Below are 72,089 nucleotides of genomic sequence, written 5' to 3' on the forward strand. Positions count from 1 at the left end.
AACCAGACCCCAAAAATGTGTGAAACCTTCTGGGGGCTGTGATGCTGGTGGTATCCTAAGTCTGCTGGGCCTATAGAGGCAGGGAGGAGTATCTCAAGGAATGAGAGGAAGGTGGGTTTTCCTAATGGGCTTTTGCTTCCAAAGAATGTGGTGAGGATCTGTTACATCTAAAGAGAAATAGGTTTCTCATCATGAGTTCCATGATAGGTTTCTCCGTCAGGAGAACAATTAATCATCAAGGCAGGATGCTTCCCATTTGGAAGAAGAGAGAGAGACTTTAAACATCCTCTGGGACTTCTCCTATAACTTTCCAAAAGTACTTTCTATAAAGGGATATGGCAATGCCACTGAAGGAATGAGAGAGCACTGACTTAGGGTCAGACCTCCAGTTCATCATATGTCCCACAGCAAAAATTTATTCATTCATTCATTTATTCATTCATTCATTCATTCATTCAGTTAGTCATTCTCTTCCTGTTTCTCTCACACCTTTGTCCTTCCCTCTTCACTGAAGTGAAATGTGCCTACAATGTCCCTAGTGTCCCCTACCCACGAACCAGTTTTCCAAATAACACAGTTTGTGCTTTCAGCCTACAATAGCAGGATTCTTTTGGATTTAGTTCTTTGACCTCAATTCTGTGTGTCATGGCAGTCACAGAAACGTTGGCAGACTGCTGCCTCCCAGAGCACCCAACTGACATGCAGTATATTTACTTCTTCTGCACTTGGGTGGTCATGGGTTTGTTTCATTTGTTGGGATCCCTATTCTACAGTTGTGCATTGTTTCTCCTAATCAACTCCAAAATCCAGATGATCCTGTTTAAGTGAGCCATAGACATCATTATATTCACTAAGGTCCTATTGCGCTATACAAAGACCCTGGAAGAATAGCTAAGTGAGTCTTCACATATTACTGAGAACTTGAGAGCTTGGAATAGCTGGGACGCCTCAGGAAAGCAGCCAAGAATTTCTTGCAGATTGCCCTCTCTAGACATGAGGAGACTCAAGCTGTATTGCAAGGGCAGAAGAGCACGGCCTCCTTGTGGACACCTAGGAAGATACCAAGGTCAAAGATTCCACTATACTCAGGGTGTGCCCAAGAGTAGTCATATTAGTCCCTGAGAATCCTTTGACATGGGTCCAGGTTTAGCCCTCATAGAGGATGACATAGGGACACTCAGGAAGAAGTACAGGGTTACACTGAAAATAAAGGGAGGAAGCCTGCCCCGAAATGCTGTCTCTTAGCACTTATAGGACAAGAGGGAGGAGGGATTACTTAGAGTCAGTGAGTGTTTAGGACTGAGCTGGGCACTTCAACTTCTGGGTTTGAGTATAAATACAGATACTCAGAGACATTCTCTGACTTTTATGTTAATAGTCCACCATAACGAGTTCAGTGACATTGCCCTACGAATTCCACAGGAGGAAAAGCAAGCATTTTTGAAGAGCAATGTACATTCTAAGGAGTGCAGGTTCAAATCAGTATCTGGGTAGAGGTCACACAACAAATGAGATTTCTGTGTCTCCTCTTTCAGCAGCCTGCTGCCTCCTTTGATCTCCTGAATCAATTATTCCTCCCATTGCATCTTCGCAATTCTTTTTTAAAGACTACACATTGTTTCCAGACAAATCTCTGTTTCATATTGTCCACTGCGTCCAGTAGACTGCTTCATACTCCAGCATGAAATGGATGTAATTTGAAATGCTATCTTAATCAGTTGTGACGAGTGATATGCCTAGGATATAAGCCTGGGAATATTGGCATTTCATAGAGAATATGTACTTTTCCCTCTCCAGAGTCTGACTTATGTCCACAATAGAAATCACTTTGTCTGTGGTAGGCTAGTTTTGTAGACTCAAGCATTCTTTTTTTTTCTCTAAAGGACTGCTTGCTTCTGAGTGTGGATGGGGTTTGTTCAGGCCTCTTTTTCCTTTTATGTGTCCTGGGCTTACATCCTCAGGTTTTCTCCTTGGACCAGAGGAAAATGCATTTGCAATTAGTACTCATCAGGTGACACATGAGCCGATGCCCAGGGACATCCATCCCTGAACTACAGAGGCTGTCCTTCTCTTGCTTTTCATATGACGGGGGCTTCATTCTATCAGCACTTCAGTGCATGCTAAACTCACAAGCTACAGACAGGAGGCCTGTCTCTAAACACAATTCCTAGGTGTGAAACGGTTTGCCATTTCAATCTTTGGAAGAATCAAGATGGAACTCTTTTGAACTGCAAGAGGTAAAACAACCCTGAGAGTCCTGCCTTCATTCTATCCTCTGCAGTTTGCAAACAGATTGCAAGCACCTTATTACCAAAATGGCAAGGGATCTGCTCCTGAACTTTGCTGCAGCTCGCATAAAGGACAGCCACAGAGTGACACTGGGAAGCCTCACTGTATATGGGGCTCTCATTCATGGGACAGCAGAAGAAAATGTTAAGCATGGAGACAGTTTTCCCCATGACATTTCTTCAGATAGGTGTGGTTCTAAACACAGCAGCCTGAACAGGCATGAACAGAATCAGTGCTTCTTAAATTATTGGGAAAAATTGAAGGAAAAGGAATTTTGAGGATAGAAAAATATATGGCCATGGACCAAGTCTTTGTGAAGGCCTTCAGCCAAGCCCACATTTATGGCATGATCCAGTAGTATTAAGTATGTCTTCATTATTTTCTCATACTGTCACTTCTGCACATATGATATGTGTGTAATAGAAGTCACAGCACATGGAGGGCTGAGGTGATTTGGCCTGCATAGTTCTCACTTGGAATAGTCTGTGACTTTTCCTCACTCATCTTTGGTTTCTCAATATCTTCTAGCAGAGGCCTCTCTGGGGCAACTGGTCAAAAATTGGTACATGAGGGGGTTTATCTGGCAAGGTAAGGGACATGGAACTTTGTGGGTTCCTGTTAGGATGTTGTCCTGCAGCTCACCCTGTGTGTTCCCTATACAGAGGATGTGCCCTGTTCTCTTATCCCAGACAGCTTCCTGCCCAGACTGCACTCAACATTACCATTGCATGACTCCCTCAGGACAAGGTCTGGGGACCAAAAGGGTTCAGGTTCACAAGTTACGGCTCTAGCCTTTGAGAAGAACAAAGTCAAACACTTGATGCTGCTGTCTGCATAAGCAGCTGGTTTGGGCTTTGTTTGGGGGTTGGGGGTAGTATTGAATGCCACTGCGGTCTCTTCAGATAATTTCTGTTCCCTTTCTTCACACAGTTAGCAAGGTTCTTCTGCCAGGATTAATATTCAGTTACTTTTCTTTAAGAAAACAGATGTTCTCATGGCACAACCCTTGAAAGTTGAATTCAGATGCTGGAGAACATCAATATCAAAACAATGTAGTAAGAAGCTTCTCTGTGCCTTCCTTGCCACTATATGCTTTTCAGGTCCCTGCAAGGCCATGGTAGGATAATTTACAGAGTCAAGCCTTCACAGCTATACAGGAAAGCAGCATGTACTGAATGCCCAGGTTCTTCTTTCTGAAGAGATTGGCCATTAATTGAGGTTGAGAATTTTCCTTGACCTCTGCTGAGATATACAGGAAAAATCCCACCATATGGAGGTGAAATTGAGACAAGATAGGTACATAAGAGTCATTTCGTTTTACAAGGGAAAAAAACCACATCTCCCTGGACTATAGGAACCAAACCCCAGTCCAAAGCACAAACATAACCACACGGTGTTTTCCTTTTTTTTCACTTATACTTCCCTCATGAATGATCCATGAGAACAGGACCTGGAGAGGTGGAGAGTGTCCCTCTCAATACCTCAGCACAGTGCCTGTCTTGACTGTTGCCTTCAGAGCCTTTTTCTTCCTAGTGACAATGATCAGCACCTATGTAGGAGATTGAATTAGGTTGGTCCCCCTAGGGTCACGTGCTTCAATACAATTCCTAGTTGGGACAACAGTTTAGGAAGAATTAGGCAGTATAGTCTGGGGAAGAGCAGTGTCACTGGGGCTGGGTTTACAGGTCTCAAAGCCCAGGCCACTCCAATTGATTCTGTCTCTGCCTCCCACTTGTGGTCCAAGTGAGCTCTCAGCTGTTCTGTTCACAATGGTTTTGATGATCCCAGTAGATACTCAACTTGTAAATGAGTTTAAAGCACACATTCACTTTTATACGTTTGCTGCCGGGGTCCTGGTGTCTTTTTGCAGCGAATGTAAGGAACATGCAGACCTTAGTAGCTATTGCTTTAGTGGATCCAATGCACTGAAATTTACTTGTTCAAAAGTCAAAGCCAGTGGATATTTTAGTGCCCTTTGCTGTCGAGTCATTAATATATATTTGTGAATGCTAAAGGCATGTTATTGAAGGGAAGGGCGATCCACTGTCCTGGACACTTGGAGTACTTATAAATCTCAACCATGACAAGCATGAGCGGTGATCCTGCTATCAGAGGCTTCAGAAATGCAGCTTATCCAAGCTGAAGCCAGTGCTGGCTGAAGCAAATAGAGAACAACTGCCCAAGTAACCCTTTCTTCTAAGTGACCCCACACGCTCTCCTGAGCATGGAGCACCTGTGAAGTCAATGTTGAATAAGATAGACTCAGGTAGACTAATTCTGTGGTCTTTGCTAATTCCACATCTGGGTTACACAGGTATTTGTTTACGTCTTCTCAGGCAATGCCACCTTGGTGCACATATAATGCTTTAAAGAAAAAAGATACAGGAATATTGATAAGAATATTTCATTTAGATCCTAGTTATCATGCTCTATTAGCTTCATATGTCAGTCTGCAATTTGCAAAATGTATTGATGTTTAATGTCTCAATAAACAATGTCAAGATAGTGGCGATACTTTATGTCCGGCACTCTCTGCCCAAATAGTTTTCTTTGACTCCTCCACTTGCAGCAGGCCCTCCTCTATTCTGAGGTCAAAGAAGTTTCCTACAGCAACATACTGAGTATCTAGGTGGAAAGGCTTTGATGTAACGAGGACCTGGTATAGATTAATTGTAATAGGATGGTGTAATGTACAAGGTCAATGTTGTGATGAACACTGCCATACAAGCATACCATTTCATTTCTTAATGCTTCCTGCCTGTTTTAGAGGACCTAGGTTCTTGGAAGATATGGGTGGGTGGGGGGTTGTGGCTTTTCTTCAGAGACTTTTGAAATAACAGAAAGGAAACAGGAAACAACAGGGAAGCTCTCTCTTATGCCCATTCTGATGAGACACCCAATTTTCTGAGAGGGTGATGAAGGTTTCCTTGTCCAAGTCTTCCTTAGGCAACAGTGGAATTTCCTGTTCTGATGTGCTCATGTGTTCACAGGGGCAGACCCATCTACAGAATACAGGGCACAGGCAGTATCAGCTCCTCCTCTTGGGACAGTGTAGAGCAATGGAAAGCATGGGAGCTCTTCTTGCCCCCTGTGTCCTGACAGTCAGGGCAGCAGGTCCATGCTCTCCTGAGGGCTGGTAAAGGAGGAGGACACTGTTACGCTCACAGGCCCCTCCGTTGGGTGGAATACAAGATATGAAGGGGTGTGCAGGAGTCGGGGTGGTGGAGCACCTGGATCCACAGGCTTGGATGAAGTCTTAGATCCATGCTCACATCTTGTGTCTGTTCTTCTAGAGTAGTTAGGGCCCCATCTTTTCCATTTACTTTTCTGGGGATTCCAGTTACTTGACATAAAACTCCATGATTCAAAGCCTGTCCAAAATGTTAGAATCTGGAGAAGTCACAGTTTACATATTAACTTCACATTCATTACCCATGAATGTCCCTCAATGTTTTCTATGGAGGAACTCAACTTTGGGGAAATTGTATCTGGGGATTTAGACTTCAATTTGCCAGGAGAAGTGAGTTGCAATGTCATAGGTCCCTGTGACAAGATTTGTCTCTTCCATGGTGTTTACTCTCAGTGCCTGTGAACATGTGGTCAGGTAATATAAGAGCATGCCCAAACTGTCCGCATCTGCCTTTTTTGCCATCAAATGGCTCATCTAGTGTGAGGTCTAGAGCATAATTCCCTTGGACCCATGCTGCCTTTTCAGGAAGATGCAAAGTCTGCATTGAGGTTCAGGTCATCTCTGTCTATTTCTCATCAACCTCTGACTTGCTGAGGATATTCTGGTGTTTATGTCTGCACAGACCAAGTTAAGGCTATGTCAGTAATTTATGGCTGTCACTATTTGCACAAATATTTTTGCCCCTTCTTCCTGCTTGGGGCCTCCTCCATTATTGGTTCAAGAAGTCCCCTGCTGGAGCACACTCAGTATTTACATGGACCCCCTTTGTCATTAGTAGGTCCTAGAAGAGGCTAATGATTATAGCATGGTATAGTGAAGAAGGTCGAGGAAGTGATGCACCATCCGGTACTTGCCTAGAAACTCATGGGTTCTGTGTCCTGCCTTGTCAGAGGACCCATATTCTTGAGACATATGTAGTAGGGTTTTGTCCTCAGAGACTCCTTCAGAGAGGAACAGGAAATCACCGATATCTTGCCCAGTCCTTGAAGCACCAAATTCTCTGAATGGTTCATGAGGGTTCCTTGTGCAAGGATTCCTTAGATGGCAGGGACATTGTCATTTCTGGTGTGCTGATGCAGACACAAGGTGCAGACACATCTTGAGAATGGAGGGCATAGGCTGTATCTCTGCTCTTCTTCTTGAGAATATGCAAAGCAAGGTCAGGCATGGAAGCACTTATTGCCCCCTTTTTGCCTGACAGTGTCAGGGCAGAAGTCCTATGCTATCCTAGGGCTGGATATGGAGGAGGCCAAAGTTGGGGTCACTCTCCAGTCTCTTTGGTGGAAGAAGAGAATAAAGGGGTGTATTCATGATAGGTGTGGCATAGGTCACGGATCTCAGGGCTGACGGAAGTCTTAGATCCACGCTCAAATGTCTTCTGTCCCTTTTCTTGTGAATTTTTATTTGTCCACATCATTTTGCTAAATTTTTCTTTTTTATGGAATGCAATGCCTTGAAAATATAGAATTCCATCCTCAGAACCTGGCTATAATGTGAGAATCTGGATAGGTCACAGTCGAGATAATTACTCACATTTCTTTTACCCAAAAATGTCAATATTTTGAATGGAGGGCTTCTTTTACAGAAACGCTGTGGGTCTGCAGAATTAAGTTTTCATTGGTTAACAGAAGTGAGTTGCAATGTCATAGGTCGCTGTGACAATCTATTTCTCCATTCCTTTCATGCTGCTTGCTCTGAAGTGGTGGGACCCTGTGGTGATAAAATAAAGTAACCTGCACAGACTCGCCACATGTGCCTCCTGGTTCACCTAATGTGAGCTCTGAGGCATGAAATCCTAGGTCTCATGCTGCAACTTCAGTAAGGGGCGGGGTCTGCCTTGATGGTCAGGTAAGATGCTATAAATTTCACATTATCATCTCCATCTTTTCAGATATTCTTGCATTTTATATCTGAATGGAGAAGGTCAAGGGCATGGTACTACTTTATGGCTGCCACAATTGCTGAAAATATTTTCTTTGCCTCTTTTTCCTGGTTGGACCCTTCTCCATTATTAGGTCAAGGAGTCCCCTGCTGGGGCACACTCAGTATCTTCATGGACCCCTTTGATCTTAGTAGGCCCTAGAAGAGGCTAATGCTGTTACGATGGTATAGGGAAGAATGTGAACAATGCGGTGCTCACTCCCATACTTTCTTACCCATTCATGGGGTTCTGTATCCTGCCTCTTTCACAGGACCCATACTCTTGAAAGTTATATAGCAGGGTTTGGTCTCAGAGATTCCTTGATGTAACAGATCCTTGACAGGAAATCCCTCCTTTTCTTGCCCAGTCCCTTGAATCACCCCATTCTGTAGGTGTTAATAAGGGTTCTTTGTGCAAGTATTCTTTAGATGGCAGGGGCACTTCCTCCTCTGGTGTGCAGACACATGGGGCAGACCTCTGTTGTGCATGAAGGGCACAGGCAGTATCTCTGCTCATCTTGGGACAATGTAAAGCAATGGCAGGCATGGGAGCACTTCTTCCCACACTGTGGCCTCAATGTGTCAGGGAAGCAGGCCCATGTTCTCCAAGGGCTGGTTATGGAAGAGGCCAAATTTGGGGTCACTCTTTGCTGGAAGAAGAGAATAAAAAGATGTGCTCATGATAGGTGTGGCATAGGGCATGGATCCCCAGTCATGATAGAAGTATTAGATCCATGATCAAGTACCTCCTGTAGCTGTTCTTGTATATTTGAATTTGTCCCCATCTTTGGTATAGTTTTATTTTTTCAAGGATACCAATTTCATGGAAATAGAAAACTCCATGCCTCAGTGCATGTGTACAATGTGAGATTCTGGATAGGTCACAGTCGAGATACTTACTTCACATTTCATTTAATTACACAAGAATCTTTCTTAATGCTTTGAATGGAGGGCCTCATCTTTTTCCAAACTGTGAGGATCTGGTGATTCAGATTTCAAGTTGCCAGTAGAAGTGAGGTTTAATGTTATAGACTCCTGTGACAATCGTCTTCTCCATCTCTTTCATGGTGACTCCAGCAAAGGGATGGGTCCCTGTGGTGATAAAATAAAGGAGCACGCTTAGACTTTACCCATCTGCCTCCTTGCCATTACATGTCTCACCTAATGTGAACTCTGAAGCATAAAATGCCTTGGTCCCGTGCTGCCTTTTCAGTAAGATGTGCAGTCTGCAACGAGGTTCAGGACATGCCTGTTTTATTTCGAATCAAGCTCTGAATCTCTGAGGACAATCTGGTGCTTTATATCTGGATGTCAAGGTTCTGGCAGTACGTAATGGCTTCAACTATTTGCAGAAATATTTCTTTGCCTCTTTTTCCTGCTTGGGTCCTTCTCCATTTTTAGGTCAGGATGTCCCCTGCTGGAGCACACTCAGTATCTACATGGACCCACTTTGGCATTACTAGGTCCTAGAAGAGGCTAATTGGTGTAGCATGGTATAGTGAAGAAGGTCAAGAAGTGATGCACCATCCCGTACTTGCCTAGAAACTCGTGGGGTTCGGGTCCTGCTTCTTTCATAGGACCCATATTTTTTAAAGTTATATAGTAGGCTTTCATCTTCAGAGACTCCTTAACACAACAGATTCTTGACAGGAAAACCCTGATACTCTTGTCTAGTCCCTTGAAGCACTCAATCCTCTGAGGGTTTACTTAGAGCTCCTTGTCTAAGAATTCCTTAGATCGCAGGGGCATTTGCTCTTCTGGTATGCTGATGTGGACTCAGTGGGTAGACAAATCTCCAGAATGGCAGTCTCTGTGTTCCTTCTCTTGGGACACTGTAATGTAGTGGCAGGCATGGAAGCACTTCTTGCCACTACTGGCCTTATTGTGTCAGGGCAGCAGGCCAATGCTCTCCTAGGGCTGGATATGGATGAGGCCAAAGTTGGGGTTCCTCCCCTTTCTCTTTGGTGGAGGAAGAGAATAAAGGGATGTGCTCATGATTTGGGTGGCATAGGGCATGTAAGCCCAGTAATGACAAAAGTCTTAGACCCATGCTCAAGTGCCCTCTGTTCCTGTTCTTTTAAATTTAAATATGTCCCCCATCATTTTGCTGTAGTTTTACTTGTTCAAGGATTTAATTTCTTGCAACTATAAAATTCCATACCTCAGAGCATGTCTACAGTTTGAGAATCTGGATAGGTGACAGTCGAGCTAAGTACTTCACATTTCCTCTCATTACACAAAAATGTCTCAATGTTCTCAATGGAGGGCCTTATTTCTGGGTAAACTGTAAGGATTTGGTGGATTAGGTTTCTGGTTGCCAGAAGTGAGTTGCAATGTCATAGGTCTCTGTGACAATGTATTTCTGATCTCTTTCGTGGTCCTTCCACTGAAGAAAGGGGACCCTGTGGTGATATAATGGAGTAGCATGTCCACACTCTACCCTTCTGCCTCCTTGCCATCCTGTGGTTCCCGTAGTATCAGTTCTGGAGCATAAAATCCTTGGTCCTATGCTGCCATTTCAGTGAGGGGCAGTGTCTGCGGTGATGGGCTGGTGACGTCTATGATTTTACATAATCCACTGCATCTTTTTGGGTATTCTCGAATTTTATGCCTGGATGGACAAGTTCAATTTTTGTGGCAGTACTTTATTGATGCCCATAAGTGACCAAGTATTTTCTATGATCTTCCTTCTGCAACATGCCCCCCTCCACTATTTGGTCAAAGACGTTTCCTTCTGGAGCATTCTCAGAAAGTAGATGGATCTTCTCTGATGTTCCTAGAACCTATTAGAAGCTCTTGATATTAGAATGGTATAGTGTTTCCACTGTTGGTATTTGTGGCTGGATCCCTCCAATGAGATATTTCATGACCTCTACAGTTTTATGATCACTAAGGCCTGTGGTTTTGTGTTGCAGGCTGGATTCATGGTCTCAAATGCATGCTGGTCATTTGGGAAAAGTATCATGTAATGATTCCTGAGTTGTTTTTTTTCCTGTGGTGCTGGCCCTAAGGCTAGGTTTCTTGGATGGTTCCTGACAGTACTTTACACAATTTAAGGCTTGCATCCCCACCTTCTTCCTGATCTATTAATTTTTCAATTATGTATGTTCTCATCATTGAACTTTGCTCGTTTGTCAGACAGGGTCGCTCAGAACTCGACATAACTTAGATTCCATCAGATACTCCCATATCTACACAAATATCTCCAAGACACTACCTGACATACCCTTACCTAACTTTATAAGAAACTGGGGATAATTCTACCCTGATATAATTATACTGAATTTTCCTATCTTCTACTGTTCTCACAGTTCATCTGAATGGTTTTGAGAGATGTCAATTTTGAGATATTGGTTCTGGGCCCCAAGAATATTTTTCTTCCAGTTAAGAATTTTAGAGGAAGTCAGGGAAGCACTTGCCCAGAGGTATTCTACATTCTGGGAGAAAGGTAGTTTGCGAGGGATGCCCTCTATTTGGACAGGAACGTAATTGGAGATAGACAGTCTATTTACAAAAAAGAAAGGCAGTTGAAAACAGATTTCATATGTACATGGAGGTAGGCAGTTGGAAAGAGATGCTCACTGTATAATAAAAAGGCATTTGGAGAGAAATGCCAATGTACAGATGAGATGGCAGTTGGTGTCAATTTTGGATGTTCCGCAGCTCTTCTCACAAATGTCTAGAGTTGACACTTGGATTGTCGCTAAGTTTGTCTCACTAATGGAGGCATCAACCAAGGAGATGGGAAAATACCTGCGGAGAGAACTGCCACATAGTAGAAGACTTACTCCCAATTTTAGTAGTTAAGTGCCCTCTGTATTCAGATATTCCTAAATTAACCCTCCTAATATACATAACCTTCTCTAGAAATCCTTCCATGTCCCTGTAGAATGTTTTCCATTAGACAGACACTGGGACCCCTGAAGACCTCAGGGAATATACAGGTCTGATTTTCCTTGCCTAAGTTTAAGGGACTCAAAATGTATTGAGTAACTTGAGCTGACAATTCTGACCACTCATTTCCAAACATTTGAATATATGAACCGACTCTTTATGGAACCATAATATAAAAGATGTTCATTTTGAACCACATCCCACATAGGCAGGCTGGGGCCTCCCTTACTCCAGCAGAAATAGGCTTGAGGGGTTGCTGGACAAGGCAACATCTAGTGCTCCTGTTCTCCATGGGGCCAAGTGGCTGCATCCTTTATGGAGCATGAGCTGAGGCCACAGTATCTCAGCTCCACGTCTCAGGTTACTGCCTTACCTACTCCACCCCAGTGTACTTTATGTAGCCTTGTTAGAACTGAGAACGGAGAGACACAACAGTAAAGAATGGCAACTGCAGACCTCACCCATTAGGAATAGAAGGGTAAACTTGGTGGACAGACACAGATGGCTCAGCAGAGTGTTTACTTTCCTCCTGCCATTTCGGTCACAGTGAAGAGAAGGTGACTGAGGGAGGATAACAACAGGCGAGCTAGGGATATTTCTCAACAACAACAACAACAACAACAACTACAACAACAACAGCAACAACAACAACAACAACAACAACAACAACAACAGCAAGTGACTTTGTGATAGGCAGAGGACTCTGAAAGTATGGCAAGGCCTGTCTGCTAAGGCTAGGGTACATGTAGTGGCTCTGGCATCTTCTCAGCTGGCTGAAGAAACAGGACATGGTTAATTGAGGAGAGAACAGAGTTCATGCAAGAAAGATCCAAATCCTCCTGGACTGGGACAGGAAATAAACTTGAAATTGGGACATCTGTGTCTGTGATGAGAGTGAAAAGACAATAAAACCTAACTACCCCTAAAAAGGAGAGCAGAGTATGTGGGTCTGTCTGGCAAAACGTCCAGTAGTCTTCTAGGTGGGGAGAGGGGATTATTGGAAAGAGAGAAAATAAAGACTCAGAAACAAAGTTTATCAATACTGGGCATATGCACAAAAATTCCCCTACATACAGCAAGGATACATGCTCCATTATGTTGATAACACCCTTATTTATAAAACCCAGAAGCTGGAAACAAACCAAAAGTCCCTCAGTAGAAAAATGGATGCAAAAAAAAAATGATTCATTTACACAGTGGAATACTAGTCAGCTATTAAATAATATGACTTCATAAAATTCTCAGGCAAATGGATGGAGCTAGAAAATATGCTGAGTGAGGTAACCCAGTCACACAAAAAAACCCACACACTTTGTACTCACTGAAAAGAGGATATTAGCCAAAAAGCTCACAATACCCATGATAAAACCCACAGACCATATGGAGCTAAGGAGGAAGGAAGACCAGGGTGTGGATGCTTCAGTTCTGCATTGAGGAGGGTACAGGATTATTGCAGGAAGTGGAGGAATAAGGGGACCAGGGAGGGAGACAGGAGGAGGAGGAAATAAAGGGGCAATATAAGATAGTGGAGGAGATGGTAAAGAGGAAGAGAGGTTTAGGAAATGGATAAAAATAGGTAATAGGCATGATGAACTGGAGATGGCCACCAGAGGGTCCCACAGACCAGGAAATGAGAGGCTCCTAGGACCACTGAGAATGGCTTTAGCCTAAATATGCAGAGAACAGGGAGATAGATCCTGAAGAGACCACCTCCAGTATATAGGCACAGTCCCCAATGGAGGGCTGAGCTTGCCCATCTCAAAGTATTTTACCCAGAAATGTTCCTGTCCACAGGAAGAACAAGGACAAAAAAATGGAGCAGAGACTGAAGGAAGGGTCCTCAAGGAACTTTCCTACCTGGGAATCCACACTGTGTGCAGACACCAAACCTGAAACTGTTGTCTTTGTCATGAAGTACTTGCTAACAGGAACCTGGTTTGACTGATTCTTGGGAGGCCTGGTTAGCAATTGAGCAATGCAGATGTGGATGCTTGGAGCTAACCATCAGACTGAACTCAGGGACCCTGGTGGAGCAGCTGTCACAGGGAGTAGAGAAGGACAGGTTATTGCAACCCAATAGGAAGAAAAACATTGGCCTAACAAACAACCCAGTGGTCCCAGAATCTAGGCCACCAAATAAGGAGTGTACAGGGAGGGATCCATGGCTACAAGTACCTATTTGTCGAAGAAAATATTTTCCTGATAGCAAGGGGAGGATATCCCCTTGGTCCTGTAGAGGTTTGATTTCCCCAGCATAGGGAGAAACTGGAGAAGTGGGAGAGGATGGGAGGGTGGGCGAGCACCTTCATATAGACATGGCAGAGGGGTGTGAGGGCAGATGTGGGACAGGGGTTGTGGAGGGGTAACCTGGAAGTGAGATAGCATTTGAAATGTGAATGAATGGAATGCTTACTAAATAAAAGAAATGAAACAAAGAAAAGCAATGGCCAGGGCTGTTGAGTCCGTACCGCACGAGTCTCAAGGTTCTCCTGGACTTGACAATAGTTTATAGTATCATGGGAATCAAAGTCCCCAGCCCACAGAGATGATGACTGATATGTATTCAGTATCTCTAAGCATATGGAGGCCTCTCTTTTTCTTCCAGTTCCTTCCTTTAAGATCAACAAACATTGATCCCATTAACATGAGCTTCAAGTGTGTCCCTCATAACCTTCCATGAAGCAGCAAATCAGGAAATCTGCTGGTAGACCCCGGTCTGATTGACTCTAGCAGACAGTCAGGCATTCATAAAAGAAGGCAAAATTTCTCCCCACAAGGCAGGTGGGCCTTACCTCAGTAGAGTCACAAAGTTCCTGCTTGTACAGCATCTTGTATCCAGACAGAAAGCTAAACCGGAGCTAGGCACTATGCTAAGAATCAGTCTTGGGGTACGAGTTTTCCTCTTGCTTTCTGAGAATACATTCTCACCACTAATCTGTGTCCCATCCCTTGTCCAACTTTCATGGCCCCCTGGATCTCCCTATGGAGTTACCACTTGGAATGGTTGCTTTAGATTAAAGGTCCAAGCAAGGGTGAAGACCAGAATACAAAACAAATCATGGCTTCGTACTTCTCTATATACACAGACAGATGGAGAGGTATTGCAAATAATCTAGCAAAAGAAGACAGACTCCAAGCAGTTCATATGGTTACTGACCCTATGGATGCCTTAGCAGGTAGAGCCCATTCCACTGAGCCCCTGATTCAAATTATGCAGAGTTAACAAGTTAGAGGAACCCTGGGAAAAGCTACCAGAAGCACTGTCTTCCTAAACAGGCAGAGGCACACACACCTTTTCCTTGACAAACAGGATATGTCAGTCTTGTACCAGTGTGCATATACCTAGGGGAGGAAGCATTCTACCTCTTCAGATCCTATGTTCCATGAGGTACAAATAAAAGGGTCCTTCCACCTGCAACCACAAATGAGATATTCACTCAGAGGTCCTGTGGACCCACTACAAGCTGAAGCCGAACTCCTAGTGTCCATCTGGATGAGCTGAGCTCCAATGTCCATAAGAGATACGACCAAGGAAAGAACCTAGAATGTACCTTGTCCTCACGTTGGTTCATGGCTAGACATCTTGTCTGCATCCACTGCAGCATCACCATGTCAAATCCTATTGTCCCTCCATCTAGATTGAGAGAGAGTCATGACCACAACTTCTCTGCTCTCTGAAAGAGGCTCTGTTGGCGTAGAGTCAGGCAGCAGGCTGGCAGCATTGAAATTAACCGTATTGAATGTGGTGCTAGTCCAGGATAACTGCCTAATTATTTGAGCTTTGTACTTCCACCTCTGTTGCCCCAGAGAAAGGCCAATACAGCATGGAACATGGACCTTCTCTGTAATCTTACTAACATAGGACCAGACATCATTCATCCCTGTTCCTCTCCTGGTGTCTCTGGCTTGCACTCTAGGGTCTCTCGTAATTTTAGTAGCATTTCTCTTACATAGTCATGGTTATTTTAAACCCTTTTGAGCAGTCTCCAGTAATCAGGTACTACTTCTAAACTCACATCTTTTAACCATTTTTAGATTCTTTTCCAAGATCTGAGGAAATAGCAAACAACAGCAAATTTTCCTACTAGGTCCCATGAATTCTACCATGAGCTTGGCAAACACTGTCGAGGGCCTCATGGTCCTAGTAAGTGTTGGTACCTAACCAGTTTAGAAGGAAATAGGTCTGGAGAAAGGTGTAGGTATATTTTTGAGCTTGACTTTCTTGTCTAAAACAAGACAGCAACCAAATAATAATAACTGGGAACCAGAGCTCACCATAGAGGAGGGACAAAGGTCAGATTTATAGAGTGGGGCTGAAAACACAGATACTGGTTTTGTTTTTCATGAGTGGTATGAGCAATCCAAAATTACCAGTGCCCTGAAAGAGGGGCAAATATTTAGTCAGCTGTGTTCAGTGCAGGTGTGAGTTGTCTTGCACAAGAAAGCTGCTCCTCAACACAGGAAAAGTGGTCAGTGCAGCTGGGTTATCTTAGTCACCAGATTCCAAAGCACTGGGACCATTAGTTGGCTACCTGACTCCAAAACAAGGACACTGTATTTCAGACGTGCTCTGGAGGTTTTCATGCTAAAAAAGAGACAACATAAGCATGCTCTCCAGTAAAACTCCCATGAGGCATGTCAGACACTGCCCAACATTGCCTGGCACTGCCACCTGTTGCCCATTCAGTGGTGTGGACAAGAAAAAGACACCCTCCTCTGCCCTTGTACCTCACCACCTATGGCATGCATGACACTTGACTCTGGTGTGACTAGAACAGGAGAGCAGCCCCTGTCATTCACCTGCTAGAACACTCAGGAGTTCAGGTCCTTAACCTTGCTTGGGCAGCACAATAGATCTAGCCCTGGATAAATGGGCTGTGTATGAAAAGGCCCCAAGGGTTCTGTCTCTTGTCTGCTAGGCAGTGGTGAGGATGATGGAGAAACCCCTCTCCCCTTATTCATCATGATGTCTGTGGCAGGCAGGAGAGCTGGCCCTGTGCTCATGTGTAACAGACCTGGCCATGTCCTCACTCGCTGCAATACTCAAGAGACAGGAACTGGCGCTTCACCTGAAGAGTAGGGTGTCACTGGCCATGTTTTCAGGGACTACAAGTTAAGCAGTCTCCTTGAAGGGTGCTAAAGCCATCAGCCTGACAAGATACTTCTCAGGCACAAATCCAGGACTTTTAATTGACACCAATATCTAGCTATTGGTGAACTTCTGGAGTGCATGCAGGGCCAGTTTTATAGATCTAAAAGTCCAGAATGTCTATGATACAGATAACCACCATGACAACAAAATGTCTGAGAAGAGGTCCATTGAAATTCCAGTGTTGATAGAGTAGCTGAAGCCTCATACCACACCAAACAACCACCATAATGAAAATTTGCAGATGAGAAGGTGTGAATGCCATGGTGACATAGTATAGCTTCCACAACAATCATTTTCCACTATTATTGGGGAAGATGGCATGGGGTAAGTACGGACAGGAGAGGAGAGGAGAGGGAGATAGTGAGATTGTGTCTTGTGAAGGGAAATATATACACACACACAAACACACACACACACACACACACACACACACACACAGAGAGAGAGAGAGAGAGAGAGAGAGAGAGAGAGAGAGAGAGAGCACACTGACAAGTGAGCAGGCGAAATTGAATAATGTTAAGCACTAGAAAGATCTTTAAAGCCAAAGTGGTAGTTAACTAGTCAATGTCTGAGAAATGGCGGTGTTGTTTGAAATACAAACTCACAGTGATTGTCAGCGTATGCATGAGAGTAAGCAAGCTCGTACCAGAGGGAATCTTATGAACAAGGAAGTGGGGATAAGGACTGGAAATCCAACTACAAAGTGAGAGACCATTGGCACTTGACAGCTGCTGGGAGAGGGAAAGGCTGTTTTTGATGCCAAACCCTGAGAGGTCAATGATTCTCCAACTCACACTTCATGACTGAGATTAGTTGGGTAACAAAAACTGGACCTGATCGAGAGATATGAAGGTAAAGGGAGAGGAGGAGGGAGGGGGAAAGGGAAGGGGAGGCAGAGGAGGAGCAAAACAGGGAAGGGAGGGAGAGGGAGAGGTTGAAGAAGAGGAGGAGGATCAGAGGGGATGAAAAGGAGAGTGAGACTGGTCTTCAGTCTGGACAAACCAACCTCTGTTGACTAGTTTTGTTCTTGATGCTTCCCTAGGACACTTTCAGAGGCACAGTGCCATTACCTATACTCAGCTGGAGCCCTGTTTTCTACATCTTCTGACTCCTGGATCCCCAAGGGCTGTGACTGATAGGGCACACATGGGATTAATAGGGGACTAAGGGGCATTTGAGGACTCCCATCACTGAAGAAGGGTTCATCGTTTCTCAGAACTGCATTCACGGCTGTGATTTAATAGAGCTCGTTGATGACAGGTTGAGTGTTTTCAGCTTTGCAGTGTGCCTAGCATTATGTCTTCATCTGCATCATGACTGTGATCCATATGTAATGTCTCACTAGGAAATATTTGATTGCAGAAGAAGGAAACCACACTAGCTGTGTGTAATTCTTGTTCCCAGTGGTTCAGCTTTTATCCATACTTAGAGGATCAGAACTTGTAAGATGCTCAACCACAGGTGCAGAGACCATCACACCCAGTTAGCACAGTGTCTGGTAGGGGAATCCACCTAGAGATGTAGATTCACAGGTCACCTCCACCACTGAGGCTCTAGTCAGGACCCGGAGCTGATTTACCTTAGATTCAGTTGAAGGAGATGGGGGAGGGGACAAAAATCACTGGAAGAGTCTGTGGTCTGAAAGACTTGCTTTCTCTGAAAAGTGTGGCAGGCATTGGTAATACTTATGTGACTTGGAAAGGAGAGTAGACACATGACTAATGGAATGACTCTAGAGCTGATAGGGAATTCTGTGACTTCCATTTCTCCTTCTGTGAGAAAATAATGAAGCCTTAAATAATGAATAACTTAAGGAATGGTTTGTCCTGGCTCAGATATAATGATGATATAGTATCTCAAGGTGGGAAAAGCAGGGTATTAGCAGAAAAAGCAACTGATTTCCCTGTGTTCATGGTCAGGAATCCCAGGCAGCAGATGCTTGAGAATCTTGTTGCTTTCCCAGTTTGATGCAGCTGGAAATAAACCCCAAGGAAATGTTCCAAAAATCATGCAGGGTGGACCTTATGTTCCTTAGAGAAAAACATCTCAAAAACACAGATACTTGCCCAAATGTTTGCACCTAAGCGCCTGTCACAGTCACCAAGAAGGTTGATTTCTGGGAAGCTAAGGAGCCCATAGAAAGAAGTACTTTACGTTCAGAAAGTTTATTGTTTGATCAAGACAAATGCTGACCAAAAAAGGAGCTGGGAGGACACAGAGCACAGAGCTTGGAAATTGCGTGTGTTTGTTTGTACTTGCATGGCAAATGGAGGGGCACTATTGGAGGTGTGTGCTTGTTGGAATACGTGTGTCACTGTATGCGTGTGTTTGGAGATTCTCCTCCTATCTGTCTGGAAGGAGTTTTCCGTTTGCCTTTGGAGCATGATGTACAACACTCAGCGCCTCAACTGCGCTGCCTGTCTAGAAGTTGCCTAACTTCCCACCATAATGATTTGGACGGAAACTCACAACCATTGAGCCAGCCACAAGAAAATATTGTACATGACAAGGCAGTAATATATTACCTTTGTCATGGCGTGTTTTTACAGTAGTAGAAATTCTAACAGAAATTGCAGGGGAAGTAAGCATCATCTCTTTCCAAGGGAAGAAATTATTGAGAGATGCAGAGTGGATCACAAGTAGAAGGCTGCTGTGTCGCTCTCTCTCCTTTGCACACAGTTGAAGGACTGTCAGACCTGCATAGCTCACACTGAAAAATACCAGGAAACTCTCCAGTGCATCCAAGTAGGGAGAAGACAGGGCTGAGGAGAGCAAGGAGATGCTGCCAATGCAAGCAGGAGGAAAAGTAGAAAGGAGAAGCCAAAATCGAAGACAAAAGAAGCAACGAAAGGAATGGAAAAGACTTGTTCCTCCAAAGCAAAAGCAGTGAAAGAGAAAGGGCCTTCTGAAGTTGATGTGTGTTCTGCTAAATCCAACAAGGCCAAGAAGGAGGATGAGCCTCAAGACCACAATGCTTGTAAAAGCAAAACATCCCAGAAGAAAAGGAGTCCCTTGAGAAGAAAACAGCCAATGGGAAAAAAATAAAACAGAGACAAAAACCAGGAAGTTTCTGAAGCAGAGGCAGACATGCCCAAGCCCAAGGAGAAGAAAGGGAAAGAAGTTAATGAGACATGGGAGAGAAGAGCCCAGGCTCAAGAATGTCCTCTCCCATTCCGAACCAAACTCCAACTCCAGGGATGCTCCTGGGGAAGAAAATAGTAATGAGATAGAAAAGGAAATACTCATGGAGAAGAAAGGATTCTCTCTAATTTTCCCATACGCGAAGAGACTGTCAAGCTTCTCAAAGCTCAAAGCTTGAGGGGTGAACTACCCGTTTTTTCTAAAAGCCAAGACATTCCATCATGTATACAGTGAGACAGACTTCATTGCCCAGGCATGGACAGTAAGCAGGAAGACCTTCTCCTTTGCCATCCCTTTGACTGGGTAACTTAAAGGTGGACTTCAAGAGAGGAAGAGAGGCCAAGCCAATCAGATACTAGTGCTGCACCTACAAGAGAATTAGCAAATCAAATGAGCAAAGACTTCAGTGACATCAATAAAAGTATCAGTGTTTTTTATGGTGAAACTCCCTATGGTGGTCAACAAGAACAAGTGCAGAGTGGGATTGATATCCTGGTTGGGACCCCAGCTCGTATTGAGGATCACTTGTGGAATGGCAAGCTAGATCTCACCAACCTTTAACATGTTGTCCTAGATGAAGATGACCAGATGTTAGATATTGGTTTGAAGATCAAGTGGAAGAAATTTTATGTATAGCATACAAGAACAATTCTGAAGGCAACCCGCAAACATTGCTTTTTCTCTGTAATCTGCTCTCATTGAGTATTTAATGTTGCTAAGAAATACACAAAACCAACATATGAACTGGTGGACCTGATTGGAAAAAGACTCAGAAATCAGCCTTAACTGTGGAGCACAGGAGACAGAGAGGACAGTGGTGAGTGGGGATGTGTTCCGAGGCTACAGTGGTCATCAAGGGGACATGTTCAACTTCTGTGAAACCAAGAACAGTGGCAGGAGCTGTCACAAAAAACATGCATAAAGCAGGAATGCCCAGTCCTTACATGGGGACATTCTGCAGAAGCAAAAGGAAATCACCCTGAAAGGTGCTGAAATGGCAATTTTGTGGGTTTACTGGCTGCAAGTGGGTTAGACATCCTGAGGGTGACCTGGTTGTTCATAGATGTACACCAATGGAAATGGAGTCTTTGATCTTTCAAGAAGAAGAGGCAGAGCTGGAAGGATAGGGGTTTGAACTGCTTTTACCAAAGAAGAGTACCAGTTACCCCAGGTGGAGTGGAAACCCAGCACTAAATTTGAGTGGATAGGTCTTCTTTCTGAAACAAATAATGAAAGCCTACAGCAAAGATGCCATCAGACTATTGGACACTGTGTCCCCACTGCTGTTGGCCATTTCAAGCGGTCAGCTGAGACGCTGACTGAGGAGAAAGGAGCTGTAGAGACCTTGGCAGCTGCTCTATCTCCACAGATCAGGGGCCACATCGGTCGACCAGTGCTCCCTGATCCACTGCCCAGCAGCCTTTGAGACCGTGATACTGCAGTGCTTTGTTGAGATGTCCAACTGAGCTATGCTTCGAAGGAACTCGAGGAGTAGCTAGGCAAGAGCATCGATGCCAAAATGAAGGGGATGGTCTTCCTCAAAGGAAAACCAGGAGTTTGTTTTGATGTCTGCACTGAAGCAGACACAGAAACACAGGTGAAGTGGCATGGTTGGAGATGCTGGCAGCTCACCATGGCCACTGAGGAGCCAGAGTTGAAAGGACCCCCAGAAAGATATCAAGGGGGCAGGGGCAGCAGATGGCAGCCATGGTGATTTCATGGGACAGCAGGGTGGAAGCAGGAACTTCCTGGATCAGGGCAGGGACAGCAAGGAGGAAGTAGAAACTTCCGAGGACAATGACCAAGAGGTGACAACAAAAGGTACCAGATCCACAATCAAAGGCCAGAAGTGGAGTTTATAGTAAAGTATTTGGTCAATGAGTAGAGCCAAGAAGAAACTCTTCACAATGGGCACCCCAGGGTCCCTCCTGCTCTCAAAGTCCCCAGTGCTTCATTCCTTTTAGATGATTTACCAGCTCCCCTTCCTTGCAGAGAGGTTTCTGACCTGTCTGAGTAACCGTCATTCTGTCTTCCTTTTGGAAAGAAATAGGAATGGATGGATGAATGAGTGAATGAATGAATGAATGCATAATGTGAGGACGACAAAGTAATCGATCTGATATTGGGCCCTCAATGCACTTCCCAGGTGCTGCTCCTCTAACTGGAGTCTCAGGAGCCAATAGAGCAGCTGGGGAGGTGATCAAATCTCTCTCAGGTTGCAGCTTTAATGCACTTCCCTGTGCAGCACAGTACTGCCTGTAATTGCTAAACAGTAAATATCTGTCTCTTTGATCTGCTGAAGAAGAAGCTCAGAGAGGCTAGTTTCCTTTTCACAAGAATGGAAAGTTCCCTGAGGCCCAGAGTTGGGACAGCCACTATGGTTTACAGCCTTGTCTGTTTGGTACATTTCATGCTGTGACCTCACAAAGAACCACTTGGATGTAAGAATGAGTGTCCTCTGTATAAGACAGTGGACCAGCCTGTTGAATTTGTCCATAAGGACCGGGGAGCCGGTTAATGTTGACCTGTGGGACTCCTTGATAGCTGTGTATTTTGTTAGTTGACGGGTTATTGTACCTCACAACTTGTGTTCACCAGATCACAGGGATGGACATCACTTCTATTAAGAAGACTTTGGGCAGTCAGTATAGGGTGGTTTTCTTTCTTGGACAGGGTTCATATGGCAGGGTGAGATTGGCCTGGCACCGGAGAACGCAGGCCCTGGTTGCCATCAAAACGGTAGAGATCTGTAAGAAGACCATCAGGGCAATCCTGTCCGAAATGACCACTTTGGAGTTACTGCACCATCCAAATATAATTTCCCTCTTCCAGATCCTGGTTACAGCGAACCAGATTCATTTTATTTTACAATATGCTCCAGGAGGCAACTTAGTAGAACTAATAAATGAGGAGGGCCCGCTGCCAGAAGAAAAGGCGAAGAAAATGTTCGGACAGATCGTATCTGCGATAAGATATTGCCATAGTCTGGACATTGTCCATCGTGACATCAAGCCACAGAATATACTGATAGATGGAGAGGGCAATGTTAAGCTGATCGACTTTGGCCTGGCAATCAAATGCAGACCTGGTACATTACTGAGTAGGCACTGTGGAACCAGGGGCTTTAATGCCCCTGAACTGGTATTACAGCAGCCATATGATGGCAAGAGTTCTGATGTGTGGAGTTTGGGCGTACTCCTATATTTCATCACCACTGGCTACTTTCCCTTCAGAGGAAACACCATCAATGAGATTGAGCAAAAGATTACAACGGGGACCTATACCATTCCACATCACCTGTCTGGGCAACTCGAAAACCTGATACATCAAATCCTCACGGTTTCCCCAGAGATGAGGCCCTCTATAGAGGAAATTGAAAATCACCCATGGATCAAGAAATGCGAGTTTAAAATCCCGACAATGACTGACCCAGATTACAAAATTATAGAAATGCTCTGTGCGATGGGGTATAATGCCAATGACATCTTGGAATCCCTCCAAAAGAAAAGATACGATGAACCAATGGGGGCATATTTGAGCTTAAAAGATCATGTAAGCAAAGGGTATGATCTTGGATATATCACTTCAGCCAAGCCTGGGGATCCGTGCCCTCCGCCACCCCCATCACCAGCACATCCCTCTGTCTTTGTCCTTCCTCTCAGGAGAAGGGCCAGTGAACCCATCTTTGGCCACCACAGACCTCCCTCAAGAGAACAGAATCCTCTTGACCTGATTCTATCAGGACTCAAGATGAGCAGGTGTGTCTCCATGCCTCCCATTTCGGTATACTATCCTAAGAAGGAGAGAAGCACTTCTACCCGTGCCCTCCACTCAACACCTGTGGCCTCCCCATGTGTCTACAACAACATGTCGGGAGTTGAAATAATCCTGCCACCTAAGCAGGACATTGAGATGAATACGTCATCTCCCCCTCAGACGATGGGATGGTTTAAGAGACTCCGCAAAGGAATCAGAGACTGCATTTCAAGACTTTGCTGCCTCCCTCGGGCTCCAAAGAAAAAACCCCAGCATAGATCCTCCAAGAGAGTGGCCCCCCTGAAAAAGGCAGCAAGCAGTACCATATAAAAGGTAAGCTAATGTGGGAGGGTGCACCTCCACTCTGAATTTTATTTTCTCTGTCTTTATTCATGTATTCTCACTGGAAATATCAGAGAGTATACATGGGGTCTCTTGGGTTAGGGAGAAGTATGTCTACTCCAGCTGGATAAAACCCTGCTCATTTCCGTACCATCTGAGGAAGAAATATTTTTGGAGAATGCCTAGGTGGTGTCTGATGTAAACGAACTAGCTATAATCAGCAAGTGATTGTGGGTACAGCCAGTCTGAAAGGGGGCATATTAGCCTGTTCTCTATGGGGAACATATTCAGATAGAGACTATGCTTAGGGACCTAGTGCCTGGCAGAGTGACAGTGGTCAAAGTACTAAGGGGCCACCTCCATGTCTCCCTACAATTGAACTGGACAGGCAGAGTGTACTGAGTCCTGTGAGGTCTGACAATGCTGCTTGAATGAATACATTGGGATTCAGCTGTGGATACCCAGTTCTTATGTATCCTGCATGCAGCAGAGAGGGGTCAGTGTCACCAGAAGTTCCAATCTGGCATTCAGAGACTGGTCGTACAGTCGTGCTAGTCTTTCTTACCATCTGCTAACCAGGGCTGAATAGCTGGTAGGGGATCTTCCTTGCTACAAGGGTCCAGGCAACTAAACCTCAAACTGAATGTCCCGGGACACAGACCTGAGGGCTCCTAGGTTTCTTTTCCTCCCATCATTTGGTATGCTACCAACAAGGAGACCTATGTTCCCTGTGAGTACAGCAAATGCCTGCTCCAGAATTCACAAGGAGCAGAAATGGGAAGTTTCCCTCCATAGCTCTGTTCTTACTGCTTTTGCTAGGCATTCAGTGCAAGTGCTGGCTTGGTCAGCTCCTGGTCAGGCCACTGGGCATTCAAAGTGACATCTATTCACGTTCCCACATGTGCTACATACCTAGGACACACCTTCCCAGTATCTCATACAAACCAAGCTCACTGCGGTCTCACTCTAAAGCTCGAATTTCTTTGAAATAGCCATCCCCTTGAGAATCTACTGTGGTAGGCTTGGTGACTGCATGAAGCATACAGCAGCAGACTTGAGGGACATAGGAAGTGGACTTCAGGTGTGAGAGCTTAAGTGCCTCCAGGATGTGATCGTGCACCACATTCCAAAAATGCTCCAGCTTTGGAAAGTCCAGGCTTCTGTCTACCATGTCTGGTGTGAGTCTCAGTTCTGGGCTGAAGGATGCCACACTGAGGTTTAGAGAACAAAACACAGTGCTTCTATCATGGAGATCACTCAGCCTGTGTGACCTGCTCTCCTGTGAGAAGGATAAGAGTAGGCACCCAGCGCATCTCTCTCACTGTGTCCAAGAAAGATGCAAAACTTGTGAGTGAACCTCAAAGCGGCTAAGCCTGGGAAACTAGAAGGGTTGCTCCCTAAGCATTTGCCATCTTTCTGACACTCAGTCCTCTTCCACATCTGAAGAGCCTGGAGCTGGGACTCTCCTCATTTGTCAGAGGTTAGCCTCATGACATATGTCCCTGCATTTCCATGGGATTTTGGCTCCATGGGGTGTGGGCTCTTCGTCATGGTTAGGGTTCAGTGTCCTAGCCATCCAGCTTGATCTTTGCATTCTGGGCGGAGCCTGTTCAAGTTCTTCTCCTACAGCATCTGTGTGTCCAGTTCATTGCTAGAGTTAAGTCTTCTTTCATAGGCCTCACGTCATTCTTTCCTAACTGGAACAAGTCTTCCAGTGTCAAAATGAGATCTGAGATTCAATCCTGTGCTCTAGGTTTACTCTGTGTCATGCTATGATCAGTTATCCAGTCAGAAGTCATTGAATAAAAACGTGCTCTGTCCCAAGCCTTCACTCACTGCTGAGTCCAGGGATCTTTAGGCCTGACGACCTATCTGTCCCCAAGCAGCAGACAACCTGGCAGAGTACAGGAAAATCAGGAAGACAAAAATGATGGTGTAGTTCTGCATGAAAACAACTAACTTTGTAAGAGACCAAAGAGCATGCATGGTAGTCCAGGGCATCAGAAGAGACACTTTTGTGAGAGTTACAGCAGGAGAGACCCTGGAAGAAACTAATAGAAGGCGCAGAGGGCCATGGAGGAAGCTGTGTGACATACAGCCAGCATCAATCTCTGTATATGATGCATATGACGGTGTCTTTTTCTGATAGTGCGGTGTTTTGAGTCACTTAAGAATAAACTGCAAGTTTCTCCTTTAGGTGAAAACTCCTGAAATTCCTCTTGACTTTCAGGCTCTCACAGTCTTGAAGGTCCACACATGGAAAAGACCTGAGGGGTGCACTCTCCTGAGTCCTGAGGATTGGAAAGGACAAGATAGTGAAGAGAACAGTGGGAAAGAACAGAGTCAAATAGAAATGGGGCTCATGGTGGCATCCCAGAGTCTAGAGGCCCCAACCTTCCTTCACATGCACCTGTAGGTGTTTCAAACTCAGTGGTGGTTCTAAGTAAAAAGTGTCACCAGGTACATCTATGGATGTGTGTGTGTGTGTGTGTGTGTGTGTGTGTGTGTGTGTGTGTGCGCGCGCGCGCACCCTTCCTATCCAAATCAAAGGCTCCATAACCTCGAGACAACATTTTCAGTGTTACAGGAATATCTTTCTACTCTAAAGTATAGCTGAAAAGCAGCCCAGCTATACTGACTTGGCTTTTTCTCTCATGTTTCACCATCTATCCCTGGTCTTCTTAGATTACTCCAGCTGAGAATTTTCAATAAGTTAGGAAGCTACTATGAGTCTTCTGGGATTAGGCTGCCCTAAGCTGGAGCCACAGTCCAACAAGTGTTCACCAAATGTTTTTGTCTTCATTGCTGCCAGGAACAGAGAGCAGTGGGTCTTGCTTGGCTGTGGAGGAAACTGTTGTGTAATTTAAAACTGATGTATGTAACTATTATGAGGGAAGTCATAGTAACTGAAAGTAGGTATTTAGAGGCAGAAACAAGAATAGAGGTCATGACCTGTGCTCTTTACTGGCTTCTTCACAATGATTTCCTTGACTTCTTTCCTATTGCCAGATGAGCTACCATCCATAACTTCCCTAAACACTTAGTTATTAATCATGAAAATGTACTATAAATGCAGTGGACAATCTGACAGTGGCATAATGTAAACAAACATTTAAATCTCAAATGGCCTAAAGTTGACCAAATTTCCAGGAAAGTGTCCAACCCATGTGGGGAGGGGCAATCCCTTTCTTGCATGCCAGTCACGTCAGGGTGTGCACTTGTCCTGTCACTTGGATCTGTGGAAAACTTGAATTTGTCTTTTGTCACACTTTCACTCAGGTATCTATTAGGTGTCTCAGCCACTCACCATCTCCTCATCAATTCTATCCTCCATTTGTTTAAGTTCTAGGATTTGTAGCTGCTGTGTTTATCTGCAGATGATGGTCAATAGAGTCCCTCTGGAACCTAAATTCAGACAGCACATAGAGTGTCTGCACTCTCTGTATCCCAGAGTCAGCATGAGACAAAGCTCAACAACACATGTGGACTCTTCCCTCTCACCCTAAAGGACATGCTGATCCATTAGCTTCCTGATACACAACATGCTGACATCCAGCAGTCAATGGCCTTAGCAGTTCTTAATGGCCACTGGCCCTCTCAAATGCAGTCTTTAGTCATTCAGGAAAAGGGAAAGGATCCATAACGTCTCCATTCTCTGTACTTGCTCTAGTGTCCTTCCCTCCTGAGTGCTTTCACAGTTCCCCTAGTTATAATCTACAAAGGGAGGTCTCATTCAGTCGGAGGTTCTGAGAAAGGATGATTCTGCCATTGTCCTGGGCACCTGGGTTTAAGTCCCCCTCACAACTAATTTCTTTCCCTCCTTCAGCTTCCCTCCTGCAGATAATGGTGCATTTGAGGCCAGGACATTCATGGATTCCTGAGTACAAGGAAAGTGGCTCATTGTTGCTAAGGATCCCAACTCAAATTAGCAACACTGGACTGCAAACACAAACTAAAATCCTCCTACCTGAGCAAGGTATGCAGAAAAAATGAGAGACTGCTGTTTTCAGGGACAAGTGTCCATATGGAATCTATAGTGATGATCTATGCCTGGCAGAGGAACAATGGTCAACTATCTAATGGGCCCCCTCAAAGTCTCCCTGCATCTCAGAAGAACACCAATGTCCAGAGCTCTGTGATTCCTGTATCACTGTGGAGCATCTGCCAAGAATGGACACCAGCATCAGTAGACCAGGGAGAGACTGGTTCCCACACTTTAGTTCTGCACGCCCAAACAGTAAAACAACATCCTATCCCCTAATGAGGTATGTACATAATGATAGAGGATTCTCCACACAAACTTGATTTACAAGAACAGGGCCTCTTTGGTAGCCACCCAAACCATCTGAAATCAGGCAAGAAGACGTGAGCAGTAGCCTTCGATCCCTGTACCTCAAGACCAAATAACACTCATTCTGATAGGATACATGAGCTGGTCCTCGTTTATCTTCATTCCCCAATTCCTTCTATCTCCTATCCGCATGAAGACCTTTCCTTCCCATGCTCTGATCTGAATCTTGTTCCGCAATTCATGGAACACATGTGAAAAGTCCATCTGAACCTCCATGTCCTCATTTGTCTGTATGGACCTTCAGGATGGACAGTCTCTGGAAGATCCTGTGACAGCTGCAGGATGGGCTGAGCAGCTGTGTTTGTCCATATCTACGGCAGAAGCACTTGAGCCAATAGACTACCTAACAGTGCCATCCTGCCCTTAACAATGAAGTGAGGATTCCCCTGTCTCCATGTGAACCAACCTGCCTACCTCAACACTGTGCTAATGTCGCTGCGGGAACACTAAGGACATGAGGACTATGAGAGTAGGATGCTGGGTGCAAAAAACCATGAGTTCCCTTTAATACTGACTAAGATGCTCAGGCCTCAAAGGAGGTGGACTGCAAGGGTGAGAGCTGAGGGTTCCTTCTGGATATGAGTCAACACCAGCATGCAGGAATCCACCAGGATTGGACAGACGATGCATCTGACCGGAAGAGGGGAGTAGTAAGTTTCTGGCATGCACGGAAAGATCCCTCACTCTGTGTAATTACCCAGGAAATGAAATAGTCTTGTCCATGTGGACATTGGTGCCCAAATGAGAAAAATAGTGTATATATCCTGACCACTTAAAAGTCATGCTTTTTCTGAGAGAACCTCTGAGCTCGAAAGACTGTGAAATAGGATGTCTGCCTGTACCAGAATCTTTCCTGAGTGGAGAATTTTATCAGGAAGAAAGAGGCCCAGAGCATGTACATATGTTGAACTCTTGAAGGGCACCCAGTTTGAAAGAGAACATCAAAGGCCTGAATCACTGTGAAACATGCTGTCTGCAAGTACTAGAACACTTCCTGAGAGCAAGGGACACTGCCAAACCACTAGAGGCCAAAAGTTATGATGGATAAAGAGACAGGAGTTCTGGTGACCTGTAACCACATCAGGAGCCCCAAGGGTCACCTCCTGCTAAACCAAACATAACCTTTATCAGCGAAGGTCACTCCTGAGAAACCCTGTTGAGAAACCCTGCAGACAGGAAAGCCAAGGAGGCCTCCTCCTTCCCATTGTCATTGTCTTTTAAGGGAGCTTGAACAGGTTAGCTCCTACAGACTTCTTAAACTGCCTGGAACACTCTGCTAATTCTGTTTCCTGTACTCTTCAACTGAGTCAAGAGAAGAAAACAGATATTTGGAACTCTGATCCAATCAAATTAATATTCTGGTGATCAGAAGCCAAGACTGTACAGAGATTTCTGAGGCCTCTCCAGGAATTCTGTCCAGAATCCAGCTCTGGAGGACTTCAGTGTGCGAGAATGTGAGTACGTTGGATGGACTCTGGGGTCTAAGGAATGAAGTTTGTCCTCATTAGGACAAAAAGATACAAGCGGAACGCCCGAGTACATATAGAACACAGGGTGCCATGATGTGGAGCCCGAAGACAAGGGAGGCTGCTGAACACTCTAATGCCTGTATGAGTGAATTTCGACATGAACAGTGTAGCTGGATCTGTTTGCCTTCAGTTCAAGCTGCAATGTTGTCACCATCTCCTCTTAAAGCCCATGTATCCTTGACAAGGTTGTTCTGCCCTTCAAGCTCATATGATGGTTGTGCATGTAGGAGACCTAGCCTTCTGTCACCAAGGAAACAGAAAGCAGAGGATGAATGCGACCGTGGGAGGCTGCAGGCAAAAGTGATGCGGGGCCAAAAATGTACCTGGAAGCTACATGGTACAATCCCTGAGGCCCTGTTCAGACCTTCATTCTATTCTGGTGTCTTCCTAGTGACAGCCCTGCTAGCGAATGACAACTTCTCCCTGACTCTTCCCCAGCCTTGCTTCCCAGTCCTGAGACTTGAAGAGCACAGAGGAGGGCCTCTGTAGGTCAGTCACTGGCTCTGGACCATTGACCACTACCACTGCTTTTACTTGGGATGGTGTTCAAATTGTGGGATGTCTGAGAAAGCTGGGTTCCACGTTTTGCTATGCAACCTGTTCCTCACATCCTGGACTTTGCCGGCTCCAGTCCTCAGGTACTATCATGGAAGCCATTACTCTCTCCACAGTCCTGTCATTCTTACCCCCAAGGAGTAAGGATGTAGATTCACTCTAGATGTGAGTACAGCTTGTAAACTGTCTATGTGAATTGGTGTCATCTGTCCTTTTGTCAGTTGCCATTCAGTAAGCATTGTGACGTGTAAGGCTCTCAGGAGAAGCCAGATCCCAGTGGCATTAGTGTGACAAACAAGCTGTGCCCAAGTTGCTGACACTCTGGCAGAGTCCAGGACATCCAGGAAGACAGAGGTGGTGAGGTAAGTCTGCATCAAAACAGGTAAAAACAGTAATAAAACTGTCAGTTCCCATCCTTGTACAGGTTGTTGGGAAACACTGTCCCTGAGAAGACAGCTCTGTCGAACTGAGCCTGGAGAGAAAAAAGGCATGAGAAGGAAGGCAATGGCAGCCATGTGACAGGCAGCCATCATGAATGACTGGACCTGACGAGTGTCTGTGATACTGTGATAGATATTTATGGACACCCTAAAAGGAAATTTATTGTGTTTCATCTCTTAGTGAAATGATGTTCTCCACGCAGAGCACAGACCCTGGGAGTGTTGGGTATTGCTACCTGCCAAAGGCCTGAAGTGTGCACTACTGCTGTGCTGGTGGTGGGATTGTCAGAAGATGAGGAGGCCATCCTGATAGAGACAGTGTAGGAATCCCAGAAACAACAGCCCATGTTGCTGCATGTGGCTAACCATCGTTGATTTTGCATGTCAGTTTCTAAGCCGGTAAGGAGTGCAGATAAAAACTGTCACCAGAGGTAATCCTGAACCTTGGTTGTACACCAGCACTGTAGTTGGCTTTATCTCCCATGCAGACACTCAGTCTCCCTCAGCACACCCTCTTACTGTCCAGGAATTTTCTTACCTCTACAAATACCACACTGGGTTGTTACAGGTCGAATGACCTAGCCGAATCCTCTGTTCTCTTACATTCTGTCCCTGTCCTCTTTTTAGATATCACCAACTATGACTCTGACATCCAATGAAGCAGTCGAGGGCCATGATGCTTTTCTGACTGAAGCAACACAGCCTGAAGCCCAAATCCCGAGGCTGTGCACCAAAGTCTTTCCCTGTTTGTCACTGGTGAGCAGAGTCTGACCTGAAAGTCTGGACCTGATCTCTCAGTGAAGGCAAAACCACTTGACCTCTGATTTTGAACTGCAATTGTAGGTACTGCTGCTATTGATTTAAAAATCTAGTTCAATATGGGAAAAATACACTTTACAATCTCCTGGAACATTCTGTCTCAGAGAGGACCGTGTCTACACTTCAAAGGAAAGACCAGGTGAGGAAGATGGGGAGGTCCCATGTGGATTTCTCACTATGTGATTGATCTCAACCCACTTCCCAAAGTTCCTTTAGTTACAGCATCAAATTAGTAGGCCTAGCATGAATAGAGCCCTGAAGTGCTGATAGAGACTGAGGGCTCCCTGGGTGGCGTGTCCCATGAACAGACCCTTCAGGATCTTTGGTGTGGGCAGATTTCTCCTCACTCTTTGAACATCATAGGTTATGAATGCTCTCCCTGAACACTCCGATATTCACTGGTCAGTTTGCAGTCCTGCCTAGCACTTCAGGAAAGTTCTCCCACTCTGATTGACTTCTGGGATCCAGCTTCCTTTTCTATAGAGGGTGCTTAGTGCTGTAAAACAGGAATCTGACTAACACAGTGTGTTGAATAGCTGGTCTTCTGTGATGCCTAGAAGCAGCACAAGATGGGGCCACTGGACACAGTCATCCCTGTATCCTTCAGCACCATAGAATTTGTGATTAGTTATCAGCACAGAAAACCACTTTTCTTTGATTAAATCTTTTCTGATTCTTTTCTAAATACTAGAACTAAATACTCAATACCAGAACTGACCTGATTGTGTAGGAACATGGGAATATCCTCTAATGTTCTACCATATACACACACCCTCTGCTGTCCTCTACTTCTGGGCACTTGATCCCTGTGACTGTCTTCCTGGGATGCTCACCCTCTCGTCTATTTACACATCTTCTCTCCAGAGTCTCAGTACAGTGTCATTATGTGAAGAAGTAGTGGGGACGCTGTCCTTATCATCCCATGGTATTCCATACTCTCAATTGTCCCTTGCAGATCCTGGTGCTTTCCCACAAGAAGTTGCTCAATGTGGCTACCAGGCAGGACAAACATAAGCCTGTGTCTGCAGACAGGAGGGCACCAACAATGTGTCAAGCAACCTCATTTGCATCGTCACAAGCATCTGCAGTGTGGATATATGATCAACATGGTATGGCCCCTCCCTTCCCTGGTTGCCACCATCAGGTGTCGTATAGGTCATCCATTTCAGTGCCAAGATTTAGAATTCCTCTGCTGGTTGGGGCTTGGGAAAGGTCCAAGTGCAAATGTGATGGTGTTTTGTGTTTTTGGTTATTCCTTAAATGTGGGAAATCTGTGTATCCAACTGTTGCAGAGTGCCTTCTTCTCTTGCTCTTCCCCCATGCTTTAGGAAGGATGCTGCTCACTAATTGTCTCTCAGCGACATGGTGGCACACGGGAAGCAATGAGCTTAGTATCAGAATGCCTCTTGACATTATTGGTACTTCCTAGAAGGTCATTAGTGGAGAGATGTTCAGAGTTCTGACAACTCCTCTCTGCTGTCATCTGACATATGACAGGCACTGACAGAGTCTCTCTAACCTTTGAAAGGACACCCTGAATGCGGTTCTTAGAATATGAATGGAGATCAGACATTCATAGGGAGAGAAGCCATGCCCACCTGGTCCCACCGAGCAGGAGTTGGGAGCTACCGTTTGATAAATTTGACTGACTAAGAGAACCACCAGATAACTTCCACTGTTGTCTGAGTTGTTGTTTTTAAGTGTCAGTGTGATTATCTGAAACAAAATATTCTTAGTTTCATTTCAATCCAGTGACTTAACACTTCCTGGTATACTGCATTAGCACAGTGTAGCCAAGGCACTACAAAGGGGCTACCCATGTTCTATCCACAGGCAGGAGTGTAGAGAAATTAATGCATGCATGTAGGCTTGCTTGCTAGTGCTCATCTAAAGGCCTCTGCTCTTATGAAGTCTTTCCCTAAGCCTAGGGAATGGCACTGCTAAAGTTCTTGTTACTTCCCATGTCATTTAAGATCATGAAATTGATTCTCTACAGACTTGCTCACAGGAGAACATCATCTAGAGAATTCCTTTGTGAAGAGTCTCCCTCCAGGTCACGTTTCCTGTACTAATTGACAGTTATAAATAAAGATCATAAATTTCTCCCAGTGGCCACCTCGCCGCTCAACATTGAAAACTGTCAGACTTGTGACTAGAGGCTTTAGCTTCTCATTTTACCTAGGGTCAAAGCTGACATCTTGTAGAGTGTCCTTTCTGGCCCTCTCAGTTTCTCCCCATATGATACCTGATAGTGTTTCCATTCAGCCATCAGCTCAACACTATGATGTATGTACTGTGTCATTGACTAGTACTTTCTAGGCAGAGATAAAAATTTCACAGCAGACTTGTTGGCCTTCAGGTTGATCTTTTTCTTTTTCTGTTTCCTCTGCCAGGTCGTTTGACAGTTGTGGAGCCCCTCCCACCAATAAAGGTTAGCAACTTGTTGGGCTTTCATGGCATTTATGGCAGCTAGATTGTGCTTCTTATAGTAAGTCCAAATCAGTGCTACTAGGTATGTATGATGCTTATAAACCTTACCCTAATTTAAACAGATGGTGTGGGCACTGAGAACATGTAGCCCTGCAAAGCATTTTAAATTATTTACATATTTTCTCATTTACCTATTCACTCTCCCCTACATCCTGTCTGTAGTCTGTCTCTTCTCTCTCTTCTCTGGTTTTTATATCTTTTGTTCCGTCTTTTTCTCATTCTTGGCATCAGTTTCTGACTCTCTCCGTTCTCTTTTTTCCTGCCTAGCTGCCTCTTTGTCTATCTCTCTCTCCCTTGCTCTATCTCTGTCTCTCTTTCTCTTTCTCTCTCTTCCTCTCCCTCTCCCTACCCCCTCTCTATCTCTCTCTCCCTCCCCCCCCCTCTCTCTCTCTCTCTCTCTCTGTGTGTGTGTGTGTGTGTGTGTGTGTGTGTGAATGCATGTGGGGGCAGGTAGCATGTATATTTCCTGGAGAGCCTGTGGAGGTCAAAGTTTAACTCAAGTGAGGTCTTTCTCAGACTCATAAAGGACCTAGTAACTGAACTCTACTACCTATTATTGGAAAAGCTTTTGTAGGTGAAGAACCCGAAGGATCTGAGGCTGTGCCAGTACATGCTGGAGAAATACTTGACTGGACTCGGGAGTAGGAGCCTAGGCATTGGCCCACAGATGTGCTGTTCTCCTTTGGATACCCGTCGCAACAACACAATCTTCTCTGTCTACTGGAGTTGTCTTGGTTGTAGATTTGGAGATCCTCAATCTCTCAGCTTAGTTCTCTAATGTTAAGTCATATCGACTCTTAGCATAGTACTTTATTTGCCACTGTTCTTTCTACCTTAATTTTTCCAGAATTTTCTATGGGTAAGTTATTCCATCTATAACACTTTATGATGTGTAAGCCCACACGAGGGTACCCAGAGCCCATACACAATGTACTCTTATTTACCTGAGAAGTCCAAGCCAGTAACCCCAATCTTAACTCAGTGGTGAGAAGGAACTTAAAACTTAGAACAGGACTTGTTTTCATTCCTTTCTTGTTAGTATCATTCACAACTTCTGTAGAAGTTGGGAGTCCAGAAAGCAAAGGGTGGGGTTTTCTCACATGATCTTGACCCATGTTGGGTTTTCTGTCTTCCATCTCCACCTTTAACATTTAATATACCACATCTCTCCAAAGGTCATGCCTATTCTAGTGTGCTGCACTCAGTGACGAAGTTGGAGCAAGTGTCAAAAGAGTGAAGGCCAAGCTCTGACTGTGACAGAGAGTTTGAGATGGACAAATGATGCTTTGAAAAACACGTGACTTCTCGCTGGGACCTCCATCTCCTGTAAATAACCAACAACCTGTTCAAGGATCAATGTGCCTCTGACATGAGGACAACAAGGTAGAAGGGAGTCCTCAGAAGGAAACGGGTCTGAGGGCTAACACCGTAATGCTTCCAACTCTGTCTTCTAGGCATCACTAACAAATCTATATAGTCCTACCTCCCAGAAGATGAGTGAAGGTGTTACAGTTAGGATGATTGTTGACATGAGGCTCTCAGAGGTTCACCACAAATCGGAAGGACAAGATTGAGATTGCCATTCATATGGTCTTTCCATAGTCTCCCCTTGCAATCAGAATTGACCATCACTATGGACCTCATCTATTAGATGCAGGTAAGATGATCATCTTAGGAAACCTAGTCTTTGCTGCTGAGATACTGGGATTCCAAACAACTCTGAGAGGAGAGGGTACAAAGTGGAGCTCAGTCCTGCCTCTCATACCACACATAGCTGATGTCCTGAGGTTCTGTTCTCAGGAGGCATGGAGGACATGTATCTATTTCATGTAAAAAGAAACTGTTACGAACAGTCTGAGGTCCCTGTAATTAGAGCTGAGTCTTTGATTGTACCACATCTTAAGCAAGTGAGGTTGGAAACATTGTTGCAAATGACAAGAGCCACCACTCTCCCTGCAACTGTTGTAAGGGATGTTCCCTGTACATCTTTATCCTATGTGATGCAGGTGTGAGTTAGATACTCTGACTAGAATAACAACTCAATGATTCTAAATTATTGATATATGGAAGGACAGGGTATTGGTTGTGTCTTGGTAAATGTACCCATGTCTGTCCATGACTGAGTTAAGTAATACACCGTGTCCTTGTGTGAAGGGGAAACCAAGGCCCTTCTGAGGTCTCTCCTGACAGTGACTGCCCCAACAACAGTGAAACTCATCAAGTCTCACAGGAAAGGGCCACATTTGAGTCCCTGCTTGACAGGCCACAGACTCAGGATCTTTCCTTCCCTCCTGGCTTATTTTGAAAACAGTCTCCTCCCCAGACACAGCCATTTCAGTCATTCTCACAGCCATCACTTTGACACAGTCTCGATATCTTCCAACTCATACCACCCTCTTTGTGTAACAGGGAAAGTTCTTGGTCATGCCCAGTGTCCTAACAATTCTAGAGTAAGCCTGCTTTACTGCACATTTAGACTTGTCACAGCAGGCTTCGTTCTTGTGTAACATGGGCAGATGTCGGCCATGCCCAGTGTCCTAACAACGCTAGAATGAGCCCACTTCACTTCAACTAGGCCTGTCACAGCAGGCTGTACTGTGAGCCGTGTGGACATCTTCTTCCTTCTGTATGGTTTCCATGTATAGTAGACAAGGGAATGATATCTCAGGATATCCCTCCACCATGTAAGTCTTCACAGCTTCTCCATCATGTCCTTGGCCTTTTGAGGTGAGCCAAAGCAGCAATTCCATCCATTGCAAAAGGCAGTAACTCACACCCCATTCTTTCCAGACATGGCCCAGATCTCACCTCCAAACTATTTAGAGCACTTAATCCATCTCTCAATTCTCTGAGGTCCAGATTATGAGCTGGCACTTGAAGGGAATGCAGAGGTGACAGATCCTCTCATGATGATCCTCAGAGAATTTAGCTATTAAGACCAAAATAGAGGGAGACCATGACTGCAAGCTGACCTTTGTGAGCAACATATCCTCTCGGGACATGAAGCAATGACATTGGGATGTCTCTAAAGGGGCAACGCCCCATACTCTTCATAGCAGAGGCTTCTGTCTATTTAAAACTCGGGGGAGAGGTGGGCTCCTTCTCCTATAGAGGTGAGCAGGGTTGTCAATTTCTTCTGTCCCAAGACGGATCCGTGGATCACATATCTGATTCTTTCTGGTCCCTGGAAATCCCAGGATCCTCTGAGTTTAACATAGGCAGCCACTGGGATACAGGTCAGTGTGGTCTCTAATGTTGCTGTGCCTCCATTTGCTGACATTGTGGTTACACTGCAACCATGCTCTCTGGGTTCACAGAATGCTACGCTGTACTCTAAGCTTTCCCAATCTCAAGGGTGGACTCAATCTGGCTTGGTACTACCACTTTTTTTGGAGGTTGCATCCTGAAATGCCATGTGCTCTTCATAATGCCATTAAATGCTTTTACTATTGTTTGGTACATATGAGCATTCATGAAAATCAACACAAAACTCTACATACAAGATGTATTCAAAAACAGTAAATGCTGTTTTTCTAAGCCATTATACTCCTGAACCACTGCTCCATCCCTATGAGTTATCAAACCCCCAAGATTGGCTCTGTCGCATCTGGCCAGTGTTTCCTGGGGATGTCTCCTCCTGGTTCCTAGCAATGACCCTGCTGCTTTAGGCAGGCAGACTATGTCCTTTTTCTCAGATGGTTGTTGTGAAGGCCCTCTCACTTGTATTGTCTGATGTGCAGTCAGTATAACATAGCTTGCAAGAAGCAGTTGAAAAGACCACTTGTAATGTGTCATGGGCTTAATTGTTAAGGAAACTCGTAGACATGAGACCGACGTGAGTAAAGAAAAAAAAACTGTGAAATTCTATCAAATTCCCAGTGATGTGTTCAAATGTGTGATGCTCAAGATGGTGCTTAAAATTTGGAGAACTCATTTGTTAGTGTGGAGCCTAAATAGTCCTTTTTAAAAGGCTAGGCTCAGGCATAGCCAGGCAGAGTCCAAACAGTTGTTCTCCAGTACTGAAAGACAAATCTACTAAAAGCCTTTGGCATTCCCAGAACTGTGTAAAGACAGATGGTCCTACTGGATGTCACAAATGATCCTTTAATTTAGGTAACTGTCATCTTTTAGGGTTTTATCACCTAATCTGTCATGTGTCCTTGCTGTCTCTAAGACTATGTCATGTTCCCTTCTTTGAAGTACCAGCCTTCCCATAATCTGGAACATTACAAAGTTTGGATGATGTTGCAATGAGGGGTTGGCTGGCATATGCCCTAAATAGAAGCTGATTGAGTTGTGGGGATTTCCTGAGTTCAAGGTACCTGAGTAGAGTGAGGCAGGACAAGTACCCACAGTCTGGAATCTGGTCAAGCTTTATATGTACACTGCTCTACTGTGGGTGGCAGTACAGAACGAGAACTGGACGCTTAGCTGGCTTGCTCCTCACTACTCTCTCACAGGTTTTCATCTTGGACCACACTGATTCTGATCAAGGCACAGTCTAGTGTGTTATAAGTTTCTCTCTATGGGTTGGTTGATGAGTTAGGATTCTCAACGGATACTGTTTTGTAGACCATTGTGTGCCTCCATTTTGAGCCATGCCTTTGGCATCACCAAGTCATGTGATCCCTCCAGACTTCTTCCCAACATTTATCATCATGTATAAACCTTCCATCCATCTCTGAGAATTCATTTTCCAGAAAGTAGATCATTGTTGGATGGCAATGACATCTTTGGGCCCTCATAAGCCAATCCTGGTGGAGGATAGAGATCTGTCCGTCATTGGAGGAAAGAGTCTCTTCTGGTTCGTGATGAGCAGATTCCAGGCGACTTTTATCAAATGTACTAAGTTGATCTAGACCCTTTGTTTGTTAAGTAAGTGCTCAGAAAGTTTATTTTACCCTCCTCACCCACATTTGCACAAAAGGCGTAAGAAGTCTATAGAAGTCTTTTGGGTCATTAGAGCCCTGCTTGCGTCTTTAGCAAGGTACTGCTCTGCGAAGAAAACTCTGGACAGTGGCATATCTGCAATGTGTCCCTACATCTTCACGATGCTCCTATGAGACCAGGAAAAAGAGAGAGCACACAATCACATTAAAATATAAACTCTGTTGTATGACTGTTGGGCTGTGCACAGTAGAGTGGTCATTCTTCAGAAATACCATTTGAACATTTTTCAGCTATGGAGAAAAACCCTTTGGCCATCATCTTCACCTCTGGATGTGTTTATATTTGTGTCACAGAACTTGAGCTTTTGAGTCTCCAGGGGGAATCTTGGTTATGTTACTGCAGGATGTGCAGTGGGTCTCCTTGACTGACTTCTGTACATTGATAGCACAGGTGATGCTTTCTATAACTCGGCGTAGGTCCCTGAAGGTGTAGTTGTGTCTCTCTCCCTCAGTACCCAGGATCTTCATGTTCTCTGTGCTCACCCCATTCTCAAAGTTTTGTAAAACTTGATCCCCAGTGATGGTCTGTCCACAAGTGACCAGGCATTTGATGTGTACTTGAGGACACCCCTGACAGGTTGCTTCCAGTTTTTACCCCATTGTAGGGAGGAGAACAAAGACCTGGAGATGTCATGTTGTTCCATAGTACAGGCCATACAGAAGAAAACTGGGCAACCAATAGCAGAATTTCTGAGTGCTCAAACCCTGTCATTTTCTACAGGATGTCTAGCAAGCCTCTGGACAGGCAGCATGGCAGAAATCAACTCTTTCCAAAAAAAAACAAAAAAAAAAAAGGCTGCTGATGACACAGTGGATAGAGCACACACAAGCTCCCTGTCGGACTCCCTCAGCTCCTGCATGTCTCCTTGGCTAACATTTCAGAGCTTCTGATCCTTCAGACATCAGGTTAGAGGGACAGGAATGGCAATGAGGGTTTTCTTATTCATTGGTAGAGTGGTAGAATGTCTGGTATGTTCAAAAACCATTGGGAAAGAGCTGGGAACATATCTTCTGAAAAAAATATTCCCTCCATTTACACAATCTCCTTCCTTTTGTTCTCCACATTCAGCTTCTTGATACTGAAGAGATTGTTCTACCTGATGAGCCCAGGCCTAGAAGATGGACTACATCCAAGAAGCCTGGCCCATCTAAGGCCAAGTCACATCTTTAAGAAATATTTGAAAGCATGTGTGCACAGGATAAAGGTGCAAGGACCAAAGTCTCCTCAGACTTTCCAGCATTCAGAGGTTCTGACAGACTCAGGTCAAAGGTTACGTCTGAAGCCTAGATCATGAAGAAGGCCCCACTCCACAGGAGAAGCCTGTGGCTGATGCTGTTGCAACCAGGACTATGATTGTGAAACTTGTGTCTGTGGATAACAGATTCACGAATCTTGTGCCCAGGTATCCACAGGCCTTTTTTCATACATTCCTTGGTATAACTTTGCAAGTCCTGACTTTGGAAGAGTTGGGTCCTTATGCTATCTCACTTGACATATAGTCCAAGAAAGATTTTTACCCCTTGAAGGGGCTGGAAATAGACTGGACTCACAGTTACCATTAAAACTGAAGTTCTGTCCTTTGTGGTTATTGGCCCTTTTAAAACTTGTTTGACTGGGAACAAGGCTCAGAGCCTGATATTTCCAAGATTCACCCCTACAAATTCAGATACCCACAGCTCAAAGCAGTACAGATACCACTCAGAAATGAATCCAAGGACAAGGTGTCTGACATGAGAATCTTACAGATTTATTTAAAGGTCCAGGACTCACCAACACTACACCTACGTGGAATCATTCAGGGATTCCAACATTAGAATTTGGGAGCTGCCATTCACAGAAATGACCCATGGGAGACTCTTACTGATATATAATGTCCTCCATGACCCACAGTGCTGTGACTGCCATGCTCTCTGTCAAACTCCATAGGAGGTCACCATTAGTAGAATACTAGTGCAGGGCAGCAGAGCAGTACAGTGGCCATAGGGTGGTGTCATGGGTGGTTCCAGGAGATATTGACATGACACCACCCTCTACATCTAGAATTAAAGGAAGAGGAACACGGGAGGGAGTGTGTGATTGTATTCTTGGCCCAAAGCCGCCTAGGTGTCAGCTATCAGTCTGGAAGGGCACATCTGCCTCTGTATGGAGGATTCAGGTCAGGAATGTGACCGGGAACAAAGGGTCAATGCTCACAAGAGGAAAGTGCTTTACATGACATCTTGCACTACACCAGAACAGCCACAAGATAGCTTGTCCTTATAGGAACTGGCACACCAAGGGCATAGGGGAAATCTCTGGAATATACAGGATAGGTTGAGTACCACACAGGATGGCTGACAAGCCAGCAGAAGTATAGGACACACTGAGATCAAGTGCCAGGTATCATGAGCTATGTATGTAGCTACACAGCTGGCCTGATGGGCTTTCTTGCTCTGAAGCAGAACCAAAGCATGGCCTGCCTCAGCCTCTACCTGTACCTTGGCTCTAGCTGCTTCTTTCTCTTGCAACTCACAGCATCATGAAACAACTGCCTTGGTTCCCGAAATCACATGGTCTTTGTTCACGTTAAAGGTAGAGCATGCAAGAATGTATTCTCCTCCTACCTATGTGCTGGACTAGGGACAGGAGACCAGATCCCTAGGCCTGGACTTCTGACCATTCCCATAGTGTATCAGGGAAATATTTAACCTTGGATTTCCTGCTCTTAGAGGCCAAAATTAACCTGTCAGTCCGGGAGTCTTATCAAGAATGGTACTCTGGGATTCATCTAAGCCAGGCCTCTTACTCAACCCTTCTGCTGCCTATTTCCTGGTGCTAAGCATGGACCTCAAAGTCACCCTAAGCTTGCATGCTGAGTTCACACCCTGAGATGCACTTAAGACTGACCTGAGAGTTGCTCAAGAGGACCACACGGGTTACACCACAAAGAAAAGTCTATCAAAGCTGACATAGGCCAGGAATTTGGTTCCTGACTCGACAGTGCTTGTCCAGTGAGTGTTTTACACATTATATGGATCCCCAGGACCAGAGCCAGAGTTACAACGTCAGGGGCAGGATATAGTGTGCAATTAATAGCCAACAGAATCTTCGGTAGCAAGCTAAGAACCTGCAGAGAAACCTCAAACCCAGCCTGCTGGATGGTGCCAAGATCCAGTAAGGAACACTTCCTAAGAGAAAACTCTTCCTGGGAGAATTGCAGCCCAGTAAATGGATGCTCTCACGATTCTCGGTGAAATAACTCATGGACCTTTTTCCTTGTGAACAGGGAACTTCAAAACATCATGGGGTGAGGTGAGGTGAGATACAGGGAAGAAGGCTGCCCTTTGGCTCAATCTGAGAAGTTAGGATGCTTCATTTGCAGGGGGGAGGATCTCAGGTGTTGTCCCTAAGTGACATCATCATCCTGGTGAAATGTCATGTCACTTGTTCTGAGACCAGTAGGCCTGAGTTGTAACTAATGCCTACACTTTTCAATTAGGAGAATTCCTGGAATTTTTTAAACCTATTTCATCCGTGCCAGCTCTTCTGTCTTGTGGCAGACACCACTGACCCACATAAAACTACACACGTGAGTGCGCATGTGGACACACACACACACATGCACACACACACACACACACACACACACACACACACACACACACACACACCAACCCTGTCATCAAATGAATACAGGGGCTAGAAAACTAAAGACATGGTCCTCCAAAGCAGACCCTCAAATATAGATACATAAACAAGTGTTCCCCATCCTCATCATCCTGGAAGAGGAATTTAAAGTGCTTTATGTGACCTGTGCCCTGTCCACCATGACAGGTAACAAGGAAACCAAGGTCAACAAACAACGGGTAGGACAGGGAGAATCATGGTGGCTTACACATTGATAGTGGGAAATGAAACTGGGGCCACCCAACTGGCTGCCAGCTATTTTGTCCCTCAGAAGGAGTAAAATAGGACAGCTGTCTGATCCATCGATGTGATGCAGGGATCCTCAGACATGCAGCATCATTGTTGCATTGTTCACTATAGCTCAGAAAAGGAACCAGCCAGGATGACACACCATAAGTGTCACCATGTCCTGTAGAGTCAGTCTCTCTCTCTCTCTCTCTCTCTCTCTCTCTCTCTCTGTGTGTGTGTGTGTGTGTGTGTGTGTGTGTGTGTGTATGCGTGTATGTGCAAGCTTCTGTGAATGCACTTGTGCATGCAATGTGTCTTATTTGCTTTCTCTTACCCTTGGTCTGTTTATTTTCCTGACACTGATTTGTGGGTCTCCATCCATTCCTCACTCTAACCTTGGGTCATAAACATTAGACACTATGCCTACTGATTTTGGCCACTATATCTCTTGTCTTCCCCTCTCAGAACTGGTCCACTCCTTACTGCTCTAGTAAGTGTCCAGTGTTTCCTGCATTTAATAAGTGGTTTGGGCTTTATTTGGGGGCATTATTTGATGTTAGGTTCTGTTCAGATACTTTCTGGTCATGTTCTTCACAGATGTGGCAAGAATCTTTTCCCAGGAGGAGCATTCAAAGATTAAAATAAAATACAGATGTCATCACGGCGTGGAATGTGAACATTAAATTTGGATGCTCTTACTTTTGGAGAACAGCAATATCGAGACAAATGTTGTACTGATGCTCCTCTGTGTTTCCAGGGTGGTAGGATTATGCCTGTCAGGCCCTGCAAGGCCAGGACAGGCTAATGTTACAATGTAAAGCCCAGGGAGCTATGATTACTCCTGAGGTTTGTCCTTCTGAAGAGGCTGGCCATGCAGCGAGGTTGAGTACTTTCCTTGGCCTCTGCTGACAGGTCCAGGGAAAATCCTGACACATAGACTAGAAATTAAACCAAGACTGGTACATAGGAGTCCTTTGGATGCAAAAAACAGCTCTCTGGACAATAGGGATGAAATCCCAACCCAGACTACAGACTTATATACATGGTGTTCCTTTTCCCTTATAACTTCTGCAAAAATGCTCCATGTGAACATGAAATGGACAGTGCCCTCAGCACATCTCCACAGTGTTGGTCTAGACTTTTGCGTCAGGGCCTTTTCCTTCCTTCTGATGATGCTAAGGATCTCTTTAGGGGTTTGGTGCCCATAGAACCATGTGATACAGTATTTGGTTCCTAGTGGGTAAACCTGTTTCAGAAGGATAAGGCAGTGCTTTTTGGGGAAGAGCTGTGTCCCTAGGGTTCGTTTTATAGATTTCAAAAGCCCAAGTCATTCCCAGTGATTCCCAATGTGCCTCCCGCTTGTGGTCCAGAGAGCTCTCAACTGTTCCTCTCACTATGCCCTTGCTGTGCACAATGTACTTTTTCTGTAAACGTGAGTCTGCATCACACACTATCTTTTATAAATTTGTTGCCTTGGTCATGGAGTCTTAAGGAGCAAAGGAAAGGAAGATGCAGAACTAGAAGCTCTTGCTTTCATGGATCAAGCAGGCTGACATTTACTCATTGAGTCAAAGCCTATAGGTACTTCAGTGTCCTTTGCTGTTGAGTTTATCATCTCATTTCAGACTGATGAACAGTAGGTAGTTGAAGAGAGAGGCGATGCATAGTCCCAGCCATCTGAGATGCCTATGAGCCAAAACAATGACCAGCATGGCTAATATCGGGTTACCTGAGGCTCCAGAAATACAGATTTTGTAAGGTGAAGCCAGAGCTGAGTCAGACATTTGGACATCAGCAGCCCTTGAGTCACTCCTTCCCATAATTGACTCCATGTGCATACTTCAGCATGGAGCTCCTGTGAACCCAGTGGATGAGTACCCCAGACTTAGGTGGAATAGCTGTGTGGCATGTTTCTGCAGTTCAGCCTTGATACAGGACAGTGTTCTCAACTAGGGGCAGGGATCCCTGCAAGGTACTTAAGGAACAAGGGTTCTGCTCCATTCTTGTCCCTGCATTTCCTTCAGGTAGGAACAATTAATTCCGTGTTAATATTTTTGAGATGAGTGGGTGGCCCCATACCCGAGGGGTGAACCATGCCTAACCTCTGGATATGATCTCTACAGGATCTCGAAACCCACTGTTGGGTATTTCAACTAATGTGATCCCCATGTGTCCTGGGAGCCGCTTGCTTTGCTAGAATCTCAACTTTCTGGTGGCTACCCTAGTTCCCCACTCCGCATTGCTACACACATTCTTGTAATTTTCTGTTCCTCTGTATTTCTCTGTCTCTTCTCACACCTGATCCTGCTCCCCTTTTCCCCACCCCCTCCCTTTCGCTTCCATGTGTCTACCTCTCTCTACCTCCTGTGATTATTTTGTTATCCCTTCTATGTAGGAATGAAGAATCCATACTTTAATCCCCCTTCCTTTTGAGCTTCACATGGTCTGGTAGCTGTATCTTTGGTATTCTAAGCTTTTTCTCCTAATATATACTTACTGTGCACGCATTTGATCTTTTGTGACTGGTTTATCTCACATAGGATGATATTTTCTGGTGCCTTCCATTTGCCTGCAACTTTCATTGTCATTGTTTTTAATAGCTGAATAGTACTCCATTGTGTAAATGTACTGCATTTTCTGTATCCATTCCTCTGTTGAGGGATATCTCAGTTGTTTCTAAGATTTCCCACAACAGTCCTGAGCATATTACTACTGTTTTTAGGGAGCTAGCCTTTCTGGCCCTACTCGAAAGATATCCTTGCACTCTGAAGGTTGTAACTCAAAGACACCAGAGATCACGTAGTGGGTCTCTGGCTCATAGATATTCTTGGAACATCTGCCCTGTACTTACTCAGCAGCAAGGTAATCAGAGCAAACTAAACTTAAAAAGGTGAACAAGATTCAGTGGACTAGAAAATTTAGCAGCAGAACAGGCAAAAGCCTCTCACTACTATAGCCTCAGGCACTCATGTGGCATAAAAGATTGGTGGCCACATATACCAAGACTCTGCAGGAAAAGATACAGCAAGAAAGTTAGATGGCCTGGAGTCATCTCCAGCTTCTTCTGACGAACAGAGGATGGTTTGAAAAAAATGATAGGATACTGAGGTGTCAAGACCTCCATTTCTTAGAAAAGTTTTCTCATGAAGTGGTGTCCTATGTCCAAAGAACAAGATTGTACATATGAATAAATTCTACAAATAAATAAATATAAACATCGTACTATGTTGGAAATTGAATAATAATTGCATTAGCTTTGGCTCAAAGTTTTTCTTGGGCCTAATGACGATTAGCACCCTGCTCCACTGCTCAGGACATGACACCCAGGCCGGCATCGATGTTGTTCTGTCCAGTGCTCTGGAATCCACAATATCCTAACTGTTGGGTTCTGGGGTTAAGGAGGGACAATAATTGTAAAAAATAACTCTGCTCTGTCATGATTTATGAATGTTGCCTAACTTCTGGCCAATAGAGATTAAACGTGTTTGGGTATAAAAATGATATTTTCTATGTTTTGGAACGTGAATCTATCCTTGCCTACTGAGTTCTCTATAAATAAAGAAGCAACCAGACTGCCAATCAGTCAGGCTGCAAGATTCCCCCAAACCACCATGACTGACTCACTTCTTTCTCTCTGACTCCTTACCTCCTCTGTGGGACCTGGTCATCATCAGGGCTGGCCTCTGAGAGCTTATAGTGTATGTGTATGTTAAGAAGTCCAGGATGTTACACAACTGCATAGGACAATGATCTATATGTCTTGTATAAGCATTGGAAACAGTCATGGATATCATATACGTTCATAAGAACCAGCTCTGGATATGTTGGACTAATAAGGCAAGCTGTCCTAAAATTTATGCACTCACATGGGATGTAATTGCAGATATCATGTTACTGTGTGAGAATCATTCCTCAATATTCGTACATGCATGGTAAGGAGTGCATGGGAAGAATTCATGCAATACTATGTATCATGTACCTGCAATGGAAGGAAAAGAGGTCTTGGAAATTTGGAACGTATATGGATAAAAACTCTGGATATCACGGTCCTACATAGGAAAGGCCGTGTATATTATCCACATATGTAAAAAAACAATCCTGGATATGGTACTCTTATGGACGGAAGCAATAGATATCATCCAAAAAGGTGGGGCACAATCCTGTTTACTTCAAACCCAAAATGATAAAGTCCTGTATATATTTTACTTGCATGAAATTAAGTCTTGGATCTCACTCACCCACAGTGAAAGAAGTCCTGGAAATACTATACCTTCATGGTAAGAGGCACTGGATATCATATTCCCACATGGAAAGAATTCTTGCATATCAGGGACCCACATAAAAAGCAGTCTTGGATGTTTGCTACTTGAATAGGAAGAAGTTGTTTATATTGTGTGTGTGTGTGTGTGTGTGTGAGTGTGTGTGTGTTTGTGATACTCCTAGATATCACAAATCCACATACCAGAAATTCCTGCATGTTGTAGATGAACATTTACCCGTATAGGAAGTAGCCTTGTTATTGGAATCCACATGAGAGACATTTGATATAATGAAACAGCAGGAGAAACAGTTCTGTTCATTGGATACCCACATGGGAAGAAGTCCACATATCTTGTTACTGTTTGGGAAATGATCATGGAAATTATGTGGCATGATGGGAACAAGTCCTAAATCTGTTAAATTATGTTGTGACTCTAGGGAAATTCTTGTTTATATGGGAGGTTCCTGACCCTGTTCTGGGGACTTTTCTTGGGTGACTTCTGGTATGCTGTTTAAGAATTTTTGATTGTTAAGTTGATGTGAGGGGAGCACACATGCATGTATGTCTTGAGACAAGATGCGTCTTTACATTTTTTTTTACAAAAACCTCTCTCTCTCTCTCTCTCTCTCTCTCTATATATATATATATATATATATATATATATATATATATATTTGTTTCATGAAAGAACAATGTATGCTGACGTTTTAAGACATAACAGAATAAGGTGTCGGGTTCCATAACAGATGGTTGTGAGCCTCAATGTGGTTGCTGGCAATTGAACTAGGGAACTCTGGAAGAGCAGTCAGTGCTCTCAGCATTTGTCCACCTCTCCAGTCCCTGTTTTCATATCTTGAAGAAACAGATCTTTACAATTTTCACTAAAGGGGAAAAAGGAAACTTTTTTAAGGCTGGTGGAGCCTGTCCAAGTTTCTGAAGATGCCGATATGACTGGCAGGAACTAGTAAGATAAACAAATCAAAATATTTAGGGACCAATGAGATCTATAAGCCTATTAACTAGCAAAGCAATTTATACTTATGAACAAAATGAATACCGATAAACAAAAGAAAGCATTTTCCTACAGAAATGCTAGCGTTTATGAGAGAGAATTGCATCCACAGAGCCACATTTGAAGCCATGAATCAAGTTCTTGAGCTCATCTGCCTGAAAAATGATTGCATGATTGACATCATGCAGGGACACACTGGCTATACCTGGAAGACAATGGCATTTTTGTTATAGTCCTTAAGACAGGGTAAATGAAGAAATAAGGCAATCATTTAAGCTCTACTACGAGATATATTCCCCCCATGTTATTATTGTTTCTTACTTCCTGCATTTTTGTTAATTTACTACCATTATAATATAAGATAAAGTCTCAAGGTTAATTAAAGGAGAAACAGATCCAAGTTGCCCTAGGCATTGAACGTGCCTGACCTCATTACACACGTCAGAATTCTTTCTTGACTTTCAATGCTTATTGGATTTGATCCTGCCTGATTCTGCCATCCAGAGAAAGGTGATTCACTCAAAGTGAGCATGTCAAGCTTTCTCTGTGGACCTGTGTAATCTGGTCGATATCATCCTGTCTGGGTGGTATATTTTAGGGGAGAATACCCAGAGTTCACAGAAGGAAATTTTCCATTTGCTTCACAGCTCTGGTACTTCCATTAAAGCAGTCATGAGAGGTATCTTTGGGAAAGAAAAGGTATGACATATATTTAATCATGCACATCCATATTTATGACACTCATCCTTGTAAGCCTTTCCAAGGGACTCTCTTTTGATGTATGTTTTCTCTAAGATCCCTTCAATAATCATTTGGATTCTAATGCCTATTATCTACATAATCATAAAAAGTTACTGACAGTTCTAAGCTTTGGTGACCCTATTCATATGCTGAGGACCCTCACTGAGACATTTTGAGGGATAACAAGACTATTTGACATTACGTGGTGTCATATAATGGGAGTCTAAAAATGAGAATCAACTAAGAGAGCTGGACCTATTTCTGGGGGGAAAAAGAATGAAGGAAATCTCCATATAGGCAGACAGGATTTTCTTTGTCATCTTAATGAAATTCTCCAACTCTCCTATCGTTTAAGATCAAAGTATGTGGAGTGGAATCTGGTTTCAGCACTATTCTTGTCATATGTCAGCTACCATGTTTCTCGTCTTGCTTGGCTATCATTTCTAGATTATAAAGAGTCAGCTTAGTCACAAGATATTGTAACCACTATTTTGATATAATCAATATACTACATGGATTAATACTGTAGGTATTTTGTACTGGTTAATAAGACAGGTTCATTCATGGTCTAAATGGAAATTCTAGTTCCAACACTCATCTGAGTCATTTGGGAAAAGTTATTTGAGATGAGTTATTTGAGTTATTTGAGTTTCAGATAAAATAGTAGCTGTAATCATTTGAATGAGAACAGCCCATAAAGGCTCACATGTTTGAATAGTTGGTCTCCAGGGAGTAGAACTGTTTAGGATTAAATCAGAAGGGTGACCTTGTTGGAGGAGGTATGTCATTAAGAGCCAGTTGAAAAGTTTTTTTTTTTTTATTAACTTGAGTATTTCTTATATACATTTCGAGTGTTATTACCTTTCCCGGTTTCCGGACAAACATCCCCCTCCCCATCCCCTTCCTTATGGGTGTTCCCCTCCCCACCCTCCCCTGAAAAGATTTTAAAGCCTAAATCTTTCCCAGTTAGCTTGTGCTTCAAGAAATAATTTGTTAGCTACTCTTGACATACCATAACTGCCTTCCTGTAGCCATACACCCTGACAAGATGGTCAGGTACTACTTTCCAAAACTATTAGCCACAAAGAAACTCCTTATTCTTTAAATTGCCAAGGTCATAGTGCCATATTATAACAATGCTAAAGTAACTGAGTCAGAGACTGACCTCTGAACATATTCGTGAATTTGTGTTCAAAAGTGTTTGCCTGAAATAGAAACATCCAGATAGAATGCAAAGGCACCATTCCATGGAACAGGGTCCCAGACTGAAGGAAAGGGGAAAGTGAATAGATTTATCTTTCTGCTTCCTGACTGCAGACACAGTAGAAGCAACTACCTCCTTGTCTGGCCAACATATCCTTCCCTGAGATATAAAATGTATAGTAATGTTGTAAACCCAAAGAAACCCTGAGTTTTCTTTTGTCAGGGATTTTATTACATCAATTAAAAAATTAACTAATTGTTATGTAAGAGCTCCAAGCCTGAAATGCCACATTGAAGAACCAGAATATTATAAATAATTTTACAAGGAGGTTTTGTTTATTAAAAGTGAAGTTGAGAAAAACTGCTTAGAATGTTATCTGGTATACAATAGCACCAAAACAGACCATTGAAAAAAGCATAAATTTTATTTTCCCGAGAGGAGGCATCATTTCTGTAGATCTACTTGCTATTAGATGGTGTCTTGTATAATTGTCCATCTATTCTGATAATATCCATTGGAAAAATCATGTCAATACTCTTATTCCACACTACAATGATGCATGAAACCCTGCAATTTCGTGGAGAAGAAAGAGGTAGACAAGGGTCCTATTGAAAGAGAAAGATTTTCTGGATACAAGGAAGAAGACTGAGTACATGAGTACAGGGGCATGCACCCCAAGCATGTACTCTCTTCCAGCGTTTTCATGTGCTAAGTTCAACCTCAGAGGATTCAACGAGACACATTCAGTCCCTGGTGACATCATTCCCCTGCATAGATACACAATATGACTCACCGCAGTTTTAGATAACGGTTGGGATGAACTTTAAGAGGGAGTAGGAGGGTAGACAATGAAAGAAGCTCCTAACAGGAATGGAAGTAGACAGTGCTGCCCTATGAAGGTTGGGGAACACTGTTGGCCTGGCAGTCTGAGGGCTATGTTCTGTGATGCTCACACTGCTCTCCTGACACACACACACACACACACACACACACACACACACACACACACACACACAAAGGAGGCAATACTTAAAAACTATAGTGTGGGGACAGTTTTTATATTTTCTAACTTGCATTGTAAGAAAAATAAACCTTTTCTTCTTTATTTCTTTTTCTTTTTTTAAAAAAAAAATTGTCCAGAATTTTTGGAGTTTGACTTGTAGTCGCACTTCTTATAGATTTATTATGCAAACTCAAAGGAATATAAAGGATACAGAGCTAGGAACATAGATTGGTGGTAGGCGGCTTGCTTAATATATATGAGGCCTTAAATTCAGTTTCCAGTACCAGAAAACAACATCACCAAACCCTAAAATACTTGGATTAATAAGATGGTTCATCACATAAAGACATTCACTTCTTACAAAGCCTGAAGACATGACTTCAATTCCCAGGTCTCAGACAAAAGGAGAGAACTGATTCCCAGTGAATGACCTCTAACCTCTGCACCTGCAGCTATAAGCAGTGCACAAAGTCCCAGTCCACAGTTTCCTATGCATACCAGGAGGATGTGTGGGTTCAGAACTCGTTTGGGCATAACAACTAACTCTTTCCAGATCAGTATAATAAAGGAGTGATGTGCAAAAAAAAAAAAAAGAAAAGAAATGATAGATTAGTAAAGGAAAACACCAAATGTAAAAAGTTCCTAGCTCTGGGGCTGGAGAGATAGCTCAGTGGTTAAGAGCACTGTCTGCTCTTCCAGAGGTCCTGAGTTCAATTCCCATCAACCACATGGTGGCTCACAACCATCTATAATCAGGTCTGGTGCCCTCTTCTGGCCTGCAGGCATACATATAGGCAGAAAGCTGTATGATGTATACTAAATAAATAAATAAATAAATAAATAACTTACTTCCTGGTTGCTCCCGCCACAGAGAGCTCGTGGGCAGCACCCCGCGAGCGAACTTGAGCCTCGGGACAGCAGGTAAGACCAACTTTTCTGCTACAAGAGACCTGCCTGGTGAACTCGGGACACACAGAGGCAGAATTCCTCTAGGACCGGGCACTGCCTGTGTTTACCGGGAACCCCAAACCCGCGGATCCCGGCCGGCAGCAGCTTTCTGCTCCCAGACACCATGAGAGAGATACCTCACCGCCTGGTCAGGTGGGCACTCCTGAGGCTGCAGAGCGGAAGAGACCACCAACAGTGCCCACCCCTGCCCACATCCCGGGCCCAAACGGAAACTGGGTTCCCACAGAGGAGGGCCCAGGAGCAGGAGGACCGCTACGCCTGAGACACCGCCATAATCTGAAGGAACAGACCGGATAAACAGTTCTCTGCACCCAAATCCCGTGGGAGGGTGAGCTAAACCTTCAGAGAGGCAGACACGCCTGGGAAACCAGAAGAGACTGCACTCTACACACATTACTGATTCCAGAGGACAACACCAAACGCCATCTGGAACCCTGGTGCACGGAAGCACCCGGAAAGGGCAGCGCAGATCTTCCTGGTTGCTCCCAGTGGAGAGCTCATAAGCAACACCCCACGAGCAAACTTGAGCCTCAGGACCACAGGTAAGACCAACTTTTCTGCTGCAAGTGACCTGCCTGGTGAACTCAAGACACAGGCCCACAGGAATAGCTGAAGACCTGTAGAGAGGAAAAACTACACGCCCAAAAGCAGAACACTTTGTCCCCATAACTGGCTGAAAGAAAACAGGAAAACAGGTCTACAGCACTCCTGACACACAGGCTTATAGGACAGTCTAGCCACTGTCAGTAATAGCAGAACAAAGTAACACTAGAGATAATCTGATGGCAAGAGGCAAGCGCAGGAACCCAAGCAACAGAAACCGAGACTACATGGCATCACCGGAGCCCAATTCTCCCACCAAAACAAACATGGAATATCCAAACACACCAGAAAAGCAAGATCTAGTTTCAAAATCATATTTGATCAAGATGCTGGAGGATTTCAAGAAAGACGTGAAGAACTCCCTTAGAGAACATGAAGAAGCCTACAGAGAGGAATCACAAAAATCCCTGAAAGAATTCCAGGAAAACACAATCAAACAGTTGAAGGAATTAAAAGTGGAAATAGAAACAATCAAGAAAGAACACATGGAAGCAACCCTGGATATAGAAAACCAAAAGAAGAGACAAGGAGCTGTAGATACAAGCTTCACCAACAGAATACAAGAGATGGAAGAGAGAATCTCAGGAGCAGAAGATTCCATAGAAATCATTGACTCAACTGTCAAAGATAATGTAAAGCAGAAAAAGCTACTGGTCCAAAACATACTGGAAATCCAGGACTCAATGAGAAGATCAAACCTAAGGATAATAGGTATAGAAGAGTGAAGACTCCCAGCTCAAAGGACCAGTAAATATCTTCAACAAAATCATAGAAGAAAACTTCCCTAACCTAAAAAAAGAGATACCCATAGGCATAAAAGAAGCCTACAGAACTCCAAATAGATTGGACCAGAAAAGAAACACCTCCTGTCACATGATAGTCAAAACACCAAACGCACAAAATAAAGAAAGAATATTAAAAGCAGTAAGGGAAAAAGGTCAAGTAACATATAAAGGCAGACCTATCAGAATCACACCAGACTTTTCACCAAAAACTATGAAGGCCAGAAGATCCTGTCCTGATGTCATACAGACCCTAAGAGAACACAAATGCCAGCCCAGGTTACTGTATCCTGCAAAACTCTCAATTAACATAGATGGAGAAACCAATATATTCCATGACAAAACCAAATTTACACAATATCTTTCTACAAATCCAGCACTACAAAGGATAATAAATGGTAAATGCCAACATAAGGAGGCAAGCTATACCCAAGAAGAAGAAAGAAACTAATCATCTTGGCAACAAAACAAAGAGAAGAAAAGCACAAAAACATAACCTCACATCCAAATATGAATATAACAGGAAGCAATAATGACTATTCCTTAATATCTCTGAATATCAATGGCCTCAACTCCCCAATAAAAAGACATAGATTAACAAACTGGATACACAACGAGGACACTGTATTCTGCTGCCTACAGGAAACACACCTCAGAGACAAAGACAGACACTACCTCAGAGTGAAAGGCTAGAAATCAAATTTCCAAGCAAATGGTCAGAAGAAGCAAGCTGGAGTAGCCATTCTAATATCAAATAAAATCAATTTTCACCTAAAAGTCATCAAAAAAGATAAGGAAGGACACTTCATATTCATCAAAGGAAAAATCCACCACGATGAACTCTCAATCATAAATATCTATGCCGCAAATACAAGGGCACCTTCATACGTAAAAGAAACCTTACTACAGCTCAAAACACACATTGCACCTCACACAATAATAGTAGGAGATTTCAACACCCCACTCTCATCAATTGACAGATCATGGAAACAGAAATTAAACAGAGACGTAGACGGACTAAGAGAAGTCATGAGCCAAATGGACTTAACAGATATTTATAGAACATTCTATCCTAAAGCAAAAGGATATACCTTCTTCTCAGCTCCTCATGGTACTTTCTCCAAAACTGACCATATAATTGGTCAAAAAACGGGCCTCAACAGGTACAGAAAGATAGAAATAATCCCATGCATGCTATCAGACCACCACGGCCTAAAACCGGTCTTCAATAACAATAAGGGAAGAATGCCCACATATACGTGGAAATTGAACAATGCCCTACTCAATGATAACCTGGTCAAGGAAGAAATAAAGAAAGAAATTAAAGACTTCTTAGAATTTAATGAAAATGAAGGTACAACATACCCAAACTTATGGGACACAATGAAAGCTGTGCTAAGAGGAAAACTCATAGCGCTGAGTGCCTGCAGAAGGAAACAGGAAAGAGCATATGTCAGCAGCTTGACAGCACACCTAAAAGCTCTAGAACAAAAAGAAGCAAATACACCCAGGAGGAGTAGAAGGCAGGAAATAATCAAACTCAGAGCTGAAATCAACCAAGTAGAAACAAAAAGGACCATAGAAAGAATCAACAGAACCAAAAGTTGGTTCTTTGAGAAAATCAACAAGATAGATAAACCCTTAGCCAGACTAACGAGAGGACACAGAGAGTGTGTCCAAATTAACAACATCAGCAATGAAAAGGGAGACATAACTACAGAATCAGAGGAAATTCAAAAAATCATCAGATCTTAGTATAAAAGCCTATATTCAACAAAACTTGAAAATCTGCAGGAAATGGACAATTTCCTAGACAGATACCAGGTACTGAAGTTAAATCAGGAACAGATAAACCAGTTAAACAACCCCATAATTCCTAAGGAAATAGAAGCAGTCATTAAAGGTCTCCCAACCCAAAAGAGCCCAGGTCCAGACGGGTTTAGTGCAGAATTCTATCAGACCTTCATAGAAGACCTCATACCAATATTATCCAAACTATTCCACAAAATTGAAAGAGATGGAGCACTACCGAATTCCTTCTATGAAGCCACAATTACGCTTATACCTAAACCACACAAAGACCCAACAAAGAAAGAGAACTTCAGACCAATTTCCCTTATGAATATCGACGCAAAAATACTCAATAAAATTCTGGCAAAACGAATCCAAGAGCACATCAAAACAATCATCCAACATGATCAAGTAGGCTTCATCCCAGGCATGCAGGGATGGTTTAATATGCAGAAAACCAACAACGTGATTCATTATATAAACAAACTGAAAGAACAAAACCACATGATCATTTCATTAGATGATGAGAAAGCATTTGACAAAATTCAACACCCCTTCATGATAAAAGTCCTGGAAAGAATAGGAATTCAAGGCCCATACCTAAACATAGTAAAAGCCATATACAGCAAACCAGTTGCTAACATTAAACTAAATGGAGAACAACTTGAAGCAATCCCACTAAAATCAGGGACTAGACAAGGCTGCCCGCTCTCTCCCTACTTATTCAATATAGTTCTTGAAGTTCTAGCCAGAGCAATCAGACAACAAAAGGAGGTCAAGGGGATACAGATCAGAAAAGAAGAAGTCAAAATATCACTATTTGCAGATGATATGATAGTATATTTAAGTGATCCCAAAAGTTCCACCAGAGAACTACTAAAGCTGATAAACAACTTCAGCAAAGTGCCTGGGTATAAAATTAACTCAAATGAATCAGTAGCCTTCCTCTACACAAAAGAGAAACAAGATGAGAAAGAAATTAGGGAAACGACAACCTTCATAATAGACCCAAACAATATAAAGTACCTTGGTGTAACTTTAACCAAACAAGTAAAAGATCTGTACAATAAGAACTTCAAGACTCTGAAGAAAGAAATTGAAGAAGACCTCAGAAGATGGAAAGATCTCCCATGCTCATGGATTGGCAGGATTAATATAGTAAAAATGGCCATTTTACCAAAAGTGATCTACAGATTCAATGCAATCCCCATCAACATACCAATCTAATTCTTCAAAGAGTTTGACAGAACAATTTGCAAATTCATCTGGAATAACAAAAAACCCAGGATAGCTAAAACTATCCTCAACAATAAAAGGACTTTAGGGGGAATCACTATCCCTGAACTCAAGCAGTATTACAGAGCAATAGTGATAAAAACTACATGGTATTGGTACGGAGACAGACAGATAGACCAATGGAATAGAATTGAAGACCTAGAAATGAACCCACAAACCTATGGTCACTTGATTTTTGACAAAGGAGCCAAAACAATCCAATGCAAAAAAGATAGCATTTTCAACAAATGGTGCTGGTTCAACTGGAGGTCAACATGTAGAAGAATGCAGATCGATCCATGCTTATCACCCTGTACAAAGCTTAAGTGCAAGTGGATCAAGGACCTCCACATCAAACCAGAAACACTCAAACTAATGGAAGAAAAACTAGGGAAGCATCTGGAACACATGGGCACTGGAAAAAAATTCCTGAACAAAACACCAATGGCTTATGCTCTAAGATCAAGAATCGACAAATGGGATCTCATAAAACTGCAAAGCTTCTGTAAGGCAAAGGACACTGTGGTTAGGACAAAACGGCAACCAACAGATTGGCAAAAGATCTTTACCAATCCTACAACAGATAGAGGCCTTATATCCAAAATATACAAAGAACTCAAGAAGTTAGACCGCAGGGAGACAAATAACCCTATTAAAAAATGGGGCTCAGAGCTAAACAAAGAATTCACAGCTGAGGAATGCCGAATGGCTGAGAAACACCTAAAGAAATGTTCAACATCTTTAGTCATAAGGGAAATGCAAATCAAAACAACCCTGAGATTTCACCTCACACCAGTGAGAATGGCTAAGATCAAAAACTCAGGTGAAAGCAGATGCTGGAGAGGATGTGGAGAAAGAGGAACACTCCTCCATTGTTGGTGGGGTTGCAGACTGATACGACCAATCTGGAAATCAGTTTGGAGATTCCTCAGAAAATTGCACACTGAATTGCCTGAGGATCCAGCTATACCTCTCTTGGGCATATATCCAAAAGATGCCCCAACATATAAAAAAAGACACGTGCTCCACTATGTTCATAGCAGCCTTATTTATAATAGCCAGAAGCTGGAAAGAACCCACATGCCCTTCAACAGAGGAATGGATACAGAAAATGTGGTACATCTACACAATGGAATATTACTCAGCTATCAAAAACAATGTCTTTATGAAATTCATAGACAAATGGTTGGAACTGGAAAATATCATCCTGAGTGAGGTAACCCAATCACAGAAAAACACACATGGTATGCACTCATTGATAACTGGCTATTAGCCCAAATGCTTGAATTACCCTAGATGCCTAGAACAAATGAAACTCAAGACGGATGATCAAAATGTGAATGTTTCACTCCTTCTTTAAAAGGGGGACAAGAATACCCTTGGCAGGGAATAGAGAGGCAAAGATTAAAACAGAGACTGAAGGAACACCTTCAGAGCCTGCCCCACATGTGGCCCATACATATACAGCCACCCAATTAGACAAGATGGATGAAGCAAAGAAGTGCAGGCCGACAGGAGCCGGATGTAGATCTCTCCTGAGAGACACAGCCAGAATACAGCAAATACAGAGGCGAATGCCAGGAGCAAACCACTGAACTGAGAATAGGACCCCCGTTGACGGAATCAGAGAAAGAACTGGAAGAGCTTGAAGGGGCTCGAGACCCCATATGTACAACAATGCCAAGCAACCAGAGCTTCCAGGGACTAAGCCACTACCTAAAGACTATACATGGACTGACCTTGGACTCTGACCTCATAGGTAGCAATGAATATCCTAGTAAGAGCACCAGTGGAAGGGGAAGCCATGGGTCCTGCTAAGACTGAACCCCCAGGGAACTAGACTGTTGGGGGGAGGGCGGCAATGGGTGGAGGGTGGGGAGGGGAACACCCATAAGGAAGGGGAGGGGGGAGGGGAATGTTTGCCCGGAAACCAGGAAAGCGAATAACACTGGAAATGTATATAAGAAATACTCAAGTTAATAAAAAAATTTCTTTTTTTAAAAAAAAATAAATAAATGTAAAAAAAAAATTTCCTAGTTCAAAACATCCAGGAAATTTGGGACACTTTGGAAAGATCAAACAAAGAATCATAGGAGTAGAAGAGATGAAGATTCTCAGTACCAACTGCCAGAAGATATCTTTAACAAAATCCTAGAAAAAACATTCCCAAACTAAAGGAAGAAATTGTACCAGAAAGGAAAGTCCTTCCACCACATAATAATCAAAACACTAAATGGATAGAACAAAGGAAGAGTACTCAAAGCTGCAAAGGACAAAGGACAAGTAGGCAATAACAGTATCAGAATTACACTTGACTTCTCCAAAGGGACTCTAAAAGATAAAAATTCTGGACATATTCCTTCTGATCCTAAGAGAAGGCAGGAGCCACCCCAAAATACAATACTCAGCAAAACACTCAATCATCATAGATATAGAAACCAAGAAATTCCATGACAAAGCAAATTTTAAACAATATCTTTCTACTATTCCAGTCCTAAAGAGTGTACTAGAAGTAAAACTCCAACACACGAGGATAACTACACCTGAGAAAATACAAGAGATTAATTATCACACACACACACACACACACACCCACACAAACGAACACAGACACACACATACACACACACATACACACACAAACACACACACACACACACACCCAGAGAGAGAGAGAGAGAGAGAGAGAGAGAGAGAGAGAGAGAAGAGAAGAGAAGAGAATTGCATACACACAGTAACAACCCCAACATCAACATCAAAATAATAGCAACTAACCATCATTGGTCCTTAACATCTCTCAATGTCAAATCACCAATAAAAATAGACAGAGACTAACAGACTGAAACCTAAAACAAGATTGAGCATTCTACTCCATACATGAAACAAAACGCAGCAAAACAGTGGACACTATATCAGACTATAAAGCTATAAGATGATTTTCCAAGCAAGTGGACCTCAGAAATGTGATGGAATTACTATTGTAATATGTAATAAAATAGACTTCCAACCAAACATAATCAAAGGAGAGGACGAAATACACTCCATACTCTTCAAAAGAAAAATCTACCAAGATGAAATCTCAATTCTGAACATCTATGCCCAATTGCAAGGGCAGCCAGATTCATAAAAGACACTTTACTAAGGCTCAAATACACACTGAACAGCACACAATAATAACGGTGAACTTCAACACACCACTCTCATCAATGGACAGGTCAGTGAAACAGAGAAACAATGAAAATTACAGAGACTATAAACCTAATGGATTAACAAATATCTACAGGACATTTCACCCGAACATAATGGAATATACCTTCTTCTCAGCACTCACAGAACCTTTCCAAAATCAACAATATATTGAGCATAAAAGGAACCTCCATAGACACAAGATTAAAATAACCCCATGCATTCTATCAGATCAGCACAGATTGAGTGTGGACGTCAACAACAACAGAAACAGCAAAAACACACACCCAGGGTAACTGAACGACTTTGTATCGAATTATCATTTGGTTAGAGAAAACATTAAAAAATGAAAGACTTTTCAGAATCCAATGAAAATGAAAGCACAATATACCCAAACTTACAGCACACAGTAAGAAGTGTGGTAAGAGGAACAGCAATAGCACTGTGTGCCTTCATAAGGAAAATGGAGAGATCTCATACTAGCAATGTAAGGGCACACCTGAAAGCTCTAGAAGAAAAAGAAACAAAAAGAGCCAAGAGGAGTCTATTGGTTCAGGTTCTCTCCTCAGGGATTCTTATGTGTGGTGCCCTTTAGGATATCTGCCCAGTTTGCTTGATAACAGAGATGGAGACACTTGTCTCTCTCCTCTATTAGTGAAAGAAAACAGCAAAAGGGTCAGGAATGTTTATTTAAGCTTCAGGAAGAAAATTTAAGGAGAATATACCCAAATACTCAGCTGTTTCCTGACAGGCATAGGAGGCATTTCACCACGAATTTTATATCCTGTGGGGCAAAGTGCTGGTTAGAAAATGACCTGTTTCAATCTGATGAGACTTGACATCATGCTCCCACCATTGACAAAAATATGAACTCTAATGGCAGTAAGTACAGATCCCTTGAGACCGCCCCAGTGGGGAAAATCTGATTATCTTCTATGTCCAGAAATGTCTGTGTAGATAGAGTACTGTCAGGGAGTTCAGCTGAAAACGGTCCAGACCCAGGGCTCTCTTGAACAGTATTTACTGCTCGGGCCTGTTGAGGGTTGAGTCAACAGATTATAGATTTGTGGATTATTAAATACAGCGTGGGACAGGCGATGCTGAACAAGAGTTAGGAATTAACATGAAGAGAGTCAATGCTACACTGATGAAAACTGAGGTGATAGCAGATCGCATGGCTGTTTAGCGAGAGCACACCAACATCAGGCCAGCACCTATCAAGTCATGCTTTATATCGGCACTTCCCGAGAAGTGTTTTCAGAAACAGGCAGCTTATACAATGACTCTGGAGTCCTTCAGTCAGTGTTGCCTGCTTTTCTTATCCCTATGACAAAAGCACCTTAATGAGGAAGGATTTATTTTGCTTTACAGTTTCAAAAGGTTCAGTACTGTGTCAGGGAAGACACAGTGGTTAGAGCATGTGGCCTGTGGTGATGGGAACCAAAGCATAGGAGATTGTTTACCTGAGCCTTGTTTAGGAAGCAGAAGGCTCAAGTTGGCATCAGAGCCAGGTTATAACTCAAAGTCTATCCTCCAAGATACCTGTTTTCTCCAGCTAGGCTATGGTCCTACATATGCCCCAACTTACCAAAGTAGTATTGTTATGGTGGCCCCTTGTATCTAACATAATGTAATCATAAAGTTAATGCAGAAAAGTTTATTGTAATGAGCCACTGCAGAGATGTGGACAGGAATCTGGAGATAAACTCTGACCCTGAGTCAGAATGTTATAGAATTTTTAATCAAATATGAAAAATGGCTGTAATCATCTGTGCCACATTGCAGTTTCATTGTCTGTCAATCAGGACTATACTAGGAACTTTTCTTCGTGGTACATTTATGCTTGTCTCATTGGTTGGCTTGCTCAACTGCGGGAGAGTGGTTTGCCCAGCATTCATATCTCAACTTGCCAACCAAGATGACACTCATTCAGGAAGGGCTTGGGAAGTGAACCTTTGACACCTGTTCAGAATGCAAGTTTTATTCAAAATGAAATTGCGGTCTGCAGCTGGAGCTGACCCTGTGCCAGAGCTCTCTGTACCCAGATCCTACTTGGAAACAGCTGGTCTCCCAGGAGTGCTGACACACAGGCTTAGAGGAGGGCCAAGCCACTGTCACAGACAGCAAGACCAGCTAACACCAGAGATAACCAGATGGCCAGACAAGTGTAAGGACCTAAGCAACAGAAACCAAGGCCACTTGGCATCATGAGAACCCAGTTCTCCCACCAGAGAAAGTCCTGGATACCCAAACACATTGGAAAAGCAAGATTCTGATTTCAAGTTACACCTCATGATGAAGTTAGAAGACTTTAAGAAGGATATAAATAATTCCTTTAAAGAAATACAGGACAATACAGGTAAACAGGTAGAAGACTTTAAAAAGGAAATACCAAAATTCCTTAAAGCAAGACAGGAATACACAACCAAACATGTGAAGGAATGGAGCAAAACCACCCAGGATCTAAAAATGGAAATATAAACAATAAGGAAATCACAAAGGGAGACAACCCTGGAGATAGAAAACCTAGGACAGAGATGAGGAGTCATAGACGTAAGCATCACAATAGAAAGTGAGAGATAGAATAGAGAACCTTGGGTACAGAAGAAACCATAGAAAACATTAACACAGCAGTCAAAGAAAATGCAAAACACAAAAATATCCTAAGCCAATACATCCAGGTAATTCAGAACACAATGAGAAGATCAAACCTGAGGATATTAGGTGTAGAAGCGTGAAGTTTCCCAACTTAAAGAGCCAGTAAATATCCTCGAGAAAATTATAGAAAAAATGTCCCTACCAAAAACAAAGAAATGCCCATAAGCATACAAGAAACCTACAGAACGCCTAATAAATTGGACCATAAAATTGCTGAAAACTCCAAATGCACTAAATAAAGAATATTAAATGCTCCAAATAAAGAATATTAAAAGTAGTAAGGGACAGACCTATCAGAACTACACCAGACTTTGACAGCCAAGCAGCACTTTGCCAGGCATGCAAGGGATGGTCCAGGCTCTAATATCCAGATGGAAATTGTTAATGGAGGAAAAAATGTCTGCTTGTGGAAATTAGATGTCAGGCTCTGTTCTGCCAAGGGCATGAGATTCGAAAGAAGAAACTCCATCTTTGGAGCTAATGGGAAAGTTACTGTGACAGTTACTGGACTCAAACCTCATAAAGTGATCAGAAGGATCAGTGGTCTGAATGTTCTTCATGTTTGTTCTACTCAACACTAAAGACAGGAAACATCCATATCTCTAGAGCCCAACACAGGGATCCCAGTGAGAGTTATATGACAGGATATCGGGCAGAAAGTGTTAGTGCAGAGGATGAGTGACAAGTTAGAGATGTCCTGCCAAGGTGCTTCTTCCCACCAACACACACACACACACACACACACACACACACACACACACACACACATACACACACACACACACACACACACACACACACACACTCACTCACACACACACATTACAATGACCGTTGATCTATCTCAGGGTAGGCTCACGGAATTGTATATACGGACAGATACCTTCTCATTTCGAAGAGAAGCCACTGAGAATCCAGGAAGATAACCAAGATTGCAGAGGTCTCTCAACCTAGTGTTCCTTCTACACTGCACCATTTTCAGGTTTCTGTTTATAAATATTTCACTGTCATAATTAAGAGAAATCCAAGAGTTTGAAGCTTTGATTAGATGAAGTCAACTTTAATTATATCAATAAAATTGACACAATCCCATAATCACTTACGTGTAATGGATAAAGCTAAAGAATTTTGAAACCCACCTATGCAAATACACACATAGTAAGTCTCTCCTTCCTACCCTTGAGGACAATCTTTTGTAGCACTTTCCTTTACTTTTTATAAAATGTACCATATGTACTGCAATATGAGCCAATACTTATTAGTACATAGAAATCAACTGCATCCTTTTCAGTTCTATATTACTGCACAGGCATGGACCTGCTATTGCCCACTCATCCATTCTAACAACCATGAACAGAGATGGTTTAAAACAGCGCTACAAAGTAAGTCCTTACCACAGGCACACATACTTCAGCACACCACTGACCCTGCAATATAATGAGACTCCTAGAGATAAACGAGATGGGGGATGAGCTGCAAGCATTTCCCAGGCTGCCATGGGCTCAACATGGTCTTGGTGCCTCCTCATCTCTTTGGGGTTTCTCCTGACAAACTTGTCCTAGGCAAAGTGGAAATGAGAGAAAATATTTTCTTGGTTAAATAATGCCTCATTCACAAACACAGATGGGTATTGTAAATCATGCCAGAAGTGCCATAAGCTTGTGTACAAAGAAATTAATTTGATTCGTGCCCTTCGTCCTACCTCAAAATATAAGCCTTATATTCCTACAACAGGATCTAAGAGCTCCTGTGAGAGAAGCACTCCTTTGATAAAAGTCCCAGGGCTATTAGAAGGTTCCTGTGAAGTGGAAATGCCCAGTTGCAGAAGAGAGACACAGAAAGTGAAGGTTCACAGAGGCAAAATAATAGTCTGAACTAAGAAGAATTACAGGATGTCAAAAACAGACTCACCATCAATAGGAAGGATACAAGCAGGCAGTGAGTCTTGAGAGGTAGGGTCTGTACATGACAGTGGGTTGATCCAGAGCATAACTGACAGAGGGCATGATAGGTGGTGGGTGGAATGTTGTGCTTAAGAGTCACAGTGAGTTGGATGATTGTCCTAGTGCCTTCTGTCTTACTATGATAAAATATCTCGACAAAAAGAGACTTGGGAGAGAAAGGGTTCGTTTTCACTAACAATTCTAGGTTAAAATCCATCCTTGTGGCAAAGTCTTAGTAGCAAGGGCTCGAGACAGTTGGCCATGTCTCATTCACAGCCAAGAACAGACAAATGGATTTGTGTGTGCTCAGTTGCGCATTGGCTTGACTGTGCTCAGTGCAACCTCTTGACTTACCTAGTTCAGTAGCCCTTGCCTAGAGAACGTTGCTACCCTCAACGGGACGGATCTTCCTACACAATTAATTTCATTAAAGCAATCCCCTTAAGTCATGCTTCCAGGATAAACCAATGGACCCAGTCCCTCACTGGCATGCTGTCCTTCTTGGGTGATTCTGTGTTGTGTCAGGTGACAAGGCTGATGGCACATCACAAGGACATTACTTTGCAGGTAAAGGACCCAAAGCCTGGAGAAGTGATGAACGTTAGCCCAAGACGACACAGCGACACAGTATGCTCTGGATATGGACTCTCTCACTCGGGGTTCCTCAACATTGATTACATAATACTGATTGTGGTAGATTGAATGAGAATGGCTTCTGTAACCTCATGTGTTTCAACACTCACTCACCTATCAGTGGAACTATATGGGAAGGATTAGGAGGTGTGGCCTTGTTGGAGGCAGTATTGCTTCTTACAATGGGCTTTGTAGGTTCCCAAGGAGCATACAGTTCCCCGTGACCTCCCTCTGCCTTGCAACTGTGGATAAGGTTTTAGCCCTCAGCTACTGCTCCACCACCATCTCTGTCTGCCGTGCTGCTGGGATTCTCTCCACCATGATGGCCCTGGACTCTAATCCTATGGAACTGTATTCCCCAATAACTCTTCCTTCTATAAATTACCTTGGTTGTGTTGTCTCTTCATAGCAACAGAAAAGTGACTGACTCTGATAAAATATCTACCTGCTGATGTCCTGGCCACACCCCTGTCAGTTTATTTATTTGTATGTAAGGAAATGAGTAATCCATGCATCTTGCATTTTAAACTGGAAGGTGGTTGACATGTGCAGCCTGCTATGGGAATGAATCTCTGGTAAACTATTTCCATCTCCTGTCCCATAGCCTTGGACTCCCCTATTTACCATGCTGGAGCTGCTTCTGCCTGAGACCTGGAGGACAATTTATTAGACCTTCAGAGGGACATGATCATCTGAGACTTCCTAGCACCCTTAATGACACAGCCACACCTACTGGCATCTGCCTCCCTTGAGGGGAGACTGAAAGAACTCAGAAATTTATTTTACTGGTTGCCATGGCAATTCTTTGCAGTGTCAGCAGAAATACTCCACAAGACACACAAGCTAGCAGAAGCCTTCCCCAAGTCTTCAGCTCAGAATCTCTCTCAGTCTTAGCCTCAAGCATTGTATTGCGGAGCCTTGACTCAGAAATTCAACAAAATAACCACACACTTTGGGATTCTTTGCTATACCCTCCGCTTCATAGGGCTCAGAAGTGAAACACTGTAATCACCTATCCAGGTGGAACAGGCATGGGGGCAGATGGAATTGAAAAGTTCTTGCACCACTGATCCTCCTTGTATAGACTCCAAAGCTCCTGGTTTCTGTATCCCTCCAATTGCTAAAGCAACTCTAATCCCCCAGAATCCCGACCAAGTTTGTTCCCAATCTCACTGTTTTCCAAGCTTTCAATATGAGTCTTATTTAATTCCCTGTGACGGTATGGGCACATACTACAGTGTGCATGTTAGGGGGACACATTGAGTTCAGGAGATAACCTAAGGTGTCGGCCCATATTCTCCTTCTTCCTTGTTTGAATAAGGTCTCTTTGTTTTTTGCTGCTTCACATAGGCTAGATTCTGGGTCTGCTCCTGTCTCTACCTCACATCTTGCCTTTGAAGACCTGGGATTGCAGGAGTGCTACCGAGCCTGAATTTTACCTGAGTTCTGAGGATGCTGATCCAAGTCCTCATGCAAGTGCTCTATTCATTAACCCAATTCCCCATCCCATAATTCATCTGTAGTCAGGTAGATCTTTAAAATAAATATTGAAAAATAAAACCTTCCTATCATCTTAAAACTCTTGCCATGTATAGAAAACAGAACAATTCTACCTTTTCTGACAAGCCAAGCCACGATATAGCCCAGTAAACCCAGACCTGTTAGGAGTTAGAACCCAGGCTCCAGTCACAGCTCTGTCAATTGCAAGCTGTGCATATGAAATGTGAAATACTTGCAAGCTGTAAACCTTACACTAGAGAGCTCGGGTCTGGAATAGTTTGTTGTTAAAGAGCCAGCTCACTTTTTAGACCTGATTACGAACAGTTTCTGGGTTCTATTCAAGGTTCTAACTATCCTTTTCAGATGCTACTGCTACCACCATCTTTTGGGGTGTGATTTTTTTATGGAGTGAGGATGGGATGTGTACACCTGTTACCAGGTAGGCATTTGCCTGTGCACAGATCCCTGATCTAAATTGTTCATTTGCTATTGTATGAGGCAATCTTTGTTTCCTGAATCCATCAAGGTCTTGGAACAAAGCAACAGAAATGATTGGGTGACTAATGCAAGAAAGTGGATGCAAGCACGGATGGAGATTCAAAATATCAATCAATCAAACAAAGAAACAAACAACAACTGTACTGTGAGGAGCAGGGGTAGCCAGAAGGATGAACGTAGAGAAACAGGTAGGAATCATGGGAGCACTGGGTCTGGCCACCAGCTATCTCTGGAAAACTGAGACCACAGCAGGTGTTGGTGATCTACACTGGATCCCTGAACCTGCTGTGTGCTGGTCCCTCAGGACCTGTTGCCTTGCCTTGGGTCTGGGACTCAGATCTTTTACGCAGTCTTCTATGTCCAGCTATCCGGAAGCAAAGGAAGAAACCTTGGAGCGTTTTCCTGGCCAGACTAGGAACACAGACTAACACCGATAGAGATACCTGGTTATTTATTCATGATTTACTTGGGTGTAGGCCAGACACTATGCTCATCTGTAGGGGCCTAAAAGGAATCCCAGGAGTTCCTGGGGCCTAACAGGAATGACAGAATAAGAGGGACTGCAGTGTGGTGTAGTGCAAACTGCAAGAGGTGAGTGGGTACTGATGCATTCTGAAAGACTGGGAAGTCTCTATTCAATAAAGAGATGTAGAGACTGCAGAGTTTCCAGCCTGAAAACTGTGGAGGCAGAGGTATCAGGGACAGAATTATTCCAGGTTGACTTTTTATATGCAGATGAAAGAAGTGAAGAAGCCAGAATCTAAGAAGCTAACAAAGCAGCAAATTACCAGGTAGAACCAGGACTTGCAGTAAGGACATATAGTGCAAGGTGGAGGGGCTAGCCAAAATGTGCATTGGTCTAGAGCTCCATGAAGTCTAGAATGTTTATGTTATGTGATTCAGTATTTGTTCCTAGTTGGTTGTAGGGAGCGGCTAAACATGGCGCCGACATCTGGTGGTCGTTGGTGATAAACACCTGCAATGCGCATGTGTTGGCATTTCTCTGGCAGGTATCAGACTGGAGTGATATTCATGCTAATAAGGTATTTCATACTCCACCAATCCCCAGAGGACAAGTTTACAGCCACAGCCTGTCTTGTATATAAGGCTGGTGCCTTTGTTCCTTGTGGTCCCCCGTATCAAGAATGAGGTATTCCTGCAATAACGGCTGTTGAGAAGAATCCAACAGGGTTGCGTCTTTCTTGCTGGTCGAGGTGGGAGCTTCAGTTGGTAAACCTGTTTCAGAAGGATAAGGCACTGCTTCTTGGGGAAGAGCGTGTTCCTAAGGTTGGTTTTATAGTTTTCAAAAGCCCAAGTGATTCCCAATCTGTCTCCACTTGTGGCCCTAGAGACTCTCAGCTGTTCCTCTCACTCTGCCTTTGCTGTACCACAGTGGACTTGTTCTGTAAGCATGAGTCTGAATACGCTATGTTTTATAAATTTGTTGCCTTGGTCATGGAGTCTTATTGGAGCAAAAGAAAGGAAGATGCAGAACTTAGAATCTCTTATCCTACGATGAAGGAGGCTGGGAAATAATTCCAGTTGGTCCAACAGCCACTCTGCTGGTCCTGTGGACAGTGATGGAGGCTGGTATCTACAAGCTAGGAATCTGTAAACAGCTACATTTTGGGCAACTTGAGTAGCAGGACTCTGGCCAGTTAAGGCTGACTATCTGGCCAGGGCCCTGTAACCCTGGCTTCTGGGCATGAATTCAGGCAGGGAAATGCTGCCATGTGATGCTTGCTTCTAATCTTTTCTCTCACTGTACTGGAAGCTGTGACCTCTATCTTGTCACTGGGGAGAGCCTTTAGGGAGTTGCCTAGAGCACCTCTGCTCACTTTCTATGCCAGGTCCCTGTGAGAACTTCTGCCTTACCTGGGCTTATCCTTCTTTCTCTCAGGACCCAGTGGGTACTGTTGGGGTTGCCATTGTGGTACAGCTACACAATGGAGTACTACTCAGCTATCAAAAACAATGATATCATGAAATTCATAGGATAATGGAATGAACTAGAAAATATCATCCTGAGTGAGGTAACTCAGTCACAGAAAAACACACTTGGTAGGTGTAGGGAGCGGCGCGGTAAAGCAAATAGGGTGCCGACATCCAGCCCTGTCTGATTGTAAACAATTTACCGTGCATGCGCAGACTTGTCCCCTTGCTAGGGCAGCCGTAGGATAATGAGGTGATCTGGCGCCCTCCTATGGTGAACAACAGTACTGCGCATGCACGGGTTTTGTACCTGGCGTCAGTCTGGCTGGGGCGGTACTATGCTAATGGGATGGTTCATGCTACGCCAATCTCTGGAGGACAAGTAGCTGGGATGATAGTGGGGTGACTCGTGCTACACCAATCCCTGAAGGATTATTAGCATACTGTTGTGTATATAAGGCGAGCGACTTTGCCGCTCATGGTCCCTGTGTCAACAATGTAGTGGTCCTGCAGTAAAGGCTGTTGAGAAGAATCAGACCGTGTTGCGTCTTCCTTGCCGGCCGAGGTGGGCGTGACAAGTGGTGGCCTGCACGGAGACCCGAGGACATCCTCGTGGATTTCTGAACTCTTCAGCTCCAGGACAGCGACGTCCGAAAGTTCCGGGTAAGGTACGATAAAGTTCTCTGGAGGTAAGCAGAGACGATGAAAGTCTTGGTATAGAGGCCAAAAGGTTTGTAAACTAAGGCAATGTTGTTTCCAATGAATCCTTTGTAGGTAAGGCTTGTAATTTTGTTTATTTTTTTTCTTTGTGTGGGAAGCCCTTAGGACAGGTCAGAGGGTCCTTGCAGAGCAACAAGAAAGTATGTCAGAGGGAGAAAAGGTCTCAAAAGAAAAAAAGAAAAGAAAAGGAGATAAAAGGAACAGAGAGAAGGCAGAGATAAAAAAGAGGATAATCAGGACCAGGAAACAAATAAGATATATTCTTCTTTAAAAGCCTTGACCTTAGAAATGTCAGACAATCTAGAAAGCATCGCCAACAGCTTAGAGAAAGTGAAACTAAAGGTACAACCATTGGGTCTGGGGCCGCTCTGCAGAGCAACAAAAGGAAGCGCAGGACTCAACCTCAGTTCCACCACCAGACTCATATTGACCCCTCGAATGGGAACTCAGGTGGTGGATAGAGATTTTAAAGGACCCAGTAAGCAGAATTCAGAAGGATCGCAGAAATTGAAAGCATGTACAAAGATAAAGATTTGGGGTAGTGGTAGTGGTCAAAAGGGGACAAGGTAATAATGGTAAAATGTTTTTGTGTATGTGTTCTCTTAGAATTATGTTAAAATCTAGAGAAGCAAAGTCGATTCTCATAGATGCTTTTAGTCTTTGGACCCTGACTAGAGACAGTTTACACCCTAGACAAGAGAGAGAATGGGGTTGAGAAAAACAGTCCTCCCGAACTCTCCACAGATGCTTTGGCAAAAGAAGGAAATGAGCTTAAACTTTTTGGAGCTCTCCTGGGAACAGAAGGAGGTGGGAGACGTCTTGCCGCCTTGCTGATTCCTATTGGAGAAGTGCTTATTTCTGGTTCTGGGTTCTTTAGGTAGGATGTCTGGGTCCCTTTGGTGGAACACCATCTAGTTCTTTTCCTCTATGTCTATTGTCTGTCCTTGGTGCACCAAGCTGTCCATGTATGTCAATTTATGTCTGGGTTTTGCTTCTCATTGCTTGAATGTTTTGTGTTTCATGTTTAAAAGAAAAGGTTAAAATTTTAAATGCTGGTTGATTCACCCATTGATGCAGCTTTAACTCCTTTCAAGAAAGGAACAAATAAATAAAAAGTTTCAACTGGCTTTTGGAGCCTGCATCTGTAGCTAGAAGCCTAAGTTTGCTGGACAAGCTCCCCAGGGGGCTGGCTAAATGTTTATACTAGCCGATCCTAAAGACACCAGGAGTTTCACAGCTTCTAAGGTAATGGAACTGATGGCTGTTTCTCTTAGAAAAATCTTTGACCGTGATTATTGGACTCAACAGGTGACGAGGTGTTTCTCTTAAAACTACAGATAGAAAAAGTAAAAATGGTGATTGGTTTAAATATTTAAGATATGTGTAGCCACTTCAATTTTGTTTCTGATTGGTTTTAAATGTATAAATATTCTCTACATGCCTTGGTTATGGACTTTTAAGTTATTGGATATGGTTAAAAAATGTAACATTGGTAACAGAAAGTTGACATAAAACTGGTAAATTTGGATAGAATCATTCTAGCCAACATGTGGCATGAGCCAGTCTAGGAAAACGGGTCTAAATTGGGATAATATTTTTATGGAAATCTTATCCTAGAAACCAGGCTTCTAAAAGATTTTAAGGCAATGTCTCTTTGTTGAGGTATTGGAGACCACACCATCAGGAAAATTCCTGATGCTGACCTCTGGCTTACACACACACACACACTCACACACACACACACGCACACACTCACACACACACACACACACACACACACACACTCACATGTATTTAGAAGGAAGTGGAACATGGTAAAGCTCATCAGGTAACTTTTAACCCAGAATAACTCCGTAGGTAGGAATCGCTTGTTTCTCTTTAAGCCAACTCATGTACAGAGCTTCCCAATGGAGAGAGCTCGAGTAACAGACAGGCATTGGGTTTCTACCAACAATATCTCTTCAAACCAAGCCCAACTTGATTCAAGGCTGCTCCATTCTCCTCCATGGCAGGTCCTAGGGACCTGAGACATTGACGTGGGACTATCCCTCCTCAACAGAGGAGCCTTGCATTGGTCAGAGTCTTGTGCCACCCGACTAGGAAATGTTTCCTCAACACAAAAGGAGATATACAAGGCAATGTGCTCTTCCTGTGGACATTACCATCCTCAGAGAAGTGAGTCTCAGGAAGGCCAAGTGAAAAGGTTGGTGGCGAGTTGCTCGGTTAATAAGCTAGCCATACTGCTGTCCCTTATCAAAATCTAAGTAACTTTTTTTCTGAACCTCAGTCTACTAATTACACAGCACATGATGAAGATTTGTAAAAATCTGGCAGCCTCTTCTCAGAATAATGGCATAACCCCAATTCTGATACAACCCCCGACATGGGATTATGTCTTAATTATTTTCTTATTGTTAGAATACAAAGATAAGGGCTGAAGGAATACAAAGGGCTAGAACCAGAGCTCAGTGGTTAAGGGCACTGGCTGCTTTTCTAGAGGTCCTGAGTGCAATTCCCAGAAACCACATAGTGGCTCACAACCATCTATAATGGGATCTGATGCCCTCTTGTCATGCAGGCATACATGCAAACAGAGAACGTAGACAGATAAGTAAATAAAGATAAAACAAGCTTACTATTAAAGGGAGCTTGTACTAAAAGATCTT

The 72,089-nt window shown here is 43.5% G+C and overlaps 1 protein-coding gene and 2 pseudogenes across 15 annotated transcripts; all 3 read left to right on the forward strand.

Moving 5' to 3' along the window:
* Positions 1-19,298: 19,298 nt before the first annotated feature.
* On the forward strand, positions 19,299-20,579 carry LOC134479833 (nucleolar RNA helicase 2-like; annotated as a pseudogene).
* A 64-nt stretch (positions 20,580-20,643) lies between these two features.
* On the forward strand, positions 20,644-40,395 carry Smokl7 (sperm motility kinase like 7). 15 transcript variants are annotated; one of them, XR_010053593.1, is made up of 13 exons: positions 20,644-23,675; positions 27,511-30,202; positions 30,341-30,481; positions 30,741-30,958; positions 31,187-31,315; positions 31,403-31,517; positions 32,334-32,487; positions 33,772-33,809; positions 34,434-34,727; positions 35,044-35,251; positions 35,323-35,525; positions 39,539-39,723; positions 39,887-40,395. XR_010053593.1 is itself a non-coding variant. In XM_039080485.2 (2 exons), the coding sequence occupies exon 1, from the start codon at positions 22,194-22,196 to the stop codon at positions 23,670-23,672; it is 1,479 nt and encodes a 492-aa protein (XP_038936413.1). In that variant the 5' UTR covers positions 20,644-22,193; the 3' UTR covers positions 23,673-23,675; positions 25,915-26,214. The 15 variants fall into 15 exon arrangements, 1 of the variants encoding a protein (XP_038936413.1); XR_010053588.1 differs by having other exon boundaries at positions 34,434-34,602; XR_010053594.1 differs by lacking the exon at positions 30,741-30,958 and having other exon boundaries at positions 27,511-29,901; positions 30,003-30,202.
* LOC134479835 (nucleolar RNA helicase 2-like) lies at positions 20,650-21,300 on the forward strand (annotated as a pseudogene).
* Positions 40,396-72,089: the final 31,694 nt, after the last annotated feature.

The sequence above is a fragment of the Rattus norvegicus genome, chromosome 7 (assembly GCF_036323735.1).
Source record: "Rattus norvegicus strain BN/NHsdMcwi chromosome 7, GRCr8, whole genome shotgun sequence".
In the NCBI taxonomy this organism is placed as follows: Eukaryota; Metazoa; Chordata; class Mammalia; order Rodentia; family Muridae; genus Rattus; species Rattus norvegicus.

Bases quoted from the DNA above. Each gene is read 5' to 3' on its own strand.
- Smokl7 (XM_039080485.2), top strand. From the start codon at position 22,194: ATGGACATCACTTCTATTAAGAAGACTTTGGGCAGTCAGTATAGGGTG.